General features: G+C 43.4%; 3 protein-coding genes across 4 annotated transcripts in view; 2 read left to right on the top strand and 1 right to left on the bottom strand.

Moving 5' to 3' along the window:
- Positions 1-18,925: 18,925 nt before the first annotated feature.
- Positions 18,926-25,977, bottom strand: preb (prolactin regulatory element binding). Of its 2 annotated transcripts, none has more exons than XM_023418676.2 (11): positions 25,804-25,977; positions 25,577-25,642; positions 24,427-24,616; positions 23,793-23,991; positions 22,662-22,915; positions 21,749-21,829; positions 21,510-21,637; positions 21,255-21,428; positions 20,064-20,136; positions 19,829-19,988; positions 18,926-19,730 (listed from the first exon to the last, which is right to left on the bottom strand). In XM_023418676.2, exons 3-11 carry the CDS (start codon positions 24,559-24,561, stop codon positions 19,636-19,638), a joined length of 1,299 nt encoding a protein of 432 aa, XP_023274444.1. In that variant the 5' UTR covers positions 24,562-24,616; positions 25,577-25,642; positions 25,804-25,977; the 3' UTR covers positions 18,926-19,635. The 2 variants fall into 2 exon arrangements, with proteins under 2 accessions (XP_023274444.1, XP_023274445.1); XM_023418677.2 differs by having other exon boundaries at positions 25,812-25,977.
- A 5,150-nt stretch (positions 25,978-31,127) lies between these two features.
- Positions 31,128-58,876, top strand: adcy3a (adenylate cyclase 3a). Its single transcript, XM_023418650.2, has 21 exons — positions 31,128-31,342; positions 32,102-33,268; positions 38,558-38,707; positions 41,743-41,873; positions 43,304-43,415; positions 44,528-44,655; positions 44,882-45,040; positions 45,894-46,059; positions 46,274-46,393; positions 46,806-46,948; positions 47,328-47,489; positions 47,689-47,776; positions 49,919-50,035; positions 50,224-50,516; positions 50,629-50,710; positions 52,043-52,201; positions 52,414-52,560; positions 52,656-52,769; positions 52,914-53,040; positions 54,388-54,512; positions 54,609-58,876. Exons 2-21 carry the CDS (start codon positions 32,594-32,596, stop codon positions 54,786-54,788), a joined length of 3,378 nt encoding a protein of 1,125 aa, XP_023274418.1. The 5' UTR covers positions 31,128-31,342; positions 32,102-32,593; the 3' UTR covers positions 54,789-58,876.
- Positions 58,877-61,749: 2,873 nt separating this feature from the next.
- Positions 61,750-67,193, top strand: part of wdr26a (WD repeat domain 26a) — a 16,236-nt gene continuing 10,792 nt past the window's right edge. The window contains exons 1-5 of the mRNA XM_023418632.2: positions 61,750-62,410; positions 63,298-63,397; positions 63,566-63,622; positions 65,273-65,409; positions 67,048-67,145. Coding sequence (XP_023274400.1) covers positions 62,130-62,410; positions 63,298-63,397; positions 63,566-63,622; positions 65,273-65,409; positions 67,048-67,145 — 673 coding nt within the window. The 5' untranslated portion in view covers positions 61,750-62,129. The remainder of the gene's footprint in view (positions 62,411-63,297; positions 63,398-63,565; positions 63,623-65,272; positions 65,410-67,047; positions 67,146-67,193) is intronic.

Raw genomic sequence — 67,193 nt, 5'->3', positions numbered from 1 at the left:
CTGAAACCAGCTGACCCTAAAGTGAAACTAGACTGACAGTAGACTAAAACCAGCTGGCACTAGGCTGAATGATGACAAGATGATGTCATGAACTGGCATATTACATCATCTAGCTATATTTAGTAACCTTTCCAACAGCTTTAGCTACTTTCAGTGGAAAGTAGCTAAAGTAGTCAAATTCCACACATTTACCACACACAGCCCAGACACATACTGGGTTCTGACTTGTTCTGGTTTCTATGTCATTTAATAGTTCTGTTATGTTGTAACATGTATATGTACCATATAGTGTTTAGTATTTGACTATTATTGTAATGAGAATGAGTGACGGGCTGGTCTGAATAAACAGCAATGCTACACAAATGTTTACATTCCCATCAGGCTTCATGTACTCACTTTCAGTTGGAAGTGTGTCATATGACAGCACATAAACAACAGTCCAATAATCTGACAACGCGTGCACAGTTTCTAAAAGACATTGCAGCATGTGTTACATGTGTTTTCTGGCCTCAGTTATAGATCATCTAAATACAAATGATTTGTCATTTTTATAGACTAATATGTTGTGAAAATTGCTTTTTGTTTTCAGGGTCAGGTCATAAATTCTCTCTCAGTTTTCTTTGCTCTCCCTCTGCAGCAGCAGCAGCAGCAGCAGCAGGCTGTGGAAGAATCACTGCTAATCAGATGGCAGCTGAAGGCAGCCCGTCAACAGTCAGAGCTGAGACTGCTGGACCACCCTGCTGTTCAAAGAGGGCCCTTCTTATTTTCACTTTTTATCTGTGCTGCTTTCCAAAAAGCATCAAATGCTCAGCTTTAATATGAAGACATGAAAACATTCTGGCTGCTGGACCCCGGGGGCAGCACACAAACACCACCAGGAGCCTCCACGCTGGCTCTGCTCCAGCTTTACGCCCCCCTCCTAAAATTACACCCTGTCCACCCCCTCTCCTCGCCATCTCCGGGGCACCCTGCCAACCAGAAGTCATTAAAGCTCTGTTTTAGCTTAGCTCATCAGATCCAATGTAATTCAATTTGCCTTTTCCTGTTGCCAGAAGACAAGGCTTTATGGACATTAACACAATGTTAACAAGGCCTTAAAATGCCTCTCTGTTTATTATGCTAAAGCTCCACCAAGTAAATGTGCTAATGTTACGGTTTGGCAACGATAACTCACACAACAGCAACAACAACATACAAAGCTTTGTGTGCTGCTTTCTGTTCCACTCATCTGCATAAAGGTATGATCACACTGTGTGTGTGTGTGTGTGTGTGTGTGTGTGTGTGTGTGTTTCTACACACTGTTATCTGTGACACTATGAAATAAGTATTAGGATTATATATGAATATTTGTACTCTCCCTCCCTGTAGCTTTCATTAAGAAATACCAAGTTACAAAACCTGTGTGTGTGTGTGTGTGTGTGTGTGTGTGTGTGTGTGTGTGTGTGTGTGTGTGCGTGCGTGCGTGTGTGTGTGTGCATGTTAAAACTGTAGACCACACAGGGTGTGGGTCCTGAGATGGTCCTGGGGCTCCTTGGTCCTGAGGTGCTGTCACTGTGTCCTGGTGGCTGAATGTGTTTTAATATAAGACTTACTTATTATGGCCACAGTTGACTTTTCATATTTGTACAGGTCTGATCAGCCAGCCCTCTCTGCTCTGTATGTTTATTCTGTTTTAAGTGTTCATCATTGACAATGAGGACATGCTGTCAATGACTCGTTGAGGTTTAAATAAGGTTTGAATGAACGTAATACAACCCTATCTAGTCGTGAGAGGGTTGCTGATTCATGTAACATTATGTAGTAAGGATGTAATAAGCTACAGCTTCAGCCTTTTCAGCCAATGTTGTTATGACCAAAATAAACTGCTCTCTTCACTGTGTATAGTCACATTACCTCAGGTCACAGGTGTGTTGCACCACTCCTAATGTTCTCTACTGTCTCATGTGATTAAGTCCAGGTGAGGTTTTACAGTTTTTTCAATATGTTCATGTATCTGCAGAGCAATATTTACATTTCACTAATTTTACCAAATCCTAAACAAAAAAACACGCAAACCCCCCCCAACACCCCCCAAGACTGATTGAGCACACCAGGCCCTTGTCAACACTGATGGGTGTGCCTCCATGACAGTACTGATCCCTGGATAGAACCTAACTCAACAAAAAGTGTGTGAGTGCATGTATGTATTTGGGAATGTTGGGTGCACAAAGTGTGCACCTGTATAGTGAGGGGACACCTGCAGCTCTCAGTAATGTTTATATTTAAATGCACTGGTGTCACATGTTTAACTGCAGCTTTCATAATTGACTACATTATGAAGTATTGATTTGCGTGAACGTGTTGCTCAGCGTCCTCCACCAGCAGTCAGTGTGTCTGAGTGAGTCGAGGGAGATTTGAAGCAGACGAAGAAGGATCTAGTTTGGTTGTTGTTCTTCATTTGGAGCTGCTGGTAAAGAGCTGGTAGTTTCAGATGTGATGATGGACATAAGCTGCTTTGTTTTTTTTATGTAAAGTGCAGAGATAAAAACACCTGAACGTAAACCCACATCCTATCATCCCCCAGACTGAATATTCAGTTTAATTAAATACTGATATTATTATAGAAATCAGACTGCTGATGTTGTGACTGTGTTAGAGTGAAGCTGCAGTGTGTCCACAGCCAGCTGCTGATAGGTTTGCCTGTGATTGGAAAAGCAGCTTCTGGCATCCAGCAGAGGAAGGAGGCCTGTTGACTCAGGGCCCTGCGGGGGCGGCCATGTTTTCCTATGCTGTTTTGGGGGCTTGGCTGCTGAAGTGCTCAGGGTGACAGAAACTCGCTCCGTTTCTTGAACCGTGCGGCCCTTTATTCGAGCTGGTTTGGATCATGGCTGCCAGAGAAAACCTCTGTGAAGCAGAGAGCGGAGCCCAGATGCAGGATAAACACGAACCCCTCCAATCACAATATGCCCCTCCCCAGCCCTGCTTATTTTGAAGAGGGATCACATTCAAATTTTGTCCTATTAACATTTCAAAGCATGATCAAATCACAAAGTACCACGAGCTCTTTTCCCCTCCTCCTTGTCTCTCAGTCACAAATGGCTGCTTTTGAAGGTAAGAGCGTGGAACCTGATCACTGGAGGAAATCTAATTTCATGTAGCTTATTGTTCCCAATCTCCCCTCTCGTCTATTACACTGATTCAATTTAGACTGTTCAGAGGCTCTTTGACATCACAGAGAGACACTCCGAGTTGTCTGAAGTTTATACAACTGCCCTGAGTAGACTCCATCTTAAAGAGTGGGCCCTCGTCCAAAACATATATTATTCTAACTTTCTTACTGCCATGAGACAGTGGCTCCTCTGTGCTGTGAGAGTCCATAGATGGCCCACCCCATTTACACTCAGCACTACTTTACTGCTGAGCCAGATCATCTGCAAGGAGCTGACTTTTCAGGAACAGCTACACACTGCCCTGTGTGAGCGTTCTGAGGGCTGTAGAAAGACTGGTCCTTCCCTGACATCAACCTGGAGGCAGAAAGCTACAGAGACACTTTATTTTATAGATATACTTATGGTACTGGGTCAGTTTCAGAAGAAATCAGTGGGAAAAGACAAGACGAGAAGTCTGTAACTCCACAGTGGCCCCTACAGGCTGCAGAGTTCTTTACACCCCCAAAAGACACAACACATATCCTGATGGTTTATCTCTTTACAGCCTCATCAGGGTCCTGCTCCTCCAACATGGAGAACCAAGTTACTTCTTCAGAGCTGGTTTAAAGTCTCTGTGGTTTCACTTAAACTCACACTATGTAACTTCTGCCTCTAGTGTTCTCTCAATCAAAACAATAACAAAAGACACCTTTGGGTGACATCATGTTGTAGCATTGGATCATGGGAGTTGTTGTCTTCACCACCATAACCGTAAGCTTCTCCTGGTTTGGATTCCTTCAGTGTCAGTGGCTCAGGAAATCAAACAGACCCGGTGATTCTAAACGTTAAAAACACTGAATAAAGCAGTTTCACATTTAAAGTCAGTGTTTGAGCGACGCTGTACGGAGGATAGAGACTCAGGGAAGAGATGGAGCTGAGATTGATGTTAACCTTTGTTCTGATTGTTTCTCTGAAAACTTATGAAGCAGACGTTCAGCAGGTTTTTACCAGCAGCTGAATTATCCACAGAGGTGTCCTCCTCTCCACAACAAACACACCAGAGGATTAAAACAGGCAGAAATACCTACTTCACCTTAAAAATCAGTAATTCAGGTCATCCCCTCTCTCTCTCACCCTGACTTTCTTCTTTCTCACTGTAGCTATCTGAATAAAGGCATAAATGCCCAAAAGAATTACTTTAGAAAAATGAACGATTCACAGATGCTTTTCGACACATGCCGTCTCGGAGTAGCTCGAAACTACAGCTAAGTGGTGTAAGAGATACCTTGTTAAAAGCCAGGCCCAGCGGACGGTCCTACAGTCAGATCCACCTTTCTGACTGACCTGTGGTGGCTGCAGGACCCTCGGCTTGTGCTCTGCTTACACCTCAGGACAGCCATGTAAGTGTTTGTCACCGAACTGCCACCCTGACATGACTGTGCAGATGTGGTTTGACTTTTGTTCTCCACATAAAATAATATGACTGGTTTAGTGAGTAACTAAATAAAGTTCTGGTTAAGTGGCAGTTTAGAACATGTAAATTGTTTTGGCTAGACCAAAACAATGGGACAACAATAGGGACCAGCCCTTCAAATGCAATGGTTGCTGACTGCCTGACTGAGTCATGAAATTAAGTCATTGGTCAGCCAGTCCAGTGTTGGAGTTTCCCAATTGGCTGTCGCTCATTGGTGCTAACAGTTTCTCTTACATCATCAGGGGGCGTTTACAGGTAGTGTTGGTGAGTTGGCAACACTACCTGTAAACCTGTAAATTTTCAGACACATCAATGTCTTTTTTTCCCAAAAGCACCTAATGACAAATCTAGTGACTTTTTGGACAAACCTTGGATTACCTTAGTGATCATTTTATAAGTAAATATAGCCGAAATCACGGTACATTTAAAACATGCAGTTCGATCGGTAATGGTGTGCTATGACTACTGGTGATATATATGGTGAAAAATGTTTATAATATATATAGAGTTTATAATGGGTGTGTATTTCTGTGTTGGTCTCATTGTGATGTCACTTAGTGTTTTTAAAGAAATGCCCTCTTAGTGCAGAGAGTGCTGTCCAAAGCTCCCATAGATGCCCATGTTAAACTGAGTTCCTGTGAAAAGCAGAGTTGAGGGGAGTTTTTAGACCATGATAAAACATATATACTTATATAATATCTCAATATATCAATGTGTTTGTCGACGAAGTTTTTTTGATAGGATGTGTACTTTTCCCTCAATGATTGGATTTTCATTTAAAAGTCTTAAAAACTGTTCGTCTGACTAGGGATACACAGTAGATTGGGTGTGTGTGTGTATTTCCACCCTCCCCCTGGAGCCCCCAGTCACCAAGCAACCAGTCAGCAGTTGCTATCGACTCAGCTGTTTCTGGGCAGAAATGGACAACGCTGATTCTGATTGGTTAATTAGACTGATCAGCTCTTAGCCTTATACTCTCAGCCATGATGTATTCAGCTAGTAGAGCAGCTGTAAGGCAAATCAACACCGTGTGTGTGTGTGTGTGTGTGTGTGTGTGTGTGTGTGTGTGTGTGTGTGAGTGTGTGAGTGTGTGTCTGTGTGTCTGTGTGTACATGTCTTTAATGATTGTGAGGACTAATTTTGATTTGAAGTGATCATTGTAAGGTTTTGAGGGTTAACATAATCTCCACCATGTTGATTCACCTTCAAAATAAGAGTGTCAATCAGGAAAGAGGACCTTACTGGAGACTCTGTGGTAGACAGTGTATAATGCCACTGACACAAAAACACTGTGAAAACAAACATGATTCTGTTTTATAAGCCCAGACAGACAGTTGAAGATGTTTCACAACAGAGATACTGGCTGCAGGAACCAAGCACAACTTCTTGTTTCTTCTTGTTTCACCTTGGATATGTCATATACAGCAGTAGCATCAAGTAGTAGTGGCCTGATAATATATATATAAATGTTCCTCCAAGATGAACATAGTGGTCAAATGTATACCTAGTGTGGTTCTTGTTAACAAACAGGGTTAATCTTCAGAATCAGGTGTGTGTGAGGGTGGCCTGGGATGGGAGTCAGTTCCTGTCCTGAATCATTGCTTCAGTCCTGCTGTGAACCACATCTGCATCATGAAAGCTGTGATTTGCAACATGAGATCATTTCTTCTGTTAGATTCATTCATCCAAACAAACACCATGTTGTGACCCCTGAGTTTGTTCCACTCCTGCATCAGATGTTGTGGTCATCAGCCACAGAGAGTTAAAGCAGATTTAAATGAACTAGTTCACATTCATTTCTTCCTTTGTTTTTAACAAGCTGCTCTGAGCATTTCTTCTTCAGTAGAACTTCCTGCTACCATCCATCCTCAGCCTCCAGTCACTGACAGAGGTTAGTTTTAAAGCCTGGAAAATAGTAAGTGTTATACCACCTAAACAGTGCATCATGAAGGTGTATAGATAAAAACGACATGTGGACACAGATGTTATCAATAAATGTTGATGAACAGGTGACTTAAACTTCACTCATCACCTCCAGTGCAGAGAGGGAAACATCAGCTGTGTGAAGAGTGACGAGGGGGAAGATTATATATTATCATATTAACACATGAAACAAACAGAAACATCAGATCTCCATCATGTTTTCCCTTTAACAGTGTGACACACAACCTTTAAATCTTTCGTGAAGCTGAAGCTGATGATGATGTGGAAGTAAAGTATAACCACCTCTAACATCAGGTGACCTCAACAGAAATTATGTCAATTGCTTAGTTGTGTGTTTAGTTGTGGCTAAACACTCATGACTTTCTCCTGAAGTTGTATGTGGGAGTTCACAGTAACCCTCACAGCTTCATGCTAAATGTACACCACAGCTGCCAAACCTCCCTCACAGAGCCACACCAACACAGTGACAGATTCAAACTACACAGCTCTGAATCACACTGTTTGCCCTGAGGCCTAGACGTATAATTTCACTGTACAGCAGAGTCTTAAAACCAGTGTGGTGGAGAGGTCCCACCATACTGCTGTTAAGACTCCTCATTATGCTGCTGTGTTTACACTGAACCAAACAAAGCCACAATGTTTCCACCCCTGTGATTTCAGATAGCATGCTGGGGTTCAGGAGTCAGAGGCGTGACGTGTAACACACCAGTGTCGGCGTCTGTCCCGCCATGTCGGCTCTCTCCTTTACACAGACGTCAGTTGTGTGTCTGCGATGACCAACATTGCCCCCATAAACAACTAAAAAAATCCTTCCATGTTTAGAATAAAGGGGCTACTGATGGCATCAGTAAGCAGGCAGCCCCCCCACCACAATCCCACAGTGTATGTGTGTGTATGTGTGTTCCTATGGTTGTGAGGACATTTTGGCCTCACAGCTTCAAAGAGCTGTTTGAGGGTGAAGACCTCACAGTTAACGTAATTCAGAAAGAATATAATGAGGTAAGCTGCTATAAATGACTCTAACGCTAACCCTCCAAAACAAGACGTGATGTGACTTATTTCCTGTCAACCCCTTTAAATTTCCCAGTTCTTTGTTTATCACACTCTATATTACAACTGTTGCAGCCAATGCACTGTAGACCTGCTGCTTTCCTCTGTTAATAAAACATGACAGGTGGCTAAAATAAAAGACTTCATTTTGGCTATAATGACTGCACAGCTTTCTTCATCCAAGGTTCAAAACACAAATTCTGATTAAAGAACACTCCAAGATTTTTTGCTGAGGACTTAATGTAATTTGTTGGTTCACCTATAGGTCTTCTATGAGTTGAGTTCTTTTTGTGAGTACAATGACCTCAGATTTTGTGTGATTTAAAGATATAATGATTTAAAGGTAACTTTTCCACATTACAATGTCTAAAAATGACTAGACCCATGTGATATACTATATGTTGTTGACATAACATAACATATCATTTTCCCAAATGTTTCCATTAATTCTCACCAGAGAAATCTGTGATTTTAATCATGGTAACGTTTCATTGGTCGCCTGTCAATGACATCATATCCTCTATGATCATGTGTCAGTGTGTTTGTCTGACAGAAGCTCAGCATTGACTTTTACCTAGTTTTAAGCCACATACACTTTTTACACCTTGGTGGTTTTCAGCTCTATATTTGACCCAGATGAAGGATTTTAGTCGTCGGACGTCTGGATCTGAAGTTATCAGAGAAACAAGCTGAGGAAATGTTAGACAGCTCAGCTCCCAGCTACTGGAGACATCCTGTCCTGTGTCACTGAACTGTGTTGGTTTTTAGTGTGAGACTGTTTTATTCAGTGTTTTTACTGGTTACAATCCTCTGGTGGACACCTCTGCCAATAATTCGGCTGCCGGTAAAAGCCTGCTGAATGCCTGCTTCTTTAACCTATTAAACAAACAAAGGTAAGCAGTCTCAGTTTCCAGCTACTCCCTGTCCACCAAAAAACAACAGTGATTCACTGATGTTTTTTAAAGTCATGTTTTGGGCATTTTTGTCTTTATTTAGATAGTGACAGTGAGAGAGAGAAGAGTCACAGAGAGAGAGAGGGGTTGACATGAGGGCCACGGGTCAGACTGGAACCCGGGTCACTGTGGAACTAAGCCTTTGTGGTACATGCTCTACCAAGTAAAAATCAAAACTGCTTTCTGGGTGTTTCTACTGGTTTTAATCCCCTGGTGTGTTTGTTGTGGAGAGGAGGACACCTCTGTGGATAATTCAGCTGCTGGTAAAAACCTCCTGACCGTCTGGTTCATAAGTTATCAGAGAAACAATCAGAACAAAGGTTAGCATCAAACTCAGCTCCAACTCTTCCCTGAGTCTCTGTCCTCCGAACAGTGTCGCTCAAACACTGATTTTAAATGTGAATCTGCTTCATTCAGTGTTTTTAATGGTTAGAATCACTGAACCACTGACACTGAAGGAATCCAAACCAGGAAGAGCTTACAGTTATGGTGGCGAAGACAATAACTCAATAATCTCACGCTACATCATGACGTCAACCAACACTGTGTTTTGTTATTGTTTTAATTGAGAGACCCCTTGCAGCACAAGTTACATACTGTGAGTTTAATTGGATGAAGTTGTCTGACATGCAGTATTTTATTTATTTCACTTTCACTGGAGGGTTTCTATGTTGGACTGGTCACCACAGCTGATTGGAAGATAGAGGTATGTGTCATCAGCATAACAGTGAAACTGTATATAATACAGTATTTTTGGGTGATGTTACAGAGTGGGAGCAGGTAAGTGGTAAATAAATGGGAGTTTAATTGGGGTTCTAGCCTTTTTTACCAAATATGCATCATTGCTCTCTACTGATGGAGCCCACTGAATGTATCAGCTGACACTCAGACAGGCTCATCACTTACACTGAAAAAACGTTCAGATAGGATCTTCAAAAGTCCAGTATAATCAGGACTGAAAAACCACTTCATTGTTCACATGGGAAAATTACTATTGTTTTAAAACAGACATGATAAAATGTGCATGTTCGAGTGTCTGAAGGTCCTCACAAGTGTACTAACACAGAGTCTGTGGTCTGACACACAGTAGTGAAACCACAGCTCCGTCATCAGTGTGAGCCTGTGTGACCTTCAGGGTCTGTGGGAGACACCTGAAATAACCACTGCTGTAGTCACACATGTTGGGCTGTGGCACATGTGGTGTGTGTTGATCCTGCCTCTGTGTCACAGCATCATTCTTCCACTGTCTGGGCTAAGAGGGGCTGACTCCCTCCCTCTGTGGTGAGGGAGAGTTCACCTCACCCACAGAGGGAGGGAGTCAGACAGTGGGACATGGTTGTTCCACTCACCCTGTCATTTTCTTTGTCTCATTCCCCTTTTGTCAGAAACCAAAGCCTCCTCCTAATGGGACCTTGTTTGCTTTTCCATGTTTGTCTTAAGATCTGCTTATATTGCCCCAGAATGGAAGCAGGGTGTGTGCGCAGCAAGATCCCCATCACATGTGTAATTTAGTCCCATGGTGTTGAACACATGGAGCTGCCACAGTGACACGTAGAGCAGAGAGAGGGGAGTCTGCTGTCCTCATCCTGTAGAAGCAAACTGAAGGTTCTGGTTAAAACCAACACCCTGACCTTTATTGAAACACCACAGACCCAGAGAGGACATGAACTGTGGAGGACCAGATACAGAGAGACAGAGTTCAGACAAAACAGAGGTCAAACCCTCTGTGGGTGAGAAGAAATGTGCACATAGAAGCAGTCCAGTGAACATGAAGTCTCCCTGGAAAACACAATTTACAGCCACGTAATGTGTTCTTCACACCACGAGGTGAAAGGTCAGGCTTTAGAGGATGAGTGTTTAACATGTCCCACGTTTACGCTCCTTCAGAATTTATATCCAGTCTCAGACTTCTGCCTTTTTACAACCAGCCACACACAGGTTGAATCTGTGTTCATACTTGAGTTTGTCATTACTCTCTTTTTTTACAAGATTTCTGCCTGTTACAGTCACTGATGTTGGAACATGTGACCAAGCCCCTGCACCACACGTGCACCACCCTTAGCTTTCCAGTTCACATTGACCAGCTCACTTTCTATATCATATTAACTGACACTATATGTCGCACTAGACCACCAGCTGGCGATAGCAACATTTGTCAAACACACTCATAATATGCGTAACAGCAAGTTAGCTAATATTATCATGCCTACTGTAGCTTTCACTAATGAAAACAGACCAGAACATTACGTAGCATCAAGTTATTTATAGGTGGAGGAGAAGAAAAAACAATTCTGAGACCAGTATTGGCTCCACAGTCAAATAAAATATTCAGCCTTGGACCCATCCATAGGCACCAGACGCACCAATGACACTGACGGAGCCAGTAATGACCTTGATGGAGCCGGTAAAGACTGCTCTGGTCTCATCTCTTTCTTTTTCTGAGGTCACTTTCACCTGAATGCTGCGTACTTTGCTGTCTCACCTGTGGGCGGAGCCTGTGTGTTTGTAAAACGGCTACCAAAACAAAGAACAGAGAAACTCAGATTACAACACACACAGAGGGGGCGTGGCTTAGTTCTCTGCTCAGGATGCCATTACTCCAGTATATCTTTACATGGACAATAGTTGTTTGCGGCTATATTTTTGTTTAAAATCTGTTATCTGTAACTTTAAATAGAGCATCAGTGTCTTCGGTCACTATGTGGTTTAGTCATGACTCTGCAGTGACTTGAACCTAAACATGCACACAGTGATGGATGTAACCAGACAAGTAAAAACACAATGGTGTACTTCTGTGTCTGAAATGGAGACTGTACAGAATGAAGTCAGGTGTCTGCTCTCATACACTGAACAACAGAAACAAAGGAGACTGTCACAGCTTTAAAGATAAGCAACCAGAAAATAAGAGGAGCTCCTCTGGTCTTACACCCACAGCTGCTTCCAGAGGGAACAATGTACCTTCAGTCACTGATGAAGAATTATTTTCCTCTTTAAAGAGCAACGTAGAGCAGCTGAAAATCTCAGCTGACCTCCGGTGGTCTGACTCCTCACCTGGCTGCAGTGACGTTACAGGTGTGACAGCGAATAACTGCACCCAACAGACAGAGTTGTCAGAGGCTAAACAGCTGGAGATGATGGTGAAACGCTGTTTTGTTTTGAGATATTAGTAAAGTTTTGTTCAGGCACTCCAAGTTTCGACTGAGTCAGTCTGATCTACCAGTCATGTTCCTAATATTCTGTCCACCTCATTAGTCTTAATGAAGTGTATATTGTTCATAATTGTGAACAGTTTCCTCTTAGTGTTCAGCGTGCACATTTTCCACAGTCTCATAATATCAGACTGTGGCAGTAATCAGCCTCACTGTGTCTGTGTGACCTTCCAATGCTCCTCCTCTGCCTCTGAGCTGCTCTCTAAATAAAGTGTGGCAGCGTCTCCCTCTTGTTTGTGTGGTCTGGTATCTGGCATACTTGCATGTGTAGTCGTCATCCATTTTTAGCTGTGTGACATCTTTCCCACTCACTCCAACCCTGAGCCAACAGGCCCTATGACTGACGTCAGTGTGTGGAGGCCCCACTGAGGCTTGTGGTGTGTTTGCGTGTGTGTTTGTGCGTGTGTGTGTGTGTGTGTGTGTGTGTGTGTGTGTGTGTGTGTGTATGTGTAGGAGAGTGAGAAACTGCAGGGTTTTCTCTGGAACTCCCATCTTACTCAGCTCCTTTCTGCTCCGTCACCACTCAGTTTGTACTGAGGATAACAGCAGCACAGCCCACAAACCACCTACAGCAATGTGGTCACACACACACAAGCACACACACACACACACATACACACACAGCTGCCTGGACTTTAACATGGCACGCACTGTCAACCCACCAAACCATGATCCACACACAGCATCACAGAACCGGTTTATGACCGTGTCCCAGTTCAGGGATGCAGAGCTGTACTGATGCAGATGTTACTGCGTCACAGTGGCTGACCGAGACTCCTTCAGATGGAGCAGAGGGCTGTGGCTTCATGTGTCTGAATCTGGAGGTCACAGCTGGGCCTCTGTATCCTTAGCTCATGCTCCGTCAGAGCCATAAGAAGTGTTTATACCTGATCCAAAGATAAAACTTTGTTTTACATTAAATTTGCATTAAATGGAAATTTGTCTTCAGCAATCTGGCAACACAGTAGGTGGAAAATACATTTTTCAGCAGCAGTGCTCATTAGTTATGGCGGTGGGGTTTTGGGGTGGGGGGCGTCTCTGTTCAGAATGGTCTCAGCAGAGGACACAAATGATTTCCAGGCTAGTGGGACCTTGAGTATACTACCAGATGTCAGTTGTACAGGTCTTGGAGCTCCAGTTGATCTTGCTAGTCCGACTGGCCACCTGTGTCAGGCTGTTCCTGTTCCTCTACCTGACTGAGAGGTTCCCACACCAGGAACCACTGAGGTGGATGAAGCTACAGTCAAACTAGGTGACGAGGTGGTCGACGTGCTGAAAGTAGGAGGGGCAGGTGACGTCCTGCAGGAAGTAAACCAGGGCCATGACATCAGTGTACTTTATTATTATCTATTATTTAAATGTAACAGGTAATTCTCTGGACCATTCCCCATCCCTCCACCAAGTTTGGTGCAAATCAGTTCAGAATTTGTTGTGTAATCCTGCTGACAAACAAACACATGTTTGACAGAGGTAAAAATATTTTGAAAATAAAAACACATCAGTGAATCTCACTGTTACACCAGGTGACATGTTCCTTCATCACCATGAACACACACTGTAGTTTATTCTAACTCTGTCACACACACACTGTCCTCCTGCTTCAAATACTCACTACAAATGTGGATTCATCCACTACTGAAAATAGTCCCCAACAGAAGCATTATTTCCTCCTGCTTGTTGGTAAAAAACCTCAGTGAGAAGCTGTTTCAGTAAATTACTGAGCCGTTTTAAAATGAAAATATATATTTGTGAGTTTTTAAAGATTTTTCATTTTAATATGAACTAGTCAGCGCTCCATCGAGTCACCATCATTCCCATCAGTTACATTTTAAGGAAGGACCACCATGTGTTTCTGTATATCTGTGTGTGTGTGTGTGTGTGTGTGTGTGTGTGTGTGTGTGTGTGTGTGTGTGTGTGTGTGTGTGTGTAGGCTGACACCCTGATCTTGTTGAGATGGGTCATCAGTGTTTAAACAAAGACTGGATGAGAAGAACCAGAGCAGGACAGCGAGCAGAGCTGAAGACAAGGACTGACTCTGTGGTGTAGACAGGAGGACTGAGTCACTGAGGATTAGGGAACAGTTACAGTCCTCTTAAAGCATCTGGGTCAGTCTCAACCAGCCCATTCAGATCAGAAGGTCAAAGGTCATAACCAAACTGATTTAATAATAACTTTATTTACATAGCAACAATACAACAACAGAAAACCAGACAGTGAGGCCAAACAAAAGTTAGAGAGAAAAGACAAACAATATACTTCAATATGAGTGAAAAAATTTGAGAGAGTAGAAACAGCAAGCAATAAAATCAATTAAAGGATGATAAAAAGATGACATCACATAAAAGCGAGTCTATATAAATGGGTGGTCACTGACTCTGCCTCATCTCCTCCAGCAGGTCGTTCCAAAGTTGAGGGTCCTGATGGCAAAAGCACGGTCACCTTTACATTCAAGCCTCGACTCTGAAACGTCCACAAAGGCCCAGCTGGCTCATACGGGGTTAACACTTCTGTTTAGGCCCCAGAGTGCTTTAAAAGTGATCAGTAAAATTTTAAACTCATCATTATTTATATTATATTTATTTTATATAATGATTATTTATATTTTACAATAATATTGTAACTGTTGAAGCACCGCTCCATATGAAACAAACAGGAAGAGCACGATGAGGAGTCACAGTATGAGTTAGAGCAGAGAGCTGGTTGGAACATCTGGGTACAGCTGGACTGTGATTGACTGAAGCATCAAACACACAGTCCATCTCAAGCTGCTACCCGACATTTTCCTGACCACACGGAGGAGGACTAACAGGTCCCAGGTATCAGCTGGGTGTTCTCATCATGTGAGAATGGGACACCACTCTGAGAGGATTCAGTGAGTGTGGGAGCTGCTGGGGAGGGGGGGGGGTTAGCCAGAGTGGCACCAGGTCCAGTTCTTTATGGGAGATGGAAGACATTAGAGATTATTATTGCTTCAGCATGTTTAAACCTAAACCTTCTTCTTCTCCCTCTGTCATCAGTCAGCTGTGGAGGCGTCTACTCCTCTGATAAAAGCAATGTCTATGTTGTGAACGAGGCGGTGTAGATCATCAGACTAACACCAACCAGAACAAACTGAAGTCAGTTACTGGTTCAGCACCACATGCTGAAGTGATTTTCATGTTGTAAACTGACAGATCACAGTCCTCAGCAGACACGTGTGTCATATTTACCTTAATCAACAACTTATCTCGTTGACTCATGACTGTGGATCACAGATATTCATGGTCCCCAGAGGATCTGTCCAGATGTTTCCAGTGACCCCTTGACCTTTCCTTCAGCGCCACAACAAGATGCAGGTCACATGAGATCCATCAGGCACATTCATGCTCTCCAGAGGATCAACCTTCTCCATTATGAATCCAGCACTTCAGTACAAACAAGACCCAGCATGTTCATCACTGAGCTGTAGAGGTGCTGGTTAACTGTAAACTCTGGACTGAGCCAGGCTAGCTGCTGCTTCCAGTCCTCACTCTAAGGTAGGTTAACCAAGTCCTGACTCCAGCTCTGTACTGAACACACACACATGCAGTGGTATCAAACTTCTCATGACATTTGTGATAAAATAAAATCAATCAGCATATCCCCCAAATGTTGAACTATAGAGTTCTGCAGGAATGAGTCCCAAAACCTGGAAATTGGTTGCATTTTAGCATTTCCTGTTCCCTGGTCCTGAAGGTGGTTTTTTGAATATGTTTTTTGTCTGAAATAAGGTCTGTGGCTAACACAAGCTCAAGACATTTTCACGTTTTATTCTACGTCATAAAAGACGTCAGTAAATACCCCAGTCCTGATTTCTTTAAGCTTTTACACCTATTAAAAAAAGACAGTAAAGATATAGAAAAAACAATGGAAAAATCTCATTGGCTTTTAGCGGCGGGAACCAGGGTGATGCTAACTTCAGGGTTGGACTACAACAATACATCATCCCTGCAGCTCTGTTTGGTTTTAAATATTGCTAACACCTGCTGACACTGAGAAGCTCCATTCAATGTGTTTAAAAGGTTAAGTGTTTGTTTCCTAGTGTATGACTGGCATGAGTGTGGTTTATTTCTCTTCTGTCACTTGTTAAAACAGACTGAGCGTGTCCTCACGGGTCACTGTTATAACACGTTACTGTCCAGGACGGACCACAGCACGACAACAGCAACAGTAGCGTTGTTCAACACAATGTGACCCAACGTCACGGCAAATTCCATATAACCACATCGTCCCCAGTTCTGCCCAGGATCACTGAGTCACTTCATGCAGACCAAAGTCAGTTGCTATTTCTTGTTGGAGACTCCATGAAATGACGACAAACTTCAGGTTCAGGTTTTAAAAGCCTTGTCCTGTTACAGGTGGAGAAACACCTTCATCTGTCAGCGTCATGACAACAGTGATCATCAGTGTTTCGGTGTTTTCTGTGTTATGCAGTGAGGAGCTGATAGAGTCTGACAGAGCTGCTGCAGCTGACGTCTGCCCTGTTGTCTGGTTCATATTATCCTCGACGCTCACTGAACTGCACTGCCTTTAAAAGGCTTATGGTATTTTATTAGCTTCTGACCCCAGGACACGTTTCATCTGAGAGAAAGAAGGTTTCTCTCTCTCATTTGAAAAGCTTGATCTTCACTAACCCAGCACCATCAGAGGGGCATTTATAGTGGAAACATGCTTCATGATGTCTACCTCACACCTCTGAACAGCATTCAAACCTCCAACAGCAGCACTGTGAGCAGGAGCTCAGCCGACACATGGGTTTGGTTTTTCTGATATTATCTGATTGCCTAGTGTCTCAATCTGCTTGTGCGACACACAGGAGCAGAGACTTGCCACTGACTGAAATCGTGAAATCGTATCACAAGATTATTCCAGGCATGAATAGGGGAAAAATATTGTAATATTTACAATTACAGGTAAGAAGGATATATAAATGTTTCAACCCCTCCAAATGGTTGTTTTTACCTATTTTGGGGGGGATCCAAGTCTTAACCAGGAGGGTCAGAAGCAGCCCCACCCCCACACAAAATTTTAACCCTGGGTCCACTGAGTCACATAATCCTGCAATATTGAGTGTAACCACTATGCCCAAACCCCCACCCAGCCCAGAGCTGCTCCTGGGGGCAACAGCACACCAGTCCTTGGTGTGATGGTTTCTGGCTGAACACTGATGACCCACATGTTTACACATGTGACCTCAAATAATGAATAGTCTAAAACTGTGACACAGGGCCCCTTTGACATCAGGGCCCCCGTCATGTTCAGTTTATATTCTGCTGTAGTGGAGCGTCTCCTCAAACTAACAGCTCTGAACTCGACTGCTGGTTCCCTCTGAACCCTACAACCAGAGTTTTAATGGTCTAATTCTACATATCCATCTGTGCACAGCCAGTCGTCCTGGTGACCTCCACTTTCTGTGTTACCATGCCAACTGTGACACGAGTTAGTGTCTGAGAGGGACAGACATGTTCTTACCTCTCCTTCCTGACACTTGACTCACTGACCGGTCTGAAGACTGAGAAGAAGGTGTGAAGTTTCCCTCCACGGTTGACGGAGGAGGACGGGGGCTGACTCGGGCCGGGGGTGTATATGTTGAATGTCTGGATACTGCTTCACAGTTTGGTGACAGGTGGAGTCCACCTGTATGTACAGAACACACACACAGGAGCTGAGCTGTAGTGACGTCACTCTGTGTCTGGGCCAGTGGTCAGGTGTTCTCACACACACACACACACACACACAAAACATCTTCATCCACACTGTCCCAAATATCCACTGTTAGAGGATGACAGGTGAAATATCACATCATAGCCCATATTATATCTGCTACTTTTTATAGACTGTCATTCATTTTCAATGCACGGTTTGTTACTGCCTCTTTCTACCTGTGTATTTATCAAATGTGTATTTGCTTCTCTATATCTAGAAGAGTGAAATGATGATGAAGGGGAAGGTTCCTCCTCAGAGGTTAAACCACCAGGACTCTGAGAGACCCTCTTTATGTGCTGGACTCTTGAGTCCAACCAGAACTGGTCCAATGGACCTGGGTGAGCTGCTACTGAACCAAATGTAGGTTAAATCAACACAGCAATCTCATTACAGCTTCACAGCTCACTGTTGTACATTCAGCAGACATGTGGCGCCACCTGCTGGGCAACAGAGGTACAACAGTGAGCTGAATCATCAGGCGTGTTCACGTGTTCGTGTTTACTTTGTGAAGCAGCAACACATCCTGAGGGTTAAAGCAATTGATTTCTGTGGAGGAATAGTCCAGTTGGTTCAGGATCTTCCATCACATCCAGTGGTCAACATCTGTCCTTCCATGTGGCTGTGACTGAGGAGGTAGAGCAGCTCGTCTTCTGAGGTCGCTGGTTCAATCCAAGGCTCCTCCAGTCTATGTGTTGAAGTGTCCTTGTGTAAGATATCAAGCCCAAACTGTGTATTAACGTCTGGGTGAATATGTTTTTAAAAAACTGTAAAGCGCTTTGAGTGGTAACAACTATGAAATAAAACTGGGACAGTGATTTCACTCTGTCAGTATAACAATGAGAAGTCTCTCTCCTGTGAGGTCATGGACTCACTGTGGTTTGTTACACTGAGCTTCTCTGTACCAACAGAATATCAGAGCAGGTGTCATGTGACCTGATGTAAACGACAGGAGAGATGATGACTGAAATATCCAGAGTTCAGAGAACATGATCAGTTCAGCTGTTTTGTGTTATTCATTCTTCAAACCGGTCTTTTGGTTTTTAAAATATCTGGACGAATGAAGAACTGTAAACTAGATATTTGTTACGGATGTGTAAGCAAGCCCTGAAAGGCAAGTGAGTTTCTTTTATGTTTGAAAGGATCATTTTTCAAGGTCAAGGTTTTTTTTCTTCTTTATAAACACCCCTGTTCATTTTACCCCCCCCCCCACAGGCATTTATACAGATGAAAAAAAACTTGCTCTCCAATGTGTAACATTCACATGTGGAGTGTGGACGGTGGGAGGAGTGGCTTCTGACATCAGCTCCGTCACCACAGATCAGGAATCATGAACAGACCAGGTGTTTTTTTTAATCATCTACCTTTCTTATTGATATTTTATTTCTTCCATCATTTCACCAGGTTAGTTACAATGACAGGGATCATTTTAAAAAGTCATTCACATTTTCAGGCAGCCAGAGAGTTTATCTGAAAACGAACAGGTCTTCATAACAGAGAGAACATCCAGCTTTCATCACCGTTACAGATGTTTACAGATGTTTACTGACTCTGCTTCTCGTCTGCTCAGAGCAGCTTTACCCACATGTTTGTTTTTAAATTAATATGAAATTATTTTAGAGGCTGCTGAACTGCAGAAATGTTTCTGGTGTTTTCTGTACTGACACAAATTTCTCTTCACCTCAGGACTGTGTGTGATCTCTGCTGCCCACTAGTGGATAAAATGGGAAACACATAAAATTGGAGACTAATTCAAAGTGTCTGTGTGAAGGAAAAACTAAGTCAGACACAATATGTGCCCATCATTTATATTTGTATACTGTTCCTTAAATATGTCAATAAAAAGATCCCACCCTTAAACATTCATGAGTCCTTCAACTCTCCAACATGAATCCAGAAAAGATTAAGATTAACTGATAGAGTAAAATCCCAGTCTGTGCTGGTCTGAGTCCACTGGGTTCACAGGTCTGAGAGAGAACAACCCTGAGTAGGGGGCTGAGGGGGGACGAGGACGCCATGACAGCTGCAGGTGGAGAGCCTCCAGGCTCAGCTGGGACTCAATGTTCTGCAGTGGATGGTTGGATGTTGGACTGAGGACTGCTGATGTTGACAGAGTCAGCAACGTGGAGGTGTGTCCGTGCTCCATCAAGCCGGATTCAGATAAATCCTGGGAAGAGGTACTGGAGGAGGAGGACCACCCCCACGACGATGAGGCCACAGCAGAACAGCACCAGCCAGATGGGGAAGGACCCTGGAGAACACAAGACAAGGTGAGAGGGGTCTGAGGGTCTGACTCATGGTCTCTGTGTGTTCACTGGGTGGTGATGATGATGATGATGCAGGACTTACGGCGGTTGGAGACAGCGTGGACTTGACAGCGGCTGTCCACAGCGACACTCAACATGGCTGTTTCATTATTCCCTTTGATGTTTCTGCCTCTCAGAGAGTCGGGCAGGAAGGCCAGGTCTGTCACCACGATGCCGTGAGACTCCTGGACATAATACAGTTTCTACAGAGAGAGGAGGAGCGGGTTACATCACACAGCAGGCCGACTGTCAGAGACGTGTGTGTTCAGTGTCTTTACCTGCAGGGAGAAGGCAATGTAGATCGCTACTGAACCTGTTACAGTCCCAAGACCGAGGAACGTCCCGGAGTCACTGTCAGAGACAAAGTTACATCTTACACAACAGGAAATCCACAAGTTTGTCCTCAACAGGCTGATTTACCTTCCACACAGTCACCTGCTTCACTCAGCTGAGACACCGTGTAAACGAAGGGTTTAGAGGTTTCTTTATCTTTGTATATTACGTGTACAGATATATTCCTGCTAGTTTAAACTCTGGGCACTGAATTGAACTAACTTTTTTTAAATCCTTCAGGGAAATATCTGGTATGGACGTTCCACCTGATCCCCCCCAGAAGCAACACTCCTCTGTACCTTAAGCGAATGATCTCTTTGACCTCTCTCTTAGCTAGATGCCTCATAGTTCTTAGATGGAAACATGTGTCTCCACCTTCCCATAACAGATGTTTTATTTTTATATCAGGTTAAACTAGAGGAGATTAGATTTTCTCTGAGGAACTTTGGAAAAACATGGGACACCTTTTCTGGATTATGTTAAGACCTGAACAGTCGTTCCAGGGGATGGTAATATCAAAAGATAGATCGCTTCATATGCACTTACAGTGGATTTATCACATAGATACAAACACACGCTGGGATGTTTTTCTAGTGTAGGAACCCTGTTGTTATTGTAATGGCACGGGCTTGGGGGAGTGACAGGGTTGTACGCCTTATCTCGCCAAAACGTGATGTTCTCGTGTGACCTTGTAGCTCAGTGACATGAGCACCCGCCTTTAACTGGGACACAGTACTTCATATGTTGACCAGGGCTCAGGTTTAATTCAGCTTCTACCTGATGGTGTTTGAACTCTATACACATCATCTTCACACTCTTTTGTGTTCGATCTGACCACACCATCTGTGCGACATACAGGGATCTTACATATTGCTGATTGGAGTGTTTCTGAACTCTGAACTTCCCCATCATCTGTTTTGTATTTGATGATCTCTTAATGTCTCAGCTGCTTCTCGCTCATCTCTGCTACGGGGACGGGAGGGAATACTCGAATACGGTTGTTCGTGTCATGTTGGAAACATTGCTAAACCTAATAAACAGATTCAAAAAATACACTATACTATTTTTCTACAGACATATAATTATGTGTTTTTGAATGAAAGTTCTGTATGTTCTAATCTGGAGCCCTCAGTCACCTGACAGCCAGGCTGGAGATGACCTCAGTGCCACAGGGAGCCGTCAGCATGGGCAGGAAGCTCTTGCCGTCCCACTTGGTGAGGTAACACGGAGGAGGTCTTCTGTCTCTTTTGTGGGGGATCTGGACTGTGTAGAGCCTCAGGGCGTCTTTCTGGTCCTCTACCTTTCCAAACCTGAAACATATCAAAGTATCACCATGAGTGACTGTCAAATGAAACCACGTGGATATGATGAGTCGCAGAAGAAGAAGAGACCTGCAGGCCATATATCGATACGTCTTCTCATCCATCTGAGGCAAAGTCTCATTCCACTTCAGACTCACGGCCAGCTGGTCGCCGCTCCACACACTGCAGGCAAAGTCCCGGCCAACAGTCACCAGGTGCTGCACGACAACACAGGATATTGATCATTACCGATGGATCAATACACAGCATCCGTCATTACCCTGAGCCGACAGTAAACATCCACACCACAGGAGAAGTCAGGTTATCACCTTTTTCCCTGGACTCAGGTCCAGGTCCTCGATCTCCCCCTCATGAGCTCTGAAGTCAAACTTCTTCTTCAGGGAGGGAAACTGAGAAGAAGAGTCAACAACAACAACAACCAGGTGAACAAGGTAAACAACAACACCAAAAGACATCAGACTGATAAAGACATGTCATCTTTGTCTTTTTAGAGTTCCCATCATGATAATGTGATCTCACAGCACAGTCCAACAAACCTGACCACAGTTTTTTAGACCCTGACCTTCATTCTTCCGTCTGGTGCAGTCAGTTCCACTGCAGCAGCTCAGTCAGTCTGTGAAAGGTTTGTGTCTCCACCTTCATCTCCACCTCTTAATAACCAGTTCGGGATAAAGTAGACTGGTTTAAACCTTTCAACACACTCATCCAGTCTCCACGACTCAGTAATTTAGTTTTTTTAGTAAAATGACAGATTTCCTTTTGTGCATGACTGTGCACTTCTCAGAAACAGTCACCACTCCAAATTTTCATTTAAAATGATCAAAGATAATAAATGATGAAAGGAAAACGTTTCTATAATCCAGAAGAAATAATATTAATGACCTCAAACCTCATAGTGGAGGAGCTACAGCAGCCGAACTGAACAGAGTTTTTACATGTGAACAGCTGTAAGCAGCTTGTTTGTGCAGGTAAACTACTTCAAATATTAATCAATAATTAAAATGTGTTGCTGATGGATTTTTAATCTTATATTCAGTACGTGGGGCTTTGACGGGAAAACTGAAGGACAAAGCGCAATAAGGAGTGGTTCCTCCAGCTGGATCACATGTATGTCAATGTCCACCTGACATCCATACTCAGTGTCCTGACCTCCCAGCTGAATCAGACTCAGTCGCTGTGGGAACACTGTGAAAGTGAAAAGTACAACCTGACAGTGTTTACCTCCCAGACTCGGACGTATCCATCTGTGCCTCCTGTCAGCAGGAGGCTCAGGTCAGGACTGAACCGGACCACCTTCTGGAGCGGGTCCTTAGGGTTCAGGTCCGACTGCACTTCAGCCAAACCGGTGACAGAGATGTGAGCCGTCTCATCCTTCAGCTCTGACTTATCTCCAGAGGCTGCAGCTCCGTCCTGTCCCCCTTTGTCTCCTTTCCCAGCTCGTCTCCTGGTGCTGCCCTGCTGCACGCTGCTCTTTCCTGCATGTGCACAAATGAATCATTACACAGCTGTTGTATAACAGTTGTTATAACAGTGTTATAACACATTTACATTTGCGTCAGGCTCTTACAGTTCTGTCCTGTGCACTAAGGTTTAAATAAAGTTTCACAAAAGGACCCACAGCACTGATATTCTGTGATATTCTGATAATCAATAACTTGTATAATACTGTAACTTCATTTCAGCTGCTGACTTCGCTCTAATGAAGCTGTTACAGTGTCACTGCTTCATCAGCTCCTGTCCTTTTTTGGAGCTTAACACAGATTTACTAGTGTCTGAATCACCGACGAAGACAGAGGAAGATGAGGAGGAGAAGAAGGAAAATAAGGAGAAGAAGAAGAAGAAGGAGGAGTAGGAAGGAGGAAGAGTAAGAAGAAGAAGAAAAAGGAGAAGAAGAAGTAGGGGAGGAGTAGAAGAAGAAGAAGAACAAGTAGAAGAACAAGAAGAAAGTCTCACTTAACCTTAAAAATAAAGGGATAACCTGAATATGTGTCCATACACAGTATACACCACCGAACATGTCGAAAACGCCAACCATAACTACTAACAAGTCCCAGTCTTAGCCACAGTTTTAATATGTGGACACTGTTCCTACAGCCTCTCCAGGGGCGTAGTTCTGTTGTATACACTGAATATTACTGTTTGCTACTGCAATAATCTAATTAGCCCACTGCTTTTTCATAAAATCAGATACTTCATACTTCATCATCACTTCATTTACATATTAACTTCATCATTATGTCTAAGTAAATGAAGACGGACACATGCAATCGATAAATGAGTCAGCTACACATCAACGAGTGTGCTACATGCAGCCCATGTTTTGATGAGAGCAGGTGGAGCAGTTAGCCTCACCATCTTTAGCAGCAGCTTTGCCTCGTTCTTTCTCTGCACTGTGCTGAAACTTCATCAGACAGCAGGTCCCGTCCTGTCCTGCAGCAAGTACACCATCGCCCACAGCCATGTTCATGGTGGCACGTGTGTCCGTGTCATGAGAGTGAAGGAGGGTGGCGCTGTACTGGTGTTCTCCAACCAGCTGTAGATCCAGGAAGTGCTGAAAACACACAGTCATTAGTCTTCTACTGCTTCTCACGAGGTCTGGGACCCAGATCTCCATTCATACATGAAACTGAAAGAAGAAGACTGCCTCCCTAACTAAGTGTTTCTTTAGCAACAAACTCACAGTACGTAATGGTATTATATCCTATTCTGCTGTATCTATGGTGGCTCTGAAAGGTCAGCACACTGCAGCTCATAAAAACACATGTAATAACACACAACACAAGCAAATAGAGTGAAGACATCTAAATACAGGAGGAAACAAAACCAAAACACACAACACAACCAAACACATGATGTGTTGTCAAGTTCTTGAAGCTGTTTTCTTCATGTTCTTGTGTTTTATCTATGTGTGTGTGTGTGTGTGTGTGTTTTTATTCAGGGCCACTGTAGTGGTGTATTAAAACAACAGGCGATGGTCAGTACTCACCACAGCATTCTTGATGCCTGTTTTGGAGGCCCCTCCTCCTCCTGCTGTGATCACCAGCCCAGTTTTACTGTCCACTTTAATGGAGTATAAAGGAAAGGGGGCTCGGTACAGATCTGGGACCCTCCTCTTCCCCATTGTTGCTGTGCTAGTCACTCACACTTCTTCATAAAGCTGCTGTCTTTAACTCCACCTGTGGAAAACAGTGTCTTTAGTTTAACTGTGACATCCAGGTTTAAACACACGGCTGTCCGGGTGGACTGATGACATCACATCAGGTGGATGCAGACCTGGTGCTGGATTCCTGTGACTGCAAAGTACTGATACAAACATACCAAAGACATGAATGTAATGAATGAGGTCCTACAGCTGTTTACATGCATGTTTTATACCCAGTGTTAAGTCATTAATAATGCAGCTAATCTCAACTACAGGAACATGATGACGGGACCTGTCGAGGAAATCAATGATGCTGAGTTTGACTAATATCAACTAGTTAGCGCTGTTTATAACTCAGTTCTATCTTTATTAAATATATAACGTGTTGGCGGTGCTTTGTTTAACAGATGTCCCCAAAACAAATATGATGAGGTGTTCACAATTTCATAAATAAAATGAACACTGGAGCTAGCCTGCGCTAACATGGCTGTAGTCAGCCTAGCCACCGTAGCCAGTCTGACCAATCGATAACAGAAATAAAGAGCCAACTAAACAAACAGTCTCATTTTTCTATCAGTTTATATGAGGGATATGATCAAACGCTGGATCACAGAACCTGTTGAGGGAACTTTAACGAGGTATATATGTATTTCATACAGGTTACTAATCTCCATAAATACAGTAATGAGCCATAAGCTGATCTAGCGGTCCACGATAGGCCTTAACATTTCCGGTATAAGCTCCGGTTCACTTCTGCTGAAGTGACCGGTTCGGCAGCTGTAGGTCTGGTTAAACTCCCCGCCTCCAGCAGCTGCCTCCATCATCTATGCACAGTAAGCTGCTGTACACGTCTCAGTGACAGACAGCAGCATGTAAGGGATATTCAGCATGAGGAGACAGAGCCTCATCCTGTCTCAGGCTGAAATGATGTGTGTGATATGATTGTGATGAGCTGCTGTGGTTTTCACTGAGTGCTCAGTTTAACAGCACTGACCGTGGGACTGACGGCTGGTCAGTGTCTCCTGATGTCTTCCCTCTGCTCCTCCACCAGCACCGCGGGCTACACAGGAGATAGAACCGCTATGTTATCAGCAGGAATGTGAGGAAACCGCTGAGTACAGCTGGTATGTGTAGCTAGCTGTAACACTAACAGGTACCACTGCCGCCTGTTAGCATGCTAGCCTGCTAGCTCCTGACGGAGATTTATGAGAAGTCTCCTACCTGTGTACCTGTTAGTGTAGTGTTCCTGTTTGTTAGGTAGCTCAGTGCTGACTCAGATGACTTGGCAGTGAGCTGTCAATGACGAGGGCCGGTGATGAACAGGAAGAGCTTAATGCTGTCGGCTAAACACGGCCGACAGCCACTTCCCTACCTACACGTCAGCAGCGTAGGGCCGCGTACCGTGCGTTCTGACGTCACCACAAAAACGTTGTTAATGTTGTTGTTGTTTTAAAACCACGTGATGAAATAGTTCTTCTTAGAAGCATTTGGCAAAATGTGTTTTTTAAGGTAAAACGTAGTAAAATATCTGTGTAGGCTGTCATTGTGTTATTGTAGCTGTTGTTGTTTCCTCTAAAGAATTCTGCATCACAGCAACATTTACTGTTTACATCTCTAACAGTGTTTCACTGAACATAATTGGTGTGAATACAAATAGAACTTCTTACAAATAATAGTGAACCACCATTCAACCATAAAACCATATATATCTTACCGGATGAACTATCGATACAGAGATGACATTAAAAAAACATCTACACTCACTATAATTTCTCCAACTATATTTAATATTTGAGTATGAGAACAATCTGAACTTATGGAGTCATAGGAGTGCCATAAAAAAGTAAAAGAAATATAGGAATAAGAAAATAAATAAAGGAATATATAAAGGAATAAATAAGTAAATTAAAAAATGGGAAAAAGAGAAAAATATAAAAATATAAAAAGAAATATATAAAAGGATTTTTTTTTTTAAATGCCATTACCTTTTGCCTTTGCTTTTCCCCTATTACTTTGGCTATTCCTTATTCCTTGAAGGGCCAAGCTGTCAATCTTTGGGCAGGCTTTCCTGCCCAGGCTGAGTAGTCAACTCCTGCACACATGAATTGAGCTTTGATGGGACCTTTTAGTGGAAAACAGGAAGTAGACACAGGACATACTGTCTGTATTGCATGTGTGTGGCATCTGCTGAAGCGCTGCTGCTCACGTGTGTGTGTGTGTGTGTGTGTGTGTGTGTGTGTGTGTGTGTGTGTGTGTGTGTGTGTGTGTTGCACACTGCCTGCGTGTCTGCTGTGTCACTAATGCCAGCTCTGTCTTCCTCATTGAGTTTGCCTTGACTTTTGTTTACCCTTGTTCAGAGCAAGACAGAAAGAAAAGAGAGAGAGAGAGAGAGAGAGAGAGAGAGAGAGAGAGAGAGAGGGAGCATACCAGAAAAACAAATACTGCCCATCACCTGTTAAATTACTGACATAATATAATTACAGCATACACTGGTACTCTGCTATGACTATAGTACATATGGCCTCCACTGTCTCCACATGCTGAAATGGTTAAAAAATATAATTTTTTCATGTATGTGACATATTCAGGTAAAGCTTGGAATTGAAACTATGGTGAAAGGTGTCAGTTTTATGTAATGTTGCTGATATGATGTCAATAGGACTAGCAACAGATGTTTTCCCTGTTCCTTTTTCACTGGGAACCACATTTGGCGAAGTGTGAGACGCACGTCTCAGGCAGTATGGCCGCTGTAACCTCTTAACACAGGCACTGAAATGAAAACCAAGACGTTCCACAGCCGCCACACACATGCAAGGCAGGCAGTGTTTTCCTGGCCTGAATGTGGTGGTGGTTTGGGGCCATTTAAAGCACTAAATGGCCTTGCCCCCTCTTACAACACAGAATCTATGACTCCCCATGATCCTCCAAGAACCCTGAGATCCTCCACAGCTGCGTTTTTAAATATTCCCAGGGTCACTCTGCTTTTCAGTATCAGACTTGCTGATACAGTGGACAGTTTTAAACAACTCAAACATATGTTTTTAACAGAACTAACAGCAGTCTTCCTTTATCTAAACAGCTTAGTGCTATTTCATAAGTGCTATTTTATAATAACATTGGCTGTTAATCCTATTTTGTAAATAGTAATTTTTTAACCACATGCACAAACCTTCCTTTTGTACATGTATGATTTTAAACCTATTTTTTTATTATGAAGCACTTTGAGCTGCATTATTTGCATGAAAGGTGCTGTATAAATAAAGTTCATTCATTCATTCATTCATTCATTCATAAATAAATGAAAGAAAAACTAGCATTTCCGTCCTCAGACTCAGGGCTGTCTGGTCTGTCAGCTGTCAAACGATGCAGCGAACTTTAATCCAACACATAATCATCTCTTGGCTCCTCATGCTGAAGCACACAGTTTATTAATTATAGAGCCGGCTGTTCTCTGTGGTAATCCAGCTCCCACTGTAACATCATTAGGGGAATCCAGAGGTAAATTAATTAGTGACAGTGCATCCACAGGCCTGGTGGGTCCCTGTGGACTCCGGCACGTCTGAAACAAAGGATAATTCAGTGTGACTCCTCAGACTGAAGGTGACATGTTCCTGTCATGTCTGCTCTCTTAATCCACGAGCACATCATGAGTATGTGTCGGTTTCAGTGTGACCTTGACGGCCGGGTTGGGACGCTGATCGATGGCCAACAGTCTGTATTAGCATCAGTGGAACAAGTGGAACAATCAATACAGGCCTGCTGGCACTGTGGTGTCACTGAGAGGAGCTGGTGTCAGGCTGGTTCCACGTGCACACATGGATGTGCCATCAGTGTCTTGTAGGTTTGTGCAGCTACATCAGCTTCACCACAACGTAGAATAAGTCAAGCTGCACAGAGACATGATGAGCAACACGTCTCACCTCAATTAAGTGTCCAGATCTGCCATGATTCTCCTGTTAGAACAAGGAAGACGTGACGTCCAGTCAAATGTTTTTGTTCTTGTTGTTTCCATCTTAAATCCATTTGTACTGAAGCGCATCAGAAGATTAAAAGTCAAAATTTCTGAGTTTAAATTCAAAATTCTAAAAAAAAAAAAGTTTTTGCAGGGCCGAACAATTCATTGAAATGTTAACAAAATTGCAAATGGCCAAGTGTAGTATGGAGCTCCATTTTTATAAAGGTAAAATGTGTCACTCACAACAACAGACCATAAATGAAGTGTTGTGGTGCTACAGAGACGCCCCGGAATACAATTCATATTCTCCACATGTAGAGGAACACGATTGTTTGGTACAAGACCCAAAAAAATCACATCATCATCATTTTCATATTTTTTTAAGTGAAATGCAAAAACGCCCAGTCCAGCTGAAATCATGACTCATATCACAATATCTGCCAAAATAATCACAACATGACCTTTTTTCCATATCGCTCAGACCTACTGGTGACCTTGAATTTGGATCAAGAAGCTTGGGGGGGGGGGGCAATGAACACCACCACTGTCACAGGTCAACTGAGACAAAGTGTATGATTTTTTTTTCAGTGCCTGCATGCATCAAAATTCTGAGCAGAGTCCACACCACCGCTGAGTGGTCACCATCCTGCAGGTCTGAGGTCGTCTCAGAGGTCATGAACTAAACCTCCAGGAGGAGCAGGTCAGGATGGTGGTTCAATCCCCAGCTCCTGTCCCTGCTCCTAATGGATACCACACAAGGGCTTTGTGTGTGTGTGTGTGTGTGTGTGTGTGTGTGTGTGTGTGTGTGTGTGTGTGTTTGTGTGTGTGTGTGTGTGTGTGTGTGTGCATGCGTGTGACAAGGGCGACTTTTCCTGGTACACCTGTTGAACCTTGCTGACGTCAGTGTCCATGAGCAAGGCACCAAACCAACTTCATCCACACACGTACAGATGTGACTTAGGTTACTCAGGTTACTAAGGTTACTAACTTTCCCGCTCCGACCATTTTCTAAACAGCATCTTGTTGTGACCCTCACCTCCAGGAGGGTGGAGGGAGGGGTGGTGATGGTTTCAGGAGGCGGGGATTCAGGGGGAGAAAATGTGGACACGGAGAGGCGGCAGAGTCAAGTTAGACAGAAAACGTCAGAGTAAAAGCGGAAACCTTTCGATATGTACCTTCAAAATAAAAAAAAAGATGACTAGCGCATTAATGAATATCCAAATACATTTGTTACGACTGTTTTTTTTTTAACATATACATTTTTTCCACGTTATCTGCTGAAGCTCGACTTGTTTTTGAGACCTTGGACTTTACTTTCCTACAGACCTTTTATAAGAAACTGTGGTTTTATTCATTAGGCTGTCTGTAGTTTCACAGCTTGTCATAGTAAAAGAGACTGTTAATGAAGTTTTAAAGCTCATGAAGTCGACTCAGTGGTCTCTTACACCTGAGCTGACATGACAGAATAAATCTCAACTCAAGGTCCACTATTATCACTTTCAACCACACCTCTAGGTCTTCATCACCAAATTTAGTTGTCTCAGTTTGTGTGTATAATATACATACATAGTCTTACAGCATCCAGAAATACTGAGATGACACAGTTATTGTGGTGTGTATCAGGAACGGGCAGGAAGAGGAGTACAGGGATCTGATGATGGCCTTCAGTGAATGGAGCGACAAGAACTGCCTCCTTCTGAACACCTGCAGGACCAAGGAGATGGTCATGGACTTTCGGAGGTCTAGGCCCACCCTTCAGCCAGTCAACACTCCAGGGAAGGACACTGAGGTGGTGCACACTTATAAATACCTAGGTGTGCACCTGGACAGTAAACTGGACTGGTCCCTGAACACATCTACCTGAAGGGGCGGAGCCAGCTCTTTTTCCTCAGGAGGCTAAGGTCCTTTGACGTCTGCAGTGAAATGCTGCACATGTTTTATCAGTCAGTGGTGGCCAGTGTCTTTTATGCTGCAGTCTGCTGGGACAGAGCATGTCTGACATGAACACAAAGAGACTGGACAAGCTGGTCAAAAAGGCTGAGCCTTTGCCATCAGGCTGTAGAACACCTCAGCCACAGGAAGTGGACTAATCTAGTTATTATTGTTTATTTATTATTAACTGTATTCATCATTATTATTATTATTATTATTATCAACAATGAGATAATGGACACATGAATTTTCCCTAGGGGATAAATAAAGTATCTATGTATCTATGTATCTATCTATCTATCTATCTATCTATCTATCTATCTATCTATCTATCTATATCATGTCCATGACAGGCTGGTACATTGACCTGAGATGAGTTTTATTTTGTATATAACTGATTCCAACATCTTGAACAGACTGTGAAGCTTCACTGAGATTATGTTATGTATTATGTTATATCACCCTCCTTGCCTCACCGAAAAAAAGTTTGATAATGAGATAAAATTAATATAAAATAAAATAAACTTTGTAGATTGTTATGAATGTGACAGATGTAATGTGATTTAGATTCATTCTCTCTGCCACATGTGCAAACACAGCTTTTATTTCGAAGGTGACCGGAAGTCTTGCTGTAACTTTGTGCAGCTTCACGGTGACTGTTCTGTGTCTTCTGCGGAAAACACCCAGGACCAACAGAGACAGGAGTGGGGGTCTGTGGATATGTCGGCCCCGTTTCTCTGAGCCATCTTCATCAGTTCCTCCAGGCTGAAGCTGCTTCCGGCGGCCCGGTGCCCCCCCCCCCCCCGTCCTCACGCCGGTCTGAGCGAACAACGCTGCCGCCCGGAGGAGAGGGAAATCTGGCTCTGACTGAAGGTAAGCGTCTGCATCAGTCTGGATCATCTTCATGGTTTCCAAAACAGCTGAAGTACCAGGGACAAAATGTCAGCGTCCAGCAGAGCAGCTGGATGGACGTGAGACAGCGGACTCTGGAACTGGACCGAGAACCATATGCAGTCAGATTTACATGTTAACGGTTGGAGCGGCCGAAGCAGCTGTTTACACAGGTTTGATCCCGTATGTCACTGTGTTAACGTCTCAGTGTTTTCACTGTGTGTGACTGAGCGCAACATGTAGCTCGGTAGGCCCTCAGCTCAGAGCCCGGCCCCGGTGTGACACACTCCGGAGACAAATGTGGCAGTTTACCGCCGCCTTGTTTCATCGGCTCAGACCAAACATCACAACACATCACTGACGGTTTTAACAAAGCTTAGGAGACATTTTTCTATTCGGCATAAATATGAAAACACCAGCTGTAAGTGTTAGGCCTGAATTTGTTCCATTGTCAGCGGATGTTTTGATGAAGGTAAAGAAAAGGATGCAAGGGAAAATTTAGTGGAAAAACCCCGATGTTTGGTGTTTGGTGTTGGGATGTAGGCCGGAGTCTCTCCCAATGAAATGGTGTAGTGACGGTGGCAGGAAGAGAGAGGCTGTGATAAACAGCTGGATGTGGTGTGATCCAGCTGCAGGGCTCAGGGAATGAGCTGTACCTGATCATCAGGTGCTGCTGTTTGTGTGTGTGGTGAGAGATTCAGCCATGGTCTTTCTTTTCCTCATCTGTTCCTCTGTATTCAGGCCATGTGAGGCGGGACCATGGAAGGCCAACATTCAACATGCTGCCCAACCCCGAGGAGTGACAGAGACGCAGGAAGTCACACACACAGAAACCCAGCTGATCCAGTGACATGGTTCACAGGTGTGGAGCGCGCAGGTGGAGAGGAGCTGGTGCAGCAGTCCCGTCTGTGAAGCTGAACGAGGAAGTTAAAAAGTGCACGTTCTCACGCCGCTGACGGAGAGTAGGCGTGCTCGATCTGTGACACGACTGAGTCAATGACAGCAGTGAGGGACGCAGCTATGTAAGAGGACGTGTCTGCGGAGCACGGGTCCAGACAATCAACACTCTGCTGTGATTCATGTCGGCTCTCAGGGGGACGACGGCGGTTACTGAGCAGAAGAGCGAGCAGCAGGTGATGCACACCTGAGAGTGAGGTCTGCCTCCTGCGGGACAAACAGCTTTAACACTTCTTCATAGTGGAGAGGACAGGAAACAAACGCTCCGACTCCACCATGCCCCGGAACCGAGCCTTCTCCGAGCCCGAGTACTCGGCAGAGTATTCGGCGGACTGCTCCGTGACGCTGCCCTCAGACCCCGGGCAGGCGGTGGGGCGGACACATGAGGTCACGGTGCGGAGCTCGGGATGCTGCCTCTGTCTGCCGCGGTTCATGCGCCTCACCTTCGCGCCCGAGTCTCTGGAGAACCTGTACCAGACCTACTTCAGGCGGCAGAGACACGAGACCTTGCTGGTGCTGGTCGTGTTCGCCGCCCTCTTCGACAGCTACATCATCATCATGTGTGCCGTGGTCTACACCACTGACAAGCTGGCGTCTGTCCTAGTGGCCTCAGTGGGACTGGCTGCAGATATTATCCTCTACCTGCTGTGCCGCTTCGGCCTGCTGCCAGACCGCATCTCCAGACGGGTGGTGCCCTACGCCCTGTGGGTGCTCATAGCGGCGCAGATATTCTGCTACCTGGGTCTGAACTATGCTCGCTTCCACCAGGCCAGCGACACCGTGGGTTGGCAGGCCTTCTTCAGCTTCTCCTTTTTCCTGACTCTGCCTCTGAGGCTGACCCCCATCGTGCTCATCACCACTGTGTCCTGCGGGGTCCACACTTTGGTTCTGGGCGTCACCATCGCCCAGCATCAGCAGGAGGAGGTCCAGGGGGCTGCGCTTGGCAGACAGGTGAGCAGGGAGATGGGGTGGTCCTGACATGCATTTACTTACCTGTGTGTGAGCTGCATTCTCGGGGTTTCTAACGGCCACATTCAGGGCTACAGACTGAGCTTTGGTGCTGATATTAAAACAGCACTTCTGACAAATCAACCTCGACTCAAGTCCGCTTACTTACAAGTTCTGGAGCTTTTAACCATGATACTGACCATCATCCATCCTGACCAAATTTTATCCAGACAGTTTGATTCGTCACCCTGGAAACAGCAGCTGAAAAAATAAATATAAAGATGTTTAACAACAGAAACCAAATGTTACATCTGATCTAAACACAAGCAGCTCTAATAAGAGACGATATCAAACTGGAAAATAATGATTAAAATCTGATCCAAGAATCAGTCATTTGTAATCTGACATTCAAAGCTCTCTGTGCTTCTTTATGCTCTTCTCTGGACACATTTCATTTGGTATTATCAAAATACTTTTGTTGTTCTAATTATGTATTTATTTATTTATTCATTTTCTGTCTCATTGAGATTATAATCTCTTTTCCAAGAGAGACCTGAGAACAGGAAGCAGTCACAAGAGACAATCAACAACACCAGAACTACACGATACAAGAAACTAATGAGCAAAGAATCAACAAAAACATTTGCAATAATCATAAAATACATCAAATAATAAAGATTGAAAGTGTCCAAGAGAAATGTTCTGCCAACATTAGTGCGAACATGAGTGATGTCGAGGGTTGAGTGTTTCTGGATTGTGTTGTGTGGATACTGGATTCAAATGAGGGAGGAGATGTGAGGGAGTTTGGAAGCCTTAACACAAGAGCTTTATAAATGAATAACGGCAGATGTCTGTTTCTTCTCGACTCTGTACATGAGACACTGTAAATGGTTTAAAGAGATTTTCTCCAGCTCAAGCTGAGCCTGATGAGACCGAGGTCCCAGCCACACGACTGAGGACCGGATCTGATGTTCTGTGTTTATTTCTATTCTACTCAATGGTCTCATAGCTTCATGTTCACCTTTTACCTCCCTGCACTAACACCATGTGTACATAAGCAAATCAACCACTTCTGCTGTAAGGAAACAAACAAGCTCATTCCCATGCACTGAGCTGAAGGTGTTGTACAAGCTCTGAGCTGTTCTAACTGTCTGTAGTTCACTGCTTCACTGTGGCTTTGACTGAAAGTTCACAACAGAGAAAAGCTGGACTGTAGTGAAACAGGTGATGCTTCATCAGTGTTATATTTTAAAATCTAATGATCATTATCAGATATTCTTCGAAACAGGAACTAACTTTGTTTGTTTTTTTTATTATTCTTTATTTTGCCAGTTAATGTCAATGAAACATTCTACATTTCTTGTTATTTAAACATTTTGACACAAACTTTTTAACCTTAAAACTGTTATTTTCCTCACCTCAACCCAGAACACAGTGCACACATAAAGCAATAGGGTGAGCGACGGTATAGTTGTTACTGATCATGATTTGTATCTCCATACCATATGTGTGTGTATATATATATATATATATATATATATATATACATATGTGTGTGTATACGATCAAGTACCCATGTACAAATACAATCAATTACTTATACAAGTACTTAAATAAATAAATGTATTTAACAGATAAAAGGCTTTAATATTTCATTTTAGCTTGGTTTTATGTTACTGTTTCATGTATACAACTTAAATCATCTCAAACATGATCTGTCTGATGTTTCATTGGCATTTTTATCAAGTATAATTAGTCAATTTGAAGAGGGCCCATCTTTTTCCCAGCTTCTTTTCATTATTATTGACTTTGTAAGTTCCCTTTTACATATTATTTATATCTTCCACTGTTTCTAACCAGTTGTTTACCCTGGGAGGTTCCCACGTTTTCCAGCCCTTTGTTATTTGCTTAAGAGCTGTAATTCTCATAATCCAAAACAAATATAATTCCTCCTTTTGCAGGCTTTTGGGGCGTATTCCTAAAAGGATATTTTATTTTTCGTGGTGCATGTTTTTTACATGTATAAAAAATATGTGCATAATCAGCGTAATTTTCCACACATTCCCTCCAACAGCTGGAGTAGTTTTGTGTATACTTGGGGGATGGAGTTTTAAAATACCATATATGGTATATAAAGGATCCTTCTTCTTCTTCCACTTCTTCTTCTTCTTCTTCTTCTTGTACTCATTTGAAGAGATAGAGAGGAAGACTTCTGTATTGCGAACACAACAATGACTGATGCTCCGGTCAATCACCTCCACCTGCCCCAGAAGCAGAGAAAACTTAAGGATCGAACCTTTAACTAAGACCAACACATTGTTGGTTTTCTTCACATTAAGAAAAATGTAGAACAACGATCTGTGAAGCTGTGGAAACAACCACTCACTGTCTGATGATGAGGATTAACACTGATCGTGGTCTGTAAACCTGGATACATGTTAACACTGAGCAGAGAGAGAAACAGCAGCTGTAGAAAATTGAGACTCACTGAGCCCTCACACACTGTTACCCAGTGAGCAGTGGCCCCTGTGTACAGTGTTAAAGCTCCTCCAGACATGTTTTCAAATCTCTAAAAATCAGCTGCTATCATATATTCATATTTTGTTTAACATGATTTTCACACATAAAAAGTGGGAAAAAAACGCTGCTGGCTCCAGGTGGACAGGTGAAGCAGCAGAGAGTATCATGATGGTCAGAGGAGGAAACATCAGAGAGACTCAGCCTCATGTTTGAGCCTCAGTCAGACCCAGACTCAGATGAGGAGTCTGAGACCAGAACCAGAGACTAGCAGACGGATCAGAGCGGTTAGCGTAGTTAGCATCTTTTATTTTTTTATGTTGTTTGTTAGCTTGTAACTGGCAGTGGCTGACACAGTGTTAGTGGTTGTGCTAATGCTAACTCTCTCTCTCTGTACTGATGAGGTTTCAGATTTATTTAGCCCCGCCCCCTGTCCTCACAGGTTGACAGGATTGGTTCCTGAGGTTTGTGACGTATGAAACCCTGAATCTGTGTTTATGAGACTGTCATTGGTTCACTGCAGTTCAAGGTGGAAACACTCAGTCATGGTGCTGATGATTATTTCACTCATCAAATGTCTGTATTATATAAAAAACATAAAAAACATGGATGTTAACAAGTTTCAAAACATGATTTTCATCAGAGACGTCTTTAAGATTTCAGACAGTTTACAGCTGTCACTGCAGCACTGGACAACTTTTATTATTTTATTATTATTATTATTATATTATTAAAAATATTATTTTTTTTATTTTTTTTATTACAACTTAAGAGGCTGTTTGATAGAAGGTGACACATCTAGAGTCAAAATGTTTAGTCTCAACAGATGTTTCTCTTCACTTTCCCCCTAAATTGAGAAAAGAAACGGTATTTGTAGTTTCAGGAGTCTGAGAACCAGAGTTTGTCTAAATGCATCAGATAATCTCAGTGCACAGGTGGTTTATGGGATGGATGTGATTTAAGGACTGTTCTGTTCTCATGGTTTATGGACTCAACTCGTGAACTTTGACCTCTCCGGTATTTCCCTTTTTATGAAGGAGTTGATATACAGCAGCTGCTACAGCTGCACAAAGACTACGATGGGATAGTTGAACACTGGGAAACACTGTTGCACAGTGCAGGAATCAGCTCCATGATGAGGGTTAAGGTCCAGCTACATGTGAGCTGCAGCAGCAGGCGGATACTTGGTATTAACCTCATTCTGTGTGTTTTCACTGAGTTTTCTGGATCACATTCTTTCCACATAAATCGCTCAGAGGAATTCATGCTTCCTAAACTGTATGGAAAAGTATGGAATTTAATTTTAGTCATTTCCAGGTTAAGCATAGAAAAAAGAAAAGAGAGTATGAAAAATATTCTGTTCTGTTTTCTAAAATACTCGTTCAGTGCTTGTTCTAAATGTGCTTCTCTTGGTCTGTGTTAATCCAGCCTGCAGATTTCTTGAGCGCATCATCCAAACAGCTTCACACAAATGACCTCCAGGGGCCAGTGGGGAAGCAAAAGATCCATATGTAAATGTTTACACTGTGGGTTTAGAAACCTGCTGTGCTCTCAGATTCAGAATCTGTGCCCTCTGATTTGTAAACTGTTGCTCAGATCCATGTGCTCAGATCACCAGGTCTATGAGTGAAAAACACAATAAATATGGAATGCCATCTAAATCAATATTAAATAAATAAATAAATATAGCTATGAAATAAACATAAGTAAGTGACATAAGTAAATTAGTGAATACATGTAGAAATATATAAATAAAAGTAAATAGAAATTTATAAATGAGTAAATAAATAAATAAATAGCTTATAAATGAATTAGTAAATATATAAATAAATAAATAAATAGCTTAACAAATGAGAAAATAAATAAATGAATACATAAATAAAGAGCTTTTTTTTTAATGACCTTTTTATGTATTTCATGGTACTTTTATTTTATATTCCACATTTATTTATTTCTGGAGACTTTTATTTCCACAGTCCACATTTATTTCCCAGCTCTTTTCATTTCTATTTTTTATTTTATGTCTCCAAAAATATATAAATCTGGAATAAAATATTAAATAAAAATAAAATAAATAAATAATAAATAAAAATTGTAATTTCTTAATATTGAAAAAAACGATTTATTTATTCACATATTAATTTATTAATTTATAAAGTTATTTATATATTTATTGACTTGCTTATATAGTTATATTTACATTTATTTATATATTCTTACATTTATTACCTAATTTATGTACTTCAGGATTTATTTCATAGCTGTATTTATTATGTATTTATTTAATATTGATTTAGATGGCATTCCATAAAATACAATAATAGTGTATAATAGTGAAAACAAACCCTGGTGTGTGTCTGTAAATTATCCAGGTGCTAGTTCCACAATGTTTCAAGCTTCATCTAAAAACCTTACACTGGATCCTGTTCTTCCTCAGGTTCAGATAGAGTCCTCCATTTCTAGTCAGATAAAATTCTGAATTTCTAAAACTAAATTAATCATAAAAGCAGATACTTTTTTCATGGTCTTCTGAGACAAACAGTGCAGCCAAGATATTTACCACAGTATGACAGAGAGTGGGTCATAGTGATGTCATTAAAAGCACCACAACAAGTCTGGACATAGGAGTGTGTGTTTAGCAGAGTAAAGTCTTTAGTTCTCTGTATGAAACTTTGTGGGAAAGTTTCCATCCTCAAAACTTTTGCTGTGTCCACTTATTACACTGAGTATTCATTTAACATGGAGCTCTGCCTGCTGATTTCTTGTTGCCTCTAGCTGCTGGCCAACATCGTGATCTACGTGTGTGCGATCACCGTGGGCGTCATGTCGTACTACATGGCTGACAGGAAGCATCGGAAGGCCTTCCTGGAGGCGAGGCAGTCACTGGAGGTCAAACTCAACCTAGAGGAGCAGAGCCAGCAACAGGTCAGAGGTCAAACCTTCTGGTGTCTATGTGTGTGAATAAACCTTACGGCATGTGTCCAGAGTCAGAACACAGTATCACTACTGATCCTCTAACCTGGTGCATTATTACAAATGTTCATGTTACATTAATGCACTCTCAATTTAATGAGACCAACAGTTTAGACACATCTCAAGAAGTAGGTCAGTAATGTGTGTTATGTAATATGCTAACATACCCCTGTGCACAAGCTACAGTGTGAACCAACAGGTACACACAGCTTCTTCTTCTTCACATCTTACGTATAGCTTTGCTTTTGTGCAGCTCTTCACTGTCTTCACAGGCACTATTATCATCTTTGGTAATGAGATATTCAAAGGCCCATGGTAAATGTACATATTTAAAACAACCAGAATAAGCATTTAGCGATTAAAGTAGTACAAGCAGATCACAGTGTCTTACTCATACTGTGAGCAAAGACACCCATCCCAAGGCCTCTTAGAGTTCTTACCTTTACCATTAACTTTAGCTAACATATGTTTATATGATACTATCTCCTGCATAGACTCCATTTTAAGATCTGGAGGTGAAGTACTTTTCCATAATCTGAGGATCACTCAGGCAGCCATGATGACCCCTACCCTCATCACTGTAAAGTCTCATTTTGATATAAAGGGAAATTCTGTTTGGTCCCCCAGTAAGCAAAGTCTTGGCGATACAGGTGTCATCAAGCCCACCCACCTCCTATGTATTCCAGTATTTTTTCCCCAAATGGATAAACAAGTTTATACTCCCAAATTGCATGAAAAAATATTCCTATTTCTGTCTGCCACTTCCAGCATAAATCATTGGTCAGTAAACGCATCCTGTGAAGCTTAGAAGGAGTACAATAAAATCTATGTATTATCTTATGCTGAATAAATTTCCCCTCAGCCTCCTTAATATATTGCCCAGTATTCGATAATATTTGTCTTCATAGTTTTAAAATCTGAAATCCAACCACATCTCTGCCTTCAGACCTGCACCCTCAGTGGAGCTACGGACCTTTGCCATGTTTTTGTCTGTCATGTGACCAGATCTGTTTGGGTTTGAAGGGTCAGGGTCACAGCTCCACACATCCACAGGAGACTGTAAAAGGCAACTGTTAAAAGATTGATATCAGGATTTTATGAATTGATAACAGATTAATTAAATGAAGATTGATTTAAATCAGTCGGAGCCCAAACTCTTACACCTGGATGACATGGTGACTCGGACCTTGAAACCAAACAATAGACGGACATGGGAACAGCATGTTTCAGCCAGTCAGGTGTTATGTCCAGTCATCAAGTCCAGTTTGTTTTTGCATAAACCATATTCATGGTGGCCATTTTCCTCTGATGTCACACTGAGTGTGGGAAGCCTTGACCACTTCAATGTCTCTGAATAAATCCTGTGTGAGAACGGTGAGATGGTTTACAAACTTGACTTGTTTACCTTCGATTTCCTTTGACCAAACTGATAAATGAGCAGATGTATTTGCCAGATGTTGAAAGTAAGACTGGCCCAAACTGGAAACACTGTAAGCTAATGCTAGGCTAGCAAACGTTTGCAATTAAAATAAATGTCAGTGTTAGTGCTACTACTAGAGTTTCTCAGATGACAAATTAGCGTATAACTGGTTAGCAACCTGCAAAACATCATCATGTTAGATTCAGTCAGTTACACTGACCGTAGCACTAGCTAAGAGAAATAGATGAAGCTAACAAAAAACTAACATGAACAGGCTGGTCTGGAGGTGTGTGTGTGTGTGTGTGTGTGTGTGTTCGGTGTGTGTGTGTGTGTGTGTGTGTGTGTGTGTGTGTGTGTGTGTATGTGAGAGAGAGAGAGCTGGTACTGTGTCAGCAGTCAACTCCCTCCTCACATCACATCTGTGGCCTCTGGGTTTTCTCCATCACTGCTATTTATGGAACAGATGGTTTATACCACAGAGAGCAAGTGAAAGACCAGAGGAAAAAGCGAGAGAGAGAGAGAGAGAGAGGTGTTGTGAGACAACAAGAGCACTGATAAAACCATGAGTGGAAGAAACTCCCAGAATACTAATGGAGAAGCACGAGCTGCTGGGAGACGAGGGCCGTCAACCAATCAAGGAGCATCCGGTGGCTGCTGGTTACCATGGCAACCGGCCCCCTGAGACAGTGTCAGCTGTAATCACAGAGCCAACCCGCTCAGCGTTTGTTGCCTCTCTTTCAGGTTTTTGATAAGAATATTGAAAGCTGTCATGCTGCCCCCTCGGCCCCACCCCCTCTCCACGAACCCTGTGTGTGTGTGTGTGTGCGCGCGTGCACGTGTACGTGTGTGTGCACGCGCGTGGTTGCGTGCGTGTGTGTTTGTGCGTGTGTGCGCGCATGTGTGTGTATATGTTCAGCTTCTGTAAACACAGATGGCTGTTCACACCTTCATGCTGTAGTAAAGAAAATTTTAAATGATTTATGTATTCACTCCTAATCTAACTCTGGTCTGTGTCTCTTCTGTTATAATCGTTTCTATATTTTAGTCTTAGCAGCTGTTTTCTGGTCAGGTGACCAGGAAGCAGCATCATTTCCTGTTGCCATCGCTGTGTAATCATGTGCAACAGGTAAACTAATATCACCTCCTCGTGGTTGTATGTCTCCTGCACTCAGACTACTTTCAGGTTACATCCCTGTTTATCCAGTCATATAAAATATCAACCATTTGTGACAAATTTTGTCATAGTGACAAGTGTTTTCTGAGGTCACTGTGACCTTTGACCTTTGGCCACCAAAATCTAATCAATTTGTCCTTTAAACCAAGTTAATGTTTGTGCCACATTTGAAGGGATTGAATGGTAACATTGGCCTGGGGGTAAGGTGTCTAATGTTTTTGGCTTAAAATGAGTCAGTCTTTATTTTTGTGAAACACTCTAACATTGGACTGATCCATGAGCAACATTAAGACTGGACCAACACAACACACCAGTCTGAAATATCTTTGTGAAACTGGCCCCAGATCTGTAATGAAGTCTGGGTCCCTGTGTGTGTGTGTCTGTCCTCCACAGGAGCGTCTGCTGCTCTCCATCCTCCCCAAGCACATTGCGGACGAGATGTTGCAGGACATGAAGAAGGAGCCCAGTCAGAAAGAGATGCAGCAGTTCAACACCATGTACATGTACAGACATGAAAACGTCAGGTAACCTGCTCCCTCTGTCTGTCTGTCTGTCTGTCTGTCTGTCTGTCTGTCTGTCTCACCTGTTTAACCGCCACAACAAGTTTGCTTGTAGCGTGTTTGCTCAGCAGTCAGGTTAGTGTGTGTGTGTGTGTGTGTGTGTGTGTGTGTGTGTGTGTGTGAGAAAACATTCAATCAAAACTCAATGGGCTGTATTTTAAGGATCCAAAGCGCTTGGTCTGAAGGCGTAAGTGCATCCAGGGCGTGTCCACGTCACTTTTGCTATTTTAACAGTGGAAAAACGGTCGCTGCTCCAGGCACATGGTTCAGAAGGGTTGTACTTAATCTCTTAATTTATCATGGGAGTGTTTTGGGCCTAACATCCAATAAACCAATCACAGTGCCATCTCCCATTCTCTAGAGTTAGACTGTATTTGTGGTCATTTGATCACATATTGTGACTGACCAGTGAGTCCAGTCCTGACCAGATAGACCGGTCCTGACAAAGGCAGCAGCTCTGTGACTCTGAGGGGTAAATAATGGCTGAGCGAATCAACGCTCTGCTCACAGCTCTACAGTGCAGCAACGGCACAACATTAGAATTATTTGATGTGATATGATGAGAAGTGTGAATAAATCTTCGGTTCGTTATGAAACTGTGGTGACAAATTGAGGTGATGAACGTGGAAACACTGCGGAGGATTTAGGTTGTAAGAAAGAACACTTCTCTGCAGAGTCTCGTCCAAGAGACGTCATGACACATGACAGCGTTACACAACATGACACAAAGAGGCTCCGACCTTCTGAGGCTGTGCTGTAATGTTCCACCTGACATCTCAACATCTAAGCACATCTTCCGCTCACTCTGCTTGTGTGTACCAGGCAGAGTGTATGAGCTCTGTGCGCCCGTGCATGTTGACACACATCACTCTCTTGACAGTGAAAATACTGCAGCGCTGACTTCAGACCAGATTTTTGTAGGTCAATCACTTTCCACTGATAGACAGACTGAAGATAGCAGTGTGCGTGTGTGTTTGCTATTTAAACAACGTGGGCGCTGGACGGGAAAATGACAACTGCATCAGTCCAAAGCAAAGACACTTGCTCAAGCAAGAGCCCAATGAGTTACATAGAGTTAGCTGAACCCAACGCATGTTTCTGTTCTGGTGTCAGTCAGCTGTGGAGATAGACAGGAAGCGATTCTGTACTGGTACAGGAAGCGACACGTCGACACAGCGACCTGAACATGAGGCTGCTGTGGATCAATGAGTCACAAGAAGCTGGTGCAGAGATGTTTCAGGGACTTAAAGGACCAGTTCACACATTTTCAACACTTGTTTTAAAACAGCTGTGAGATGGCCACATGAACACTGGAACAGGTTTTGATCCGTGTGTGTGTGTGTGTGTGTGTGTGTGTGTGTGTGTGTGTGTGTGTGTGTGTGTGTGTGTGTCAGTATTCTGTTTGCAGACATCGTGGGCTTCACCCAGCTGTCATCGTCCTGCAGCGCTCAGGAGCTGGTCAAACTGCTCAACGAGCTGTTCGCTCGCTTCGACAAACTGGCCGCAGTGAGTTCTCTCTCCGTTACCTCACAACCATCATCCGACTCTGACATGGTCCAGTTGTTATATACAGACATGAATTAACATGATGTTACGTCAGGTTGCAGGAAAATGATCTGTCATTCTGATGAGTGTGGAGACTCTGTCATCTGAATGATTTCTGACCGTTTAAAACAATTAGACAAAGTCACAGTTACATAAGAAGAGAATGATGAGATGAGCCAGACAGAGGTGATGAAGCTGGTGTTCATGGTCCGGTCTGTTGCTGGATGGGTTCTTATTCCCATGAATGACTGCACAACTTCCCATAAGCCCCTGCTGCTCAAGTCCAGACTGTAGACTGAAGCCCAGAGATATTCATGTTTGATTCTGATAAAATATTCTGATTAACAAGTTGTGATTCGCTCAAGACAATGTGAGGAGAATGATGTCTGCATCATTCCCACATGATCTATATGTGTGTGATCAGCTGAGAGGTCGTGTCCTGCTGAAGACAGAGTGACAGTCGTCTTCAGTGTTTCACAAATATTAGTACAATAACTGATGAAAAAACATTAAGCTTTACACTGATCACAGACATAAACACCAAACAGACGTTTATGGCCTTAATGAAGAAATGAATGAATGAATGATCTTTGTTTATATTGAGATTTTTACAACAGAGCAATCTCAGTTCAATCACAGTTGCCCTTTTTATCTAATGTGTTATAACAGCTTATAAATGATTTACAAGCTTACTAATAAAATAGTTATAAGCCATTCATAAATGTAACAAATTGTTATTATTATTAAATTATGATTATTATTAATATTGTTGTTGTTATTATAAGAGGACGCTGTAGCTGGGCCTCACACTGTGATTTTACCAATTATTCAAACTAATGTCAGATCAGATCAGTGTATATAAAGGACCAGTGACTTTGGAGGTCAGAGGTCACCGCTTTTAGGCTTTTACAGACTTGACATGAATGTGAATGTCATGAATGTCAGGTCAGTAAACAGTCCATTCAAATCTCACTCCTCCATTTACTGTGACTGCTGAAGAGACTGACGGAGGAGGTTCAGATCCCAGTCTGGTCTCTCTACATGTCTGTGACTGAGCCTTGTCTTCCCGTCAGAAATATCACCAGCTGAGGATCAAGATCCTGGGAGACTGCTACTACTGCATCTGCGGCCTGCCGGACTACAGGGAGGACCACGCCGCCTGCTCCATCATGATGGGCCTGGCCATGGTGGAGGCCATCTCGTGAGTACCAGGACCGTGTCAGCTCCGCTGTGGTGCAGCGTGTTAGTCTGTAGGTCATAGAGAGGGATCGATCCTCTGATGGACACTTATTGGCTCAGCTATGAAATAAAGCGTTGAACGGTGGTTGGCAGTGAGAGGTCATGGAGATCACATTGGTTGTGATGCGGCAGTTTGATTAGACTGAGCGTGTGACGGTGTCCTTGTGTTTCCCTGTGAACCTCCTCAGGTACGTCAGAGAGAAAACCCAGACCGACGTGGACATGAGGGTGGGAGTTCACAGCGGCACCGTGCTGGGAGGAGTGCTGGGTCAGAAACGCTGGCAGTACGACGTCTGGTCCACCGACGTCACTGTGGCCAACAAGATGGAGGCTGGAGGGATCCCAGGGTAAGACCAGACCTCAACTCCCAACAGGGGTTTAAATAAAGTTATTTCAGTCCACTGTTAGGGTTAGGGTTAGTCTGTAAACTGGTTTTACAGTTTTATCCCATGGTCACGTGAATATAGAATATTGACCTGCTCTCTATTTTGGTTTAACTGAACCTGGTTCCACCACTTTACCGTTCAACATGTGGACTGGGTTATGGTTGACCAGTTGAATGAAAACTTTAGAGAAATAATAATTTAGAGACAACTTTATTATTGTAGGAGTTAAAGACCCCTCTAATAAAAATAAAGTGTTTAACTTTAGACTGGTTAACGTTTTTATATAATACAGACATATGAGTGAAATAATCATCAACACCATGACTGAGTGTTTCCACCTTGAACTGCAGTGAACCAATGACAGTCTCATAAAAACAGATTCAGGGTTTCAAACGTCACAAACCTGAGCTAACAGAGGAAGGATCAGTGGAGCTGAGAGCAGCTGGTGACGAAGTCTCTGTGGGGTCATCACTGTAAGAGACACAGTTTAACTAAATATCTCCAAAACACAATGATTTGTAGTGAATCAAATCATTATTAAAGCTCAAGCTCAAATGTTTTCCAAAGCTTTCAACCACATGTCATTGTCTTGTCATGTGACATGCATTTACTATAGGACAAGAGAAACAGCAGACGGCTCCTCTGCTCTGTGATTCATTCAGTGAAATACTCAGACTCATTAATGGGACTCTGACTGAGTGCAGCAACATTAAACCACCTGTTAAGATGGTTATGTTATGAGATCAGTAACCTGCTGATAGATCAATAACCTGCTGATAGATCAATAACCCGATGTGACCCTCTGTTGGACCAGTCGCGTCCACATCTCTCAGAGCACGATGGAGTGTCTTCATGGAGAGTTTGACGTGGAGCCTGGGAACGGAGGCGACCGCTGTGACTACCTGAGGGAGAGAGGCATCGACACCTACCTGGTGGTCGTCCCTAAAGGGCCTGTGGGAAAGAATGGCATCAACGGTGTAGTGAGTCACACCTGCAGCACACCTACGACACACCTGCAACACACCTGTACAGCAGATATTTAGATATTCAAACGTTTGTCTGATGTTCAGCCACACCATGAAACATTTGAATAACTTCATTTATTGAATATGATTTGAAAATAAACATGTTTATGAGAGGACAGTCTGTCAGCCTGTTACACTGATCACTTCCTGTTTTCCCGTCTCTCATCAGAAGCTGTCTGTGACCTCGTCCAATGGAAACTCTCCGCTGCTGATCAACACCACAGAGTGTAACGGCAGCGCTAACACAGCCTGCACCACGCCGGAGGAGCCAGACGAGCTGGACACCAGGGTAACCACTGAGGTCCTCACTCACAGCAAAGAGGGGTGTGGTCCCACTGGATGGACCCTCAGAATCTAAATTAACACTGATGAGTCTTAGAGCCTGGTCACACCCGCATTTACAGGAGTGAAGTTCTTTGCAGATTAGAAGTAGATCTTCACATGTTTCAACTCTAATACATGAGTTTGTGTAGTTAACCAGTAGCAGTAGCAGCTGCTGACAGCTCACCCTGTCAGTCTTTCCATTAATGTGGATCAATAGTAGCTTTAAACACCAGGTCTCCACCTCACAGCATCAACAACATCAAGTTTCATTTAAAGATGATGAGGTTCAGAGGAGGTTAGGTGCAGGTGACTGACAGACCAAGGGACTTACTTAATCTTAGACACAGACACGGAACGATTTGTTTGTTGGTCTTCAGGTGGTGAATCCGTCCTTCCCTAACCCGCGGAGACGGCTGCGGCTGCGGGACCTGGCGGAGAGAGTGATCGATGCTCAGGAGAACGAGCAGGAGCTCAACAAACTGCTGAACGAGGCTCTGCTGGAGAGAGAGACGGTGCAGGCGTAAGTGAGAAACAGGACTTAAACCGTCTTAGTGCAGTTCCACACACCCTCACACACCTTCGCATGCCGGGCTCAAGTCTAACCATGAGGAGCAACTTGCTCCGCCTCCTGATCCTGGATCAGGATGAATCTGACAAGACACTCGACCCCAGTCTCACTACTTTTGATGCTGGTGCAAAGGTCAGGTTTTAGTCGGAGCCCAAAAAAAAAGTACAAAGTGAAGAATGAAAACAAATCAATGTCACAGTTTTCACACAGTGCACAGCACAGTGGTGTCACAGTGTTTTACTATAATATTATAATGTCAGGTAAACTATAGATGATGTCATACCAGTCTTTTCCATCTGATGTAACAGCTGAGGTTTTCTTGTGTCGTCAGTTTGAAGGGGAAACACACCAACAGGCTCTCCCTGAGGTTTGTGGATCCGGACCTGGAGACTCGTTACTCCGTGGAGAAGGAGAAGCAGAGCGGAGCGGCCTTCTGCTGCTCCTGTGTGGTCCTGCTCTTCACTGCAGCCATGGAGGCGCTCATAGACCCCTGGTCAGTCCACGACACCAGAACAAACCTCCCCACACTTCTCTGTCTAGATCTCAGACATTTATCCATCACTTCAGTTTGTATAGCTATCACAACCCAACTCACTAACATGCTGTTCTGTGTGACATATGTTAGTCTGGACTTCTTAACCACTGTTTACTTCTCTCACCGTCTGGCTGTGTGTTCATGTGCTGTGGAACAGGCTGATTGCAAACTACATCACCTTTGCAGTGGGAGAAGTCCTGCTGCTCATCCTGACCATCTGCTCTCTGGCCGCCATTTTCCCCAGAGTGAGTCACAGCACGTTTTATCCCTTTTACATCTGACGGTTGTGTCGTGTTTTCACTACCTGCTGCTTCCTGGTAGCAAGTTAGCACCAGCTTCTCCAGATGTGGCGACTGCCAACAACTGTCAGGTCAGTCTGTCTGGTTTCTTTTGGGGACCAGGAGACTCACAGTCTGCAACTTCTGCCTCTAGGGGTCTCTCAATGAAAACAATAAGAAAAGATGGCGTTGGGTGATGCTGTGAAATAGCGTGGGATCATGGGAGTTGTTGTCTTAAGCTCCTCCTGGTTTGGATTCCTTCAGTGTCAGTGTTTCAGTGATTCTAACCATTAAAAACACTGAATAAAGCAGTTTCACATTTAAAGTCAGTGTTCGAGCGACGCTGTACGGAGGATAGAGACTCAGGGAAGAGTTGGAGCTGAGCTGTCTAACATTTCCTCAGCTTGTTTCTCTGATAACTTCAGATCCAGACGTCCGACGACTAAAATCCTTCATCTGGGTCAAATATAGAGCTGAAAACCACCAAGGTGTAAAAAGTGTATGTGGCTTAAAACTAAATAAAAGTCAATGTTGAGCTCCTGTCAGACAAACACACTGACACATGATCATAGAGGATATGATGTCACTGACAGGCAACCAATGAAACGTTTCCATGATTAAAATCACAGAATTGATGGAAACATTTGTGATAATGTAAGAACACAACTCAACATATAGAACATAGGTCTAGTGCTTTTTAGACATTTTAATGTGGAAAAGTTACAGATTAGAACTTTAAGGCCAAACACAGGTCAGCGTTAGAGAACTGACTGACTGACTGACTGGTCATGAGCTCGTGTCCTCAGAGAAACATGTTTTCAATGTGCTGGGACAGTGTCTGTCGGTGTGTGTTCAGTGCAGAGCTGGAGTCGGGATGTAGTCAGCCTAGCAGAATCAGAATCAGGTTTTCACATATGAGGAATTTGCTTTGGTGTTTTGGTGCATAACAATAAACATATTAAGAAAAAATATAAAGAAAGATAAAGCAAAAACAAGTTCTGCAGGTAAGGTAGTTTAAATATAAATAGAAAATTGTTTCAATAAAATATTTACGATAAAAATGGGAAAGAAATATTATAAGAATTGTGAATGTGAATATAACACAAATATGTTCAATTAGAACAAAGACTGGAGGCAGGAGGAAACACCTACAGCTCAGTGATGAACTCACCGTGTAAAAGAAACAAACTCTGGTTAAATAATATGTTATTATTGATATATTTAACTATTCCTTTAAAATCCTTTATGTGTAATCTCAACCTTGAAGACTCCAGTGGACTCTGATAGAGGAGGGGATGTCTTCTTTGTTTTTTGTGTTCATATCAAACACGTGAACATTTCCAAAAACATTGAACATGTGGACACGGACATGTGACAGAGCAGGGGGATAAAGTGCTGGTGTGTGTGTGTGTGTGTGTGTGTGTGTGTGTGTGGGAGGGGGGATCGGAGCGGTTCTGTTGATTCCACCTCATGGAAAGTCAGATGTATTGATGCAGCGGGCAGGACGGTATCGACTGCTGCTGTCACAGTCAGTCAGTCACATGCTCTGAGAAGATGCACACTCACTGTCGACATCAATATCACATCAGATATCACAGTGTCATCAGCCTGCAGTAACGTTTCCACTCTCACAGGCACATGTGTGCGAGTGTGATCACTGTACAGTGTTAGCAGCCACATGTCAGAGCAGGAGAAGTACAGGTGTTAGTAACAATACAAGTAATGGCTGCATTCCATTTAGGTGCTAACCCCCAACCCTAAAACCTGTACCCCAATGGTATGTTCCTGCAGTACTGGAGGCTGCAGTTTCAACACCGCATTCCTAGGACCCTAAATCGCAAAAGCTGCCATAAAGGTTTATTCTAACTAAAATCCTTTTTTTTAGTCCTACATGTACTTTTAAGGGTTATTCCACCCAAGTGTGTGCAACACCTACAAGTAGAACCTCAACGACTCCAGAGAGAGGGCGAGAGAGAGACATCTGCTCTGATAAATGGATTTGAATGGGAACCTCATCCCTGTATACACAGCGTCAGACTGAATGGTCTGGGCTCTGGTTTACAGGCTTGTACTGGTCTGTTTACTGACTGGACTGTGTTTGTGTGTCAGGTCTTTCCCAAGAAGCTGGTGTCGTTCTCCACCTGGATCGACCACACCCGCTGGGCCCGGAACACCTGGGCCATGGCGGCCATCTTCATCCTCACCATGGCCGACATCATGGACATGGTGAGCTGCTCTCTGCTCTCTCTTACAGCCTGTGTTTATTCTATCAGCTGGTAGCTGGACCCAGATCCAGGAACCTGGACAGAAAGTCCTCAGAGTCCTGAGACAGGACGTGGATCTGAGAGTCCAGTTTTAGAAATAATGTTAATGATGATCCTGATCTCCGGACTTCGTGTCTCTCCTCTGTCCAGCTGAGTTGTCTCCCTCGAGTCCCAGACTCAGGTAGCACCACTGTGGCTCCCTCCTCTTCCTCCTCCTCCTCCTCCTCCACTCGGTCCGGCCCTGACGGTTGCCTGGGCAACCCCAAATATTACAGCTACATTGCTGTGCTTGCTCTGATGGCTACCACCATGCTGGTCCAGGTCAGTCACATGGTCAAGCTCACACTGATGCTGCTCATCACCGTGGCCACCGGCATCGTGAACATCTACAGCTGGAGGGACATCTTCGACCGCTACGACATGGCCCGTTTCCAGGACTACAGGTGAGGCCAGGAGGAAGCTGCTGTAACAGAGCTGGTGTGAGCTCACACATCTGGACCAGGTCTTAGTTTCCTGTCTTCATGTGTTTGATAACACACATGTTTTTCTCTGCAGGTCGTACCTGGTTCCCTCCAAATTCACCATGACCATCATGATCTTCATTATGATGGTCAGCTTCTATTACTTCTCCCGACATGTAAGTTCTCGTGTTCGGTGTCCGCTGCTCGTTAGCAGTTAGCACGGTTAGCAGTGTTGTACTGGTGCTGCCTGAACATGACATCACAGCAGCTTCCTGTTTCCTCTGTGTCTCTGAAGGATCACATGATCTCCTGTCTCAGAAAACATCAGATAACAACTAAAGCTCCTCAGTGATTTTTATGATGACAGGACAGTGGACATACAAACAAAATCAATGATCAATCAATCGTGTTGTAGGTTGCTATGGCAACTCACACACAGTATACAGTGTAAAAGTAACAGAGGAACCTCACAGCTATAAACATCAACCCAGCACAAAACCAAATGTCAGAAGTTTCACTAAAATGAACAGGCCAAACATGATGAAAGCAGCACATGAAGGCCCCTCATTCAACATGGTTTTGATACTGCAGAGCTGATTGACTCTTACTGAGATTCTGATTTATATGTCAGGAGGTGGTGCGACAGTCACAGAGATATCTGAGGTGATGTGATGTAACAGTGTAACAGAGGAGGATGATGAAGATGACACAGACCTGCAGAAAGACTCTGTAGCAGACAGTGATGGAGAAGCAGCTGTGACCAGATACACCAATGAAAATCAGACAAATCTACTGTAACTCTCCTCTGAACTGGCAGCTGTGGTGATGATGATGATGATGATGGTGGTGATGACGACGATCAGAGTATTAATTTAGCATCAAGTCTGTTTTATTTATATATTTTATTTCAGTTATTTTCAGTGTAATATCTAAACTCCTGTGGAGGAGCAGGAAAGTATTTCCTTAATTTCATATTTTAATAGACATAAAAAATAAGAATTGTAAAAAGAATTTATTAATGAACAATTAATCCATCAATCAATACTTAAGATATAAAAAGTGATTTACAAAAACAGCATAAAACAGTCCATTTATACCATTTATAAATACATTTATTAATTCATGAATAAATAATAGAATTTGGAAAACTATTTCAAAAGGCATTTTAAAAATGAGGGAATGGAATTGTTAAAAATTGTTAATTGTTAGACATGCTGCTAAACAATGAGTCTTCATTGTAGATGACAGCTGTGATACAGTCTGATCGTATTGATCATCATTACATGGGAGGCCGACATATTGTCCTGGCATAGTGTCCACTCTCCACATGAATGAGACACGTCCTCCACTGTGGACATGTTGATTAGTTTATATTTGTCATTTGCTTTGGTATTTTTAATGATTAGTTCATGTAAAAACTGCTCTTTTGAAAGTGTTTCCAGAAACAGAGTCTGAGTGGAGCTGTTTGTCATTAACATCATTGCATTAACACTGGTCCCTGTGTGAAGGTGGAGAAGCTCGCCCGCACCCTGTTCCTGTGGAAGATCGAGGTCCATGAGCAGAAGGAGAAGGTGTACGAGATGAGGCGCTGGAACGAAGCGCTGGTGACCAACATGCTGCCTGAACACGTGGCCCGACACTTCCTGGGATCCAAGAAGAGGGACGAGGTGAGACCCACATCAGTCCCTGCTTCCCCCTGTGTGTGGAGAAGAAACACTTATAGTTTATTGCAGAGTTCATGTCATCAGGTTGAAGAAGTCATGATGTAGTATTCTGCTCATAGTCGTGTCTTAGAGGATCACCCTGCAGATTTCAGGAACATGCAGGTTCCACATTTCCTCAAAGGCTCTGACCCTGTTGTTCCTGTGACCTCCTGCAGGAGTTGTACAGTCAGTCCTACGACGAGATCGGAGTCATGTTCGCCTCGATCCCCAACTTCTCTGACTTCTACACAGAGGAGAGCATCAACAACGGAGGCATTGAGTGTCTGCGCTTCCTTAACGAGATCATCTCTGACTTTGACAGTGTAAGTGTTGTCCTGTGTGTGTGTGTGTGTGTGTGTTTGAAGTGTTTGAAGTGTTTGACCTCATGTCCTTGACCTTTGACCTGTGTCCGTGTCAGCTGCTGGATGAGCCTCAGTTCCGCTGCATCACTAAAATCAAGACCATCGGCAGCACCTACATGGCAGCGTCAGGTGTCACCCCAGATGTCAGCAATGGCTACACCTGCATGAAGGTGAGCTGGGTCATGTGACCCTCTCTGGACTTCAGTGTGTGTCTCTGATTAAAGCAACATGACTGAGTGATGTCATGACACAGTCGCTGACGATGATGTGCGAGTTGTGCTGATGGTGGTTTCTGATTGGTCCGTGTCTGACAGAAGGAGGAGCAGTCGGACAGGGAGCGCTGGCAGCACCTGGCGGACCTGGCGGACTTCGCTCTGGCCATGAAGGTCACACTCATGAACATCAACTACCAGTCGTTCAACAACTTCATGCTGCGCATTGGTACGTGTGTGCTTGTGTGTGTGTGTGTGTGTGTGTGTGTGTGTGTGTGTGTGTGTGTGTGTGTGTGTGTGTGTGTGTGCTGTTGTACTGTCAAGTGTCAGGGCAGTTTTTATTTTGATGATAACAACTGAACTGAAAGCAGCTCTCCATTTTGATTCTCCAGTTGTCCCATGGTTGTGGATCTTTTAGCGCACAATCAGAGAGACGAGCACACGATGTGGTTCAGCACCAACATGAAAGTTCCTACCATTGGTTTATCACAGTCTCCTTTTTAACAGGGGTGTCACGGCACGCAGAACTCACATTTCGGTACATACCTCAGTTTTTAATTCACAGTTCAGTATGTTTTCCGTACAGTGAGAAAAAAAACACGTGGAGAACATTTCTTTTCGTTTATTGTGAAAAACTTGTAACCCAGTGGCAAACTGGCCATAATTTTGAATGGGATGACTTGTTTTTTCTTGAACACAAGAAATGCACATAAAGAATAAACACACACAAAAAAAAAACAATAAACAAAATCATATCTAAGTCATCTGGGTATTATTGACATAGCGATTTACTAATAAGACTTGAAGTGCTTCAAATCAATAAATAATATAATAAGAAAATATATAATAAGAAAATTATTGATACATTCACTCTATTCTCATTGTCTGCATGTCTGCAGCAGAGAGAGAGAGAGAGAGAGAGAGAGAGAGAGAGAGAGAGAGAGAGAGAGAGAGAGAGAGAGAGAGAGAGGCCACAGGTCGGATTTGACCCTGGGTTGTTGTGGTTAGGACTTAGCCTTTATGGTACTCGCTCTACCAGGTGAGCAACCGGGCGCCTCCAGAAAGGGCAGATCTACTGACACTAACAATGTCTTCCAAAATGGAAAAAACATTTTTAGTGTCAGAATCAAAAAATGAAATGATTCCTTTTATCATTATTTTGTTTGAATAAAGACAGAATTCATATGGTTTTATTTGATTTTTAATTCTAAACAAAAAAGGAATTCAAGTGGTCTATTAGTTTTTTGTTTCCAAACAAAAAGCAAGAAAATCCAATTCAAATATCAGTCCAATTTAGTTTTTTGCTGATTCAGTTTTTCATTTCTCATTTGACAAAAACAGTAAAACAGTGGACAGGACAGAAAGAGCAATTGAAGTGTAAAAATGTCTAAAGCCAAGAGGACATAAAAGTGTAACATTGCACACTGTTGTCCTGCTTGTCCTCCTGCGTTCTGTGTTACAGCCGCAGCTCCAGGTGTAACTGTGCCGAGGGAGACGTCACCATCACTGGCAGGAGATTCTCCTCAGGTTCTCACAGGTCTGAACTCACCTGTCACCTGTGTCCTCTCTCCCTCAGGTCTGAATAAGGGCGGAGTCTTAGCCGGAGTGATCGGTGCCCGGAAACCCCACTACGACATCTGGGGCAACACTGTGAATGTGGCCAGTCGCATGGAGTCCACAGGGGTGATGGGGAACATCCAGGTGCAGCACTGGGTTTACTGGATCACTCCCACTGTTTACACAAATTTACACTCGCTTTAATGTGTGTGTCTGTGTGTGTGTGTGTTTCGCCCCCAGGTGGTGGAGGACTGCTACAACATCCTGAAGGAGTACGGTTTTCGCTTCGTGAGGCGGGGGCCGATCTTTGTGAAGGGGAAGGGGGAGCTGCTCACCTACTTTCTGAAGGGAAGAGACAAACAGGGCTCCTTCATCAACGGCTCCTCCGTCACTCTGCCTCACCAGGTGGTGGACAGCTAGAGGCCACGCCCCCACACACACACACTGCCCACCTGAGTGATCACTGCAGGGGGAGGGGGGCAGAGAACTGAACCTGACCTGAGCTTCACACAATGTTTACAGTTCAAACTACACACCACTGACACACTACACACACACACACACACACACACACACACACACACACACACACGTGTCCATGTCAACGGAAAGATATAAGAGCCAGGAGAGTTTGAACGACATGTTCAAGTTGAACCAAGAATTCAAAATCTGGATCATCTGAATTTGAATTCACTGAAAATGAAATAAATAAAAAACAGAAGTTCCAGACACATGATCCAAGATCAAACTGGAATAATTAGAGCGTATGAGGTAACGAGTCAGGCTCAGGTGTCGTCACAGTCCAGTCTACACAACCACGTTTTCATTCATGTGCAGTGATGAGGAAAACTCCTGGATTTTCACTTAATGAATCACTTGTTTATTGGCACCATGACACTAAATGTAATTAAAGCCTGAGACATCCTGCTAATTAACAGACTAATCAAACGTATAACCTGCTCACTGGAGTGATAGTGACCTGAAACTGAGAGTGATTAAGCAGGAGTTTCATTAGTAACGGGAGAAGTTGGGAGTCTGCAGCATGTGTTCACGCTCTAATGATGTGAAACAGAGTGTTCTCCAAAATCACAACCGAAGTTTCTCACTTTTCAAACAGAGCAGGTCTAGACCCAGCTCTCGAGCAAACACTTGGCGACAGTGGAGAGAAAAAGAGGCAGAAACCTCGAGCAGAACCAGACTCAGGGTGGGTTTGATCATTTAATTCCATTTAATGATTGTAATTGTGCTTTAGTAATACATTGAAAATGTCATGCCAGTAAAGCCTGTTGGATTGAATTGAGAGAGAGAGACAGAGAGAGAGAGAGAGAGCAATAATAATGATAATAATGAGAATGAGAAATCAACCTCTGGTCTTGACTCAAACAAAACTTTAAACACAATTTCCTAATTATAAAATTAAAATGATAAAATCATTGAACATAAACTTTTGAATTCAAAGTGATGTAATTTAAATACAATGATGGGCTTTATCTCTTTCCAACACTGATCTCTCACACACACACACAGACACAAACACACACACACACACACACACACACACACACACACACACACACACATACACACACACACACACCCATCTCCTCAGCACATTAACACCACGTGTCTTTTAAATTCTGGACGCTGCCGGTTTACAGAATACTTCCATGTACTGAGTCTGACGGACTGATCTGAGTTCAGGTCTCTGTCTCCGACGGGGAAGAGGATGCGGACGTGGACCAATCAGAGTGTGATGATACAGTGATCTGCCACCTGCTGCTGCCTGTGTGTGGTCCTGGTGTGTGTAAGAGTATGTGCATCGCCTATAGTGTATTTTTCAACCATCAGGCTCTTGGTTCTCCTTGATCCTGATCTGGGGACAGATCAGATCTGTCCCTCTGCTCCTGGACCTGGTACAGCACTCTACACCGCTGGCCTCTAGATGCTGTGTTGAACCAACAGGGGACAACAGATGTCCACACTGTCGGTTGGAGGAGCGGGACACTGACACATGGCAGGAATATTATTTCACACTGACAGTGGACTGATGGAAGTGCCTGTCCCAGCTGGGATCCTCTACAGACAAGGGACAGTCCACCAGTCCCCCCACGCTGCTGTGAGAGGATCATTCCAGTTTATTACAGCTGGGGGTTAAGTTTGTACGTTCTCTGGTCATAAACTTGTGATGAGATCCGGGAACAGGGTGAGACGGGTCCAGAGACGCGAGCAGTCAGGCGATCAGACAGAGAAGAAGAAGAGTAAACCGTTGCCGTCTGTTAAACATCCATCACAGTTTACGGACCCACTTCCTGTTTGTTTCTGCTGTGTCGGATCCGCTCACTTTCAAAATAAAATGTTTAAGTTCATCTGGATAAACTCTGCACTCGCGCTGATCGTCTGACTGCTCCTGTTTCTTCACCCATCGGACTCATGTCAGTGACGTCACTGTGACACATGACCTCAGAGATGAACTTGGTGTTGTACAGTGTTAGAAACGCACTGAAGGACTGACGCTGTAATGATCTGGAGTTTTCTTTCACTGAATTATGATGATGATGATGATGATTATGATGATGATGATGATGATGATGATGATGGAAAAGAAGAAAACAGCAGAATTTGAAGTAAAATGATTAACTTGTTTATTTCATGATATAAAATGACGACAGCGACAAAAAAGTTCATGAACAGGAAGTCGAACTTTTCTCAGCTTCTCCATGTTGTTTCCACCAGGTGTTAACGTGTGAGCTGCACCTGATGATGAGGCCTTTGAATTTACACCTGGAATGAATTGATATTTATTCCATCTCTGCCTGTTGGTCAGATCCCTACACAGACGGTAGTTTTCAGTTGTGCTCTGACACCGCTGTCCACCCACTGTGCTGTCATGTTTCCTTCATGGACAAGTGAAGATGTGACCTGTTGCTGTTTACCGGCTACAGACAGCATGAAGAGGCACAGTGAGGGTCAGGTGACCTCTCAACTGGGTTGGGTTGACTGGGGCCAAACTATACAGATGTTATACACACCTGGCTGAGACAGATCCAGTGTATTAACATGTGTTTTCAATGATCCAGACACAGATCTCATGTTTATACCAGGTAGAGATGAGGTCTCTCTCTCACCTGTGTGTCTCTTTAGTCTCTGTTTGCTTGGTCACATATTCCAACATGGACACGTACAGCAGATGTGCACAGGGTTCCACGTGTTCTGATGTGTTTACACGGGAAGTTGGTGGAAGGTGATGGTCTATGCACTGACCCTCAGACACCTGGGCAGGTGAAAGAACTGACCTCAGCTGAACCCATGTGGTTTTGTGGACTCAGACAATCTAATCTCTTCAGAGGACACGTCCTCTCACAGCTTCAGCTTCAGGTCTCACCTCCCACTCAGTCTTCTTGGTTCCTCTACCCAAGGTTTGGAGTCAGGTGGAAAGATCAGCAGGTACACAGGGAAAGTGTGTCAATACTAAAGAAATGGGCCTAATCACAAACGGTGTGTTAAGAGTTGGTGAACGGGCCTGCACAAAAAAAGTCTAACAAGTCGGCTTGCTCACATGCAGGTTCTGAAGCCCATCATACAGGTTCTGATCACGGAGCTTCTTCTTAGCCACAACCCTGAGCTTCAGACATGACTCCCCTACTGTTGTGTCTCTGAGGCTCTGACTAACAGCAGTGACGTTCAGGAGAACAAACAGGAAGCAGCTGACCTGTGTGTCAGGTTTGGGGGAAGTATTCAGGAGTCACTGCTCTTTCCTCTGCTGATTGTAAAACCCATTAGTGTCTCTGTAGAATGGGATGAAAGTGCAATAGTTTCTTCTTCTACAAACCTGACGCTCTCCTCTCTTAAGGAAAGGTTCAATCATTCCTTCCCCTTTAATTCATATTTTTATAAAGTAATGTTTTGTTCTATTTAAAGAAAGGGAAAGAGGACTGAGCGTGTCCTCACTGTACATAGAGTTCAGACTGTGTTTATTGGTCAGTTTTATTTATTGGAGATGACAGGGACGTTGTCTTTTTTCTTACACAGATGTGAAAGTGCCAATGATAAAGGAATGGCTTCAAATGTAAAAGCCACATCACGGACCACAGCTGTTTCCTCTCCTCTCCTTTGTATTTTAAAAGAATCTCAGGCTTGGGAACAAAATAGCACTTTGAATACTGTGTCAACTCTGTATATGATTCCAGGTTTTGGTTGCAAAAAAATTTTTGAGCTAAGTTCCAACACAAGAACACTGAGATGCCGTCTGGAGAGTCCGGGCCAGCTGACGGCTGATGATTCAACCCTGTGGTGGATGTAGTTGTTGTTACTGTTCAGATCCAGAGCTTTGACTCCTCTTCACAGTTTTGTGGATTGAATTAGATACTGTAGGTCTCCTCAGACTGTTCTGAGCAGCTGATCCCGATCCTGGTCTTTAAGTTGAAGAATCTCTCAGTCAGTGTACCCTCTTTCATTTCAGTTGTTTGTCATCATAAGGTGAATTGAATAAAGAAATCTAATAAAGACAAGTCTCAGTGTCATCATTACTATGAAGTCCAGAAAGAGCTCATCAGCTCACGAGTGAACACACCTCCAACTTTCACCTGTTGGAGGCACTAGAGCGCTTGAGGTATAGACATGAAACCTGGAGAAAGGCATCATGGGAGTGTCCATAATCAGTGTGCCAAATTTCAAAACTTTTTACCATATGGTCTAGGGGCTGCCATAGACTCCCGTAGCAGAAGAAGTTTCAGATGAACTAGATTATAAATATCTTTTACATTTAAAAACTCAGCAACATTAAATGACTATATTTCAACTAGTAGTAGGCCTAGCCTACATTTAAATACTAAAATGCTGTTTAAACAAGTCTGGACCAAGTGGGAAACAGTGGGTGACGTCACCCATTTGTTCGTGAACTGCCGTTTTGAAGCCTTGAATTTGGCTTAATGGACGTCGCCATCTTTTTGGAGCCAGAAGACCATATTTGGATGAAAGGGTGGAGCTGGGGAGGACTGAGTTCAACAAATTGGCCTTGATAGGTCCTCTGTGGTTGGTGATTTATTTTCATGAAGTGATGATGAGTATCTGTGACGTCAGCTCAGCATTCAAGAGACAAACTGCTGAAAAATCTCTTTGATTTGTCATGATTTGACTTATTTGGTATCCTGTTTATGTCATTTTGTATTTTGTGTGAGGGATGTAGTTGATGTGATATGTGCAATGAATGTAATATATGTAGTTACTTGATTTGAATAGAAATTTTAAATTGATATCAACAATCTAATTAATTGAAATGAGCTGATGTGGGCTGTTTCCAGTTCATTTGAATTGTACCGATCCAATAGATGTACAGAGTAATGTTTCAGGTGTTTTTTTATAATATATAATTATATTATTATATTTTATGTTTCAGGTGTTGTTTAATGTCTAATTTGTATTTCCCACAAAGAACACATTGTCATTTTATTTAATTAATGAGTCAATAAAAAATTTTCCCCTCTGTTAAACTCTAGTTTGAAAAGAACTGCTGTCAGTTAAAAAGATGATCTCATTCAAAGTATGAGTGTCAGACGAAATCATTTAATGAAACGAGAATTAAATATAAAACATGACCAAATCAGATGAAGGAATCATGATCGCTGTGATGGTGTCTCTGCAGAAGTTGTGCTTTATGCTGAAGAAAAATAAATTAGAGATGGTTTTGATTGAATTTTGTTTCATTTTGTGTGCAGGGAAATCATATGTCAAGGACCTGTAGATGAATCAGTGTCAAATCAGAATGGGGAAGTCCTGACCCACACCCCTCTGCTCCATACTGCACCTTCCTGAGATGTGACTGTACCACGTGACTGTGAAAATTTAGTTGTTTGTGTCATGTGAACTGTTAAGAAGGACACTTGCACTACACTGTTTCTACTGTAAATGTTTTGAAGTAGGGCTGAACTATTTGTTGAAGTATTATTGAAATTGCAATATGGCCAAGTGCAATATTCAGCCCTGCATTGAAGGGATTTTTGAAGAAGACAGAGTCCTGCTCATGAAGTACAAGATGTTGTTCCTACCTCATGCTCCTCCCAGCATGCACTTTTGTCCAGACCTTTTTAGACCTGTCTGCTATATATTTAGATTAAAATATCCTTGACGCTGCCTTTAATAAAAGTTCAGTTAAGCCATGTTTGTTTCTTCTCATTATTATGTTTACCACAGTTTTTGATAAAATCCAAGATGAAATCTTTTTTGAGGCTTAATCTGAAGATCATCTGTGCCCATTTTAGTGATGATTGAATAATATTTGTCCAAGGAATAATGAAAAAACACTTACATAAAATCCAATATGGCAGAAATGATCCAAGGTAACCAACAGTACCTCTTTGAGTTTTGTGTGATCGTACCTTCAACTTGAACCCAGACATGAAAATTGGTGAAAAGTATCACTAGATTGTCCCTAATCAGTATGTCAAATAGTATCAGTCAAAAATTTGGACACAACTTCTAATTCAGCGGTTTTTCTTTATTTTTCTTATTTCCTACACTGTAAAACAATGCTGATTTATCACAACTATGAAAATATGTAGTGAACAAAAAAAAAGCAAAATGTTTCATATTTTAGATTCTCCAAAGTAGCCTCCTTTTGCTTTTACAGCTTTGTATGCTCGTCATTCTCTCAACCAGCTTCATGAGGTCGTCACCTAGAATGGTTTTCCCACAGTCTTGAATTAGTTCATATATGTTGAGCTCCAGTTTCATCAGAGCATTTTATGCAGTTTACAACTGCATGTGAAGATACATTAAAAGGTCTGACTGAGCTTCATGTCTTAAAGTAATAATGGATTGTCATTTCTCATTACTTAGCTGAGCAGTTCTTTATATAATATGGATTAGTGCAGTTGTCCAATAGGGCTGTTTACTGTATACCAACACTACAATAACACAACACAACTGATGGTCTCAAACGCATTAAGAAGGCAACAAATTCCACTAATTAACTCTTGACAAAGCACAGCTGTTAATTGAAAATCCTGCCTGGTGATAACCTCAGGAAGCTGGTTAAAATAATGCTAATATTGTGCAAAGCTGTCATCAAGGTAAATGATGGCTACTTTGAAGAATCGAGAATATGACACATATGTTGTTGTTTTTCAAATGTTTTTGTTCACTACATAATTCCATATGTTTTATTTGATAGTTCTAATGTCTTCCGTTCTACAATGTAGAAAAGAAATAGTCAAAATAAAGAAAAATGGGTAGGTGTGTCCAAACTTTTGAATGGTACCGTATATATACGGTATACAGTGTAGCCTATGTCCATAACTTGGCCCCAGTTAAACACTTGCAGTTGAAGTCTGCTGCCCCCTAACGGTGACGTAGCGCGTACAAACCGACGTGAAGGAATTTCCGCCGACGTCACTGCGTATGTCCATAACAGGGCTGCAGCTGTCTGAGAGCAACAATAACAAGCTGTACCCAACAACTTCACCGCGGCTTTAACGGAACCTGACAGCGCCGTAGACCGCCGAGGGTCACAAAATGCGGTCGTCCAAATAACTGTGGCCGCCGTCTCTTCGTCCTCCCAGCCGAAAACCGCGTTATCGTCGCGGCCACCGCCGCGGAACAAACACGGAGACTCGGCCGCAGGGGGAACAGGGCAGTTCGGGGCTGCATCTGGGTCAGTGGGCCTGTACGGCGGCCGTACCGGTGGTGTTGTTTTCCCCGCAGTGTCCCGCTGCGCCCGTCGTTCGTTTGAATACACGTCGTGTGACCCGTTTAACTCGCGGTAACATGCAGGCTAACGGGGCAGGACAGGACCGGGATTCAGAACTGTCCTGCCGAAACGGTGCTCAGAACGGTGAGTCGTCCTCCACCGGGGAAGCTCACTCCAACGGACTGGTGTCAGTCACCAACAATGGAAACACTGTCAGCAACAACAACGGAGTGTCAGCGCAGCCTGCGCCCAACAACAGCAGCGGCTCGTCGGACGTGAAGAAGAAGAAGCGTCTGTCTCAGTCGGAGGAGGATGTCATCAGGCTGATAGGACAACACCTACACGACCTCGGTCTCAAGTAAGTCGGCCGGTTAAAGCACCGTGTCCTCGGCCAGCTGTCAGATGATGTGTCACACTGAGATCCATCCTGCAGCCGGGACAGTCACGATGACCTTTGGACAGGGAACATCACGTTTAAATGTCAGGAGTCTGTAGGCCTCGCAGGTGTTTGAGACGGTGGTCTTAAGTGGATCAGACAGTCCCGGCTGACAGGGGTGAAGTTTAAAGTGTTTTTCTTCCTGGCGCACAACTGTTCCGTGCAGCGCTGTGGCGGAGGTTACTGTCAGTACAGACAGATCGAGCTCCGTGGCTTCAACATTAAACAAACACGGTGGATTTTTAAAGGGAGATTGTTATGGGCTGATGTAACTGACACTGTGGGAGAGGACGCCTCTGTTTACATGTGGAGGATGAACCTCATGACCCACATTCATGTTATTGTAACCATACATACCGTATATTGTGCTTTAAATGTTACGTAATGATCAATCCAATGGGGTAACTGAAGAATGTTTTTACATCAGTTTATATTTATATTTATTTTTATTTACTTATCTATGATCCAATTAACGGATTAATTGTATATTCTATAACATGGCACATCAAAGGCCCCAAACCTTAAAACACTGTACAATATAAAAAAACATATATAAAAAAATCTTGTTAATTAATTTTCTGTCAATTGAATAATGAATTAATTGACAAATTCTTCAATGATTCATGTCTGCTCATAGACAGTAGATACAAAATTAAACCTTAGGCTCAGCACACTCCCTGCATAGTGTCCAGCACAGTCACATGTTATTTATCAGCTGTTCACATGATGACAGAGATCATGTCAGAACTTGGTTATGAGTGCTGAGTGATTGATAATTGATATTAATTGAATGTGTACACTGCTCACAGTCAGACGGTGGACCTCCTGATGCAGGAGTCTGGCTGCAGACTGGAGCACCCCTCTGCCACCAAATTCCGCAACCACGTCATGGAAGGAGAGTGGGACAAGGTGCAGCTGAGTTATCTGCAATGCATATCCATAACAGTAACCTGTTCTCCGCATTTAGACAAGTACAGGAAGTAATATGGATTTATTGTACAAAAAAAGATTGTTTCTGTGCTTGAACTGTCTGACCCAGTAAAGCTGATCTCACACCTTTCCCCTCTCTTCACTCAGGCTGAGAGTGATCTGAACGAGCTGAAGGCACTGATGCACTCTCCAAGTGCTATAGTGGTAAGTGACAAGCCCAGCAGTCCTCAGTCCACTTACACACTGTTTTGTCTCATCATGTGAATACAGGGACAAAATAGAAGAGACCAGCTGTAGTTAGAGCTTCAAACATGCGTCAGCACCACAGAAGAAAACAGGGAAACCATCAGTTCCACAGAAACCACAGGAAAACATAACCTGACTTTGGCTACATCCACACTACTATGTTTTTGTTTTAAAACGCATCCCTTTTCCTACGTTTCTTCCTCCTGTTCACACTGCTCCGGAGATTTGTGGAAACGCTGTTGGGTCTGTTTTAGTTAGAAGACTCTAGGGTTGGTGTTGTTGTCTGGACAGATGAAAACAGAGACCTTTGGAAACGATGGCGTAGACACCCACTGTCACTCCCTGATTGGGTCTCATCAGCCTCGACTACCAGTGGTGAATACATCATGGATAATGAAATACAAGTGTTACTGACCTTGTTGTCTTTACTAGCAGCTATTGTTCTGCATTTTAACACTGCAGCTGTATTTTATGTTGTATTTTTTTGCGGCTAATCAGCTGCAGTGAAGACGAAATGCTTCCTGCTTAAAATGACACACTACTGTGTTTTAAAATGAAAACGCTGTGATGTGGACGTAGCCTTAAATCCTGTCCTCAGCAGTGAGAACAAAACACACAGAGCACACTAAGACTGTGCAAATCCTGTTTCTGGTGCTCAGTGGTCTGAGACTCACACTGCCCCAGTGATCACTGGTTCATTCTGGATGTGCTGCTTTTTAGTGTGTTCAGCCTGTACACACAATACTGCAGCACATACACACAACACAAAGCTTGAACCTGAACACAGAGGCTGCTCTCAGAGTGTCTGTACACTCACCGGCTCTGGGCCACAAATGAACTGCTGGCCCCCAGTAACCTTCCATGAACCTCCAAACGTTTGACTTTTTTTTACTTGTACTCAGGGTCCTCTTGATTAGAGGTCTGTTGTCCATGTTGCCTGGTTGTAATCCAGCCCTGGTCTCTCTAATATAACTGTGAGGTGATCCCCTTCACACAGCTTCTTCTCACAGTTAACTGCAGGTTGTTTTCGTCCAAAGTCTGTTTTTATTTTAAGCCTCTGTCAGAGGAGACAAGCAGTTACTGTGTGATTGACAGTCCATCACAACAACAGATAATTCACATTCCACTTCACACAGACCGGACAGACAATGATGGACAGAAAGGATGAAAATGTGTTTAAATATCACATAAACAGTGTTTGACTGTTTGAGTGAAACCAGCTGATATAAGTGTGAAGACCAGGTTCTACACTCGAGTTAATAGACTGATGGACTCTTTATAAATGTGGAACAAATGTACAGAAACAGTCATTTCAGTGTGTTGGTAATGAAGTATTAGAGTTTGATGTGGTGTGAGTAAATGTAGCAGAACGGCCTGCAGATATCGTGATGACCGCTTTCCTCTCCCGTCCTCTCTTGTCCTCCCCCGTCCTCTCCTGTCCTCTACCGTCCTCTCCTGTCCTCTCCCGTCCTCTCCCGTCCTCTCCCCTCCTCTCTTGTCCTCTCCCGTCCTCTCCCGTCCTCTCTTGTCCTCTCCCGTCCTCTCCTGTCCTCTCCCGTCGTCTCCCGTCCTCTCTTGTCCTCTCCCGTCCTTGTCCCCCCTCATCAGAGGATGAAGTTCCTCCTGCTGCAGCAGAAGTATCTGGAGTACCTGGAGGATGGGAAGGTCCTGGAGGCCCTGCAGGTCCTCAGAGCCGAGCTCACCCCCCTCAAGTACAACACGGAGCGGATCCACATCCTGAGCGGGTCAGTTCACCAGCAGACAGACAGAGGAGCAGGGTCAGACTGTGGAGAACTGAGTTATGAGTTATCATGTCCATGTAGCAGTAGAACCTGTCAGGTCGCTCAGGGGTGGAGCAGGAAGGATTCTGCTGACTTCACTGACTTCACTTCACTTCTGGTTTAAACAGCATCAAAATGTGATCATAATGAGGTCTTCAGTGTCGGAGTGGAGAACCCCCTGAAATGACAAGAGAGACAGTCCACACAGGCAGTGTCTCTGATGTCCGTCACCTTTCCATCTCATCCAGCTTCCACTTTGTCAAACATCACAATCAACACAGACTCAAACACTCATGCATCTGAAGCTCCACACCTCAGGATGCACATTTGTTTTTGCCACAAACATAAAATTTAGGAATGCCCCGATTGATCGTCTGCCAATTATTATTGGCTGATTTTCTTTAAAAACACGTGATCGGTAGATCAGAATTAATGGCTTTAGTCACCATTCACCTTTAAACCGATCACCTGTGGTTCATACTCTGGTGTCTGCGGCTGGGAGAAGAACTGTGTGCTGTGTAGTGTAGTCCCGCCTCCCACCTTGTTCACTGTGCCGCCGCGACAGACCACCAAAACACGTGTGGAACTTTTACAAAGCGTGTGAGGCTGATTTGACATTTGACCATCTGCAATGCATGCCAAAGATGATCGGTATCTCACTCATAGATATCGGCAGCAAATAAACGCGATTGTGGCATCCTTAATAGAATCAGCATAAATTCTCTGTTTAGTGAAACATCGTCTCCAAAGGCAAATCTCCAGCTGTGTGTTTGTTTACTCCCTTATTAATGGTTTCAGTAATGATCAGTCAGGTCACTATAATCATTCTACTGCCCATTAAGAGTTGTGATAAAAGTGCCCTCTGTAACACTGTTTCTGATGCTCCTCAGCCAGGTGGAGTCAGTTTGTCCTCTCGCTGCTGCTGAGGACGGAGACAGCTGGGCAGCAGGAACAGATGCTTCAGTAGTGTTTACATGATGCTGACGTCCTGCTTTAGATAAAGACTCCCCAGTAAGGCTTTATTCACTCTGACCAGTGAGAACGCTCCGTTGGTGCATCCACTGATCCTGACTCAACTTTGTCTGCAGCACAGGGAACATCAGGGGCTGCAGTGTTCATCCTGCCCCACAGTGTGACAGTGTTTGAGCTTCAGTCTCTCCAGCCTGGGGGTGAAGCTAAAGGAAATGTCCCAGTCGCTTTGCAAAACCACCTCATAATATTCCTGAACACAACACTGTGGCCTGTAGCTGTGAGCCTCGGATCAAACTGACCAACATCATCAAACAGCAGCAGAGCAGAGCTTGTAAGATGATGATTGGTCGATTTTCCTCTTCCTCACTTTAATGCTGGAAAGAGGATTCATTCCAGGTTCATACTGAGCAGATATACTGATGGTGTTACATGTGTCATGTGACCCTGGTGCTGGTCCAGTACTGAGAATCGATCATTGTCTTGCTTGTTTCTGACTCGGTAGCTGTGAAGGAGGAGGACGTTCCTGACAGAACAGACACAGATAAATACACTGACAGTGACAGATGTGTGTGAGCTCAGTAAAGCAGGTGTGAGTGACTGTAGCTGAGAAGCTGTCACCATGTGTTGAAGGTACCTGATGTGCAGTCATGCAGAGGACCTACGAGCCAAAGCAGAGTGGGAAGGGAAAGGCACGGCATCCCGAACGAAGCTACTGGACAAGCTGCAGAGTGAGTGCAGTCTGACTCACACACACACACACACACACACACACACAC

The sequence above is a fragment of the Seriola lalandi genome, unplaced genomic scaffold (assembly GCF_002814215.2).
Source record: "Seriola lalandi dorsalis isolate HSWRI2012SDOR001 ecotype SW California unplaced genomic scaffold, Sedor1 jcf7180002054583, whole genome shotgun sequence".
NCBI lineage: Eukaryota > Metazoa > Chordata > Actinopteri > Carangiformes > Carangidae > Seriola > Seriola lalandi.
Note: the sequence above shows the minus strand (reverse complement) of the source record. Positions and strands in the feature narration are given on the sequence as shown.

What these genes read in the sequence shown, in the direction of transcription:
- preb (XM_023418676.2), bottom strand. Translation starts at nt 24,561, where the DNA reads ATGGGGAAGAGGAGGGTCCCAGATCTGTACCGAGCCCCCTTTCCTTTA. An exon ending in CAGGCATCAAGAATGCTGTG is followed by an intron (nt 23,992 to 24,426) that starts GTGAGTACTGAC and finishes GTGTGTTTTCAG; the next exon opens with CACTTCCTGGATCTACAGCT. An exon ending in ACCTGAGTCCAGGGAAAAAG is followed by an intron (nt 21,638 to 21,748) that starts GTGATAACCTGA and finishes GTTGTCGTGCAG; the next exon opens with CACCTGGTGACTGTTGGCCG.
- adcy3a (XM_023418650.2), top strand. Translation starts at nt 32,594, where the DNA reads ATGCCCCGGAACCGAGCCTTCTCCGAGCCCGAGTACTCGGCAGAGTAT. An exon ending in GAGGCGCTCATAGACCCCTG is followed by an intron (nt 47,490 to 47,688) that starts GTCAGTCCACGA and finishes GCTGTGGAACAG; the next exon opens with GCTGATTGCAAACTACATCA. An exon ending in ATGGCTACACCTGCATGAAG is followed by an intron (nt 52,770 to 52,913) that starts GTGAGCTGGGTC and finishes CGTGTCTGACAG; the next exon opens with AAGGAGGAGCAGTCGGACAG.